The 65,511-nt window shown below is 36.1% G+C and overlaps 2 protein-coding genes and 3 pseudogenes across 2 annotated transcripts; all 5 read right to left on the reverse strand.

Moving 5' to 3' along the window:
• Positions 1 to 10,960: 10,960 nt before the first annotated feature.
• Positions 10,961 to 16,508, reverse strand: LOC148916457 (uncharacterized; annotated as a pseudogene).
• Positions 16,509 to 16,527: 19 nt separating this feature from the next.
• On the reverse strand, positions 16,528 to 18,046 carry LOC148916458 (uncharacterized; annotated as a pseudogene).
• Positions 18,047 to 23,891: 5,845 nt separating this feature from the next.
• Positions 23,892 to 26,110, reverse strand: LOC148916459 (7-deoxyloganetin glucosyltransferase-like). The gene is made up of 2 exons (XM_089054851.1): positions 25,524 to 26,110; positions 23,892 to 24,898 (listed from the first exon to the last, which is right to left on the reverse strand). Exons 1-2 carry the CDS (start codon positions 26,038 to 26,040, stop codon positions 23,955 to 23,957), a joined length of 1,461 nt encoding a protein of 486 aa, XP_088910977.1. The 5' UTR covers positions 26,041 to 26,110; the 3' UTR covers positions 23,892 to 23,954.
• A 12,256-nt stretch (positions 26,111 to 38,366) lies between these two features.
• LOC148916460 (7-deoxyloganetin glucosyltransferase-like) lies at positions 38,367 to 50,306 on the reverse strand (annotated as a pseudogene).
• A 10,460-nt stretch (positions 50,307 to 60,766) lies between these two features.
• Positions 60,767 to 62,917, reverse strand: LOC148916461 (7-deoxyloganetin glucosyltransferase-like). The gene is made up of 2 exons (XM_089054850.1): positions 62,245 to 62,917; positions 60,767 to 61,901 (listed from the first exon to the last, which is right to left on the reverse strand). The coding sequence occupies exons 1-2, from the start codon at positions 62,753 to 62,755 to the stop codon at positions 60,946 to 60,948; spliced, it is 1,467 nt and encodes a 488-aa protein (XP_088910976.1). The 5' UTR covers positions 62,756 to 62,917; the 3' UTR covers positions 60,767 to 60,945.
• Positions 62,918 to 65,511: the final 2,594 nt, after the last annotated feature.

The following is a 65,511-nucleotide window of genomic DNA, read 5'->3' on the forward strand; positions in this document are numbered from 1 at the left end:
CATCATCATTTGAATAAATAAGCGATCTACACATATAGTGTGGTCATCAGACTAACCAAGTACCCTACCCCTCCCACCAAAAGCAGTCAGAAGAAACCCAACTCTTGATAGAGTAACCCCCACCCGCCGCCCCCTCCCCCACTAACCAGGACCTAGCACTCCCTGTATTCAAAGAACCTCACAATATGGCTTTTGTTAAAAATATAAAATTTAATTAATTAATAAATAAAAATGAAAATAAAAAACCACTCCTTTTGAGTATGGGTTTTCCTTAAGGAATTTAATGATGATTTTTTGTCATGATGGCACGTGAATTGACATTGCACTAGTTATAAATGACGTCAACAGTCTAATGGGGTACACACTTCTTGTTGGGATGATACCACTTAGCACCAATTGTTGGGGCCATTTCTTAAATTGTGCAAGAATGGTTGATAACGTCATATCTTGAATGGATGACAAAGATAATATTTTTATTTTTATTTTATACAAGTGATATTAGAGAGTGAAAAATCAATCCTAAGACTTCGGGTGCATGAATAAATGCTATTAAATTACTTGAGCTACAAGCCCCTTGCACAATGACAAATTTTTATATGTGAATTGGAAGTTCGTGAGTCGGGCAGAATTGGAAGTTCGTAGCCGGCACTGAAGTTCGTAGCCAGCACTGGAAGTTCGTCGGGCAGAATGGAAGTTCGTAGCGGGTAGAATTGGAAGATTGCGCCGGGCAGAATTGGAAGACGTGAGCTGTGCAGACTGGAAGACTCAGAGCGCAGAATTGGAAGACCGCGCCGGGCAGAATTGGAAGATTGCGGCCGGAATTGGAAGATCGCGCCGGGCAATTGGAAGATCGCGTCGGGTGTGATGAATATGCGGCCGGGTGTGATGAATAGGCAGCTGGACACAATTTAGTGCGGCCGGATGAATATGCGGCTGGGCATAAAAGGGGATGAATGCGGCTGCCAACTTATTGACCTAATATATATATTAATATTGTATATCACAATGGATGGCTTCACTTTATGAGCCCATCCGCATGGGCCAGGCATTTCAACCAAGCTGTCTTGATTCATTCTCCCATATATGCATATATTGATTTTCGGAGGATAATGTGCACGTGACGGAGGGCCTCACAAGGAAAGAAATCAAGGGAGTTTTTATAGTAACTCCGAGTGTTCCAAAACAAGGAAGAATCAAGCCTGTCAGAATATCAACACAATCTCACGGATTTAGGAGGGCTTCGAAAGGAAAGATTTTAAAGAAGAGTTGACATTTGGCCATTCAATGGCTAGCCCATGGGCTGACGAGTGCCCTATATAAACCTTGCTCCATGAAGACATCAGACACACAACATCAGACAAACAAACCTATCTTTCGTCTCGCACTTTTCTTTTCCTAGACTTAGGATTTTATTTTTCAAGCACCTAGTGTAGTGAGTTCTTCATTTTGCTAGTGTAAGTTTATATTTTCCTTGTCGTTTAAATTCTTGTTTCAGTTTATATTTCTTGTCGTTTCAATTCAAGTTTATTTCAATTCCTTTACATTTAATTGTTATCGCACTTCGATTAAATTTAATTTCAAGTTTATTTCCTTTTCGTTCTTATTGTTCTTATTGCTTTTATTTCATTCTCGCTTTATTTATCGCTTGATTTATTTTATTGCATTTCAATTCTCGTCTTTACGCTTATACGCATATTTAGTTTAATTGCATTATTTTTACATAAACCATAAAAATCACAAAAACATCCGTACGAAACCTAACCATTCTCGAGCCCGAGAAAGTGAAAGAATCTAGGCCAAGAAGAGGTTCCTTGCTTGGTCGATCAATCGTTTGCTCAGAAGTTAGAAGCGCAACACATCCATCTATTCTCATTCCATTCAAGCCCAATTTCGGGGCTTGGTGGTGGCACGCCCCGCATCCAAAAGAAGAAGGACCAAAGTTCTTCCGTCGGCCGCCCGGCGAAAAAGAGGGTAACACCAATCAATCACGGTATCAAGAAAGCCAGTACTTAAGTCGCTATCATCTGCACATAATTAAAGCATTCTGCACCTCTCATTTGTGCATTTCCAAAATTAAACCCAAAGTTGAAATTGCAAAATGATACATAAAATATGTGATTTTGTTATTCATAAAATGGAGATAAAGCGTAATGTTCTATTAACAGACTTATAGAACAATCAACATGAACAATGATTTAGTTTGGATGTTCATGTAGCTAAACATGTATAAGTATCTTATGTTGTCAGACAATTTGGTCAGACAATTTGAAAAACTCAAAGTATCTTATGTTGTCAGACTACTTGTTTGCTTGAATAAAAAAGTGTTCATGTTAGGAATCACCATATGCTAGTTAGCTAGAAGGACACCTTTCAATGGAAAATAACCTCTTTCTACTAGATCTTCATAGTGTAGATACCCCAACATACTGTTGTGAAAAATAATAGTTTCCCTCTTTCCGTAAAGCCAAATACAAAATATTTATATTATAAATAACATATAAACAAATTGAAAAGCTTTGAAGGTATAATGAAATTGAAGAAAACAAAATAATAGGGAAATAAAAGGAAAATAAATAATATGTAAGAAGGTGAGTTTGGTACGGTGAAGCACGTCAAAGACGCTGTCCTAAAGCCTTTGTAGCCTCCTTACGTGCAGATACTGACGGTCTACAAGACTCCAAGATACGACCCCTTGTACACAAACTCAAGATCCGCTATGAGCACGTTCATAGACAGATATAGGTATCCAAGTCACAGAACCATTGCCCAAAATAATAATAATATAAAGTAAAGAATATATGTAAAAGTAGAAAAGGAAAGAATTAGTTTGTGGTGGTGATTGTGGTATGTGATATTCTAACAGTGTATTGTGTTTTTTGTGTGTATCTTGTGTGAAGGAGGAGTGGCCTTTTATAGGCATCCAAAACCATGTAACCTTCACCAACCATAAAAGTTCACCAACCAAAAAATTAAGGCATTCACCAACCAGAAATAAAACCTGAATATTAAATATTTATAACCCCCACAATAAATAAAATAAAACAGCCAAAATAATTAAATAAATAAAATGGTTAAATTTTTAAAACCTTTTAAAATTCCAACACATACCACAACCACTAGGTGTAAATAGAAGCATCTCCGGGATGCCGAATTCTTGAGCAACTCGTAAGGTGAAGCCCATCACTCCATCAGAAACAATACAACTTACAGCTGGCACATCCGACCACGACGAAGCCTTGTTGAGTTTTTTGATGAGGTCTCTGAATGAACGCTGGCCCTCAACCGCATGGCTCTGCACAACTCCGGAGGTCAAGTATCCCACGTTGTTTCGTCGGTGGCAAGCCATCGGATATAGTCTCGAACTGGAAATCCTCTGCGCCGTTGAGAGCATCTGAGCCTCTAGATTGAAGTAAGCGATTGTAGTTGAACTCTGTGTGGACGAAGGTTATATAGAATCCTTTGAAATGGAGAAGCTTTGCAAGTTTGATCATTGGGTTTATGTGGCCTTGAGCTGGAAGAGGGATACAAATTATAATTTGTCATTTTTTTGATATACCCCCTGAAAGTGTATTTGTGTCTCACTTTGCTCCCTAAAACTCATTTTGTCTCACTTCACCACATACTTGTCTCACTTTGATATAACCCATTTTTCAAAAAATATTAATTTTAAATTTTAAATTTAAATGAGATTAAATATTTAAAATATAAATAAGTTTAAAATAATTTGAAATTTGAGATCCATAAAAAAAATTGTAAAGAGAATTAATTTTTAAGAAAAAAGAAGCTTAAAACAAAAACAAAAAATGCATCCCTACCCCTGTACCCTTTCCTCCCCATCCGCCTCCCTTCTGCTCCTGTCCTCCTCTCTCTCTCTCTCTCTCTCTCTCTCTCTCTCTCTCTCTCTCTCTCTCTCTCTCTCTCTATATATATATATATATATATATATATGAGCTAATGGTCCCTTAATTAGATAATTCATGCTAGTATTTCATAGACTAACATGATTCCCTGTTAAAACAATACTTTATTTACTACTATACTAACTTGAGCGATATTGTCCACTTGCAATTAATCACATCACTTGTAGAATTTGTAAGGTAAATGAAACAAAGTGGGTATCTTAGTATATGTGTTGTGTTGTTGTACAACTTAGTGATGTAGTTCTTTTAATCATATCAAATGTTCTTATTAGCAAAGTGACATTTAGTGTTTACTTTATTGAAGGAGGGAAAAGGAATACAAAATTGTTGGCTCCTTAAACTAAGAAGGAACTCCTCCACAAAGTAAATGAGATTCTAATGCTTATCAAATTTCAAAACAAAAAAAAAGTGAAAAGAATTTTAGAAAAAGAAGTCATATGTAATTGACATCTATCAAATTCAAATGTAACATATCTCATTAAACAAAACCTATATAAACTTTCTTCAACCTTTAATTGGCAAAATATGTCAACTTAAGGTAGATTGTTGCCTATCCCAAAATTTTCAAAAATAAAAAATACCCATATATAGAATAGGCCAACCCATGTGAAACGTGATGGGTATATTTTATATTATATATTTAACCCTATTCTTAGTATATTTTTGTTAATATTTTGGAAGAATTTTGATACTTTGAATTATATTTCCAATATAGGACTTTCGACTTCCTCTGGTTAAACATAATCAAATGGACGAATTTGGGAATAATTCTAATTGGAGGACGTACGTGAGTCACCTGGCTTGACTGTATCGAAATTTCAAACTTTTCTACCAAGCGATTATTTTCTGGCGATAAAATAAAAGAGCAGTGCGCGGTGCTGGAATAGTGTCATTTTGGGCTTTTATTGCATTTTTGGAGCCCAAGATGACCTCGGATGGGTTCGTGGCCTTCTGGAGAAGTGTTCAGAATATTTTTATCTTTAAAACAAGCTATCTTGGGCCAGATTTGGAAGATTTTTGAGGCTAAATCGTGGCTGACCAGATTGTGGGCAGATTCTCTTAATCCAACTTGAATTTTATCTCATAGTATTACTTTATTTTAACTTAGTTTCCTTGTGGGGATTGGGCAGCTAGGTTTTAGGAGGTATTTAAGCTCCTTCTCACAGCAATTTTTGAGGATTTTCTTTTTGGGCTTTTGGAGCAATTGCTAGGGTTTTGGGTTTTTGCGACTTTCAGGTGTTTTCATTCTTATTCATTCGTAATGATATTTTCTTGGGTTTCAATTATAAATATGCGCAACTGATTCTCTTTTGCTAGGGTGAAGCCTTGAACCTTAGCATGAATATGTGATTTTTATTTAATTTCTTATGATTAAGTGCATGCATACTTTGAATTGTTAATCACTGTTTTAAACTATCTAATGGTCTTAATGCCTGATCACCATTAGGATCTTTAGAAAAGTAATTAGATGCAATTTTGGTCGGAAGGTTCCCTGAAATTGACCCTGGCTTCTTGTGATTAATAATTGTAATTTCAATTAAGATGAACACCACATCTTAAGGGTTGCATGGTTTTTCAAAGGGTTTTCACAGAATTTAATGAGTCTTTCATGTTCAGCTTTGATCCGAACGTCTGGATGGGTTGCATGTTGGATATACGTTCTATGTTGGAGGTTCCAAGTAGAATATAAATTAGGAAAACCGAACCTTCAAAGTGGCATGAGCAAATCATAAGTAATTGGTAAAAATTCATAGGATTGCTAGGTGATGGTGAAACCCTAGTAGTTTTATAAATTGGTATTTTAAAATTCTTTCCTTCAAATGTATTCGTTTTTGTTTCAAATTTTTTTTTAGTATCACACAAGTTCATATTCATCTTTCTCTACTCTTAATTTTAGGTAGTAAATTAGAAATTGTTTTTACATAAATTGCTAAATAGTCCTTGAGGAGAACGACCTTGCATGAACATCTATACTACAATAGCCTTGTATTCTTGCAAATATTTTATGTGATTTTAACCTTATTTGCACAGTACTAAAAATCCTATCAAAACGTACAAACCAATGCCCACCCTTGTGAAACATACAAACCAATGCCCACCCTAAACCCATGTGAAACTATGGATCCTTAGGATTGGCGTATTCTTATAATTTTTATTATTATATTAGTTTAGTATATTCTTTTTTTATATATTATTATATTTATTTATTTATTATTATATCCTCAATATCCTGATCCTGCGTTTTTGGATCATGGATCGAGCCAACCAATGCCCACCCAAAAAGTAAGCCATATGTATGCATAACCTAAAATTTCTCTTCTCTTTAATTTCCTACCCCCAAAATTTTAAGATTTTGTATATGATAACATTGAATTTAATATATTCTAAATAGGTTAGAAGTTATGTGTTCTAATCTGTTCTAGAGTTTACTTAACGAATGAATTATAGTTTGCTAACTTTGTTGAAATTAATTAGGTATTTGATTTTTGGAATTTTGTTGAGATGTTTGATTTGATATTGGTATTTTTGAGATGTTTTGATTTGTTGTTGGTATGTCAATGTTTGATTAAAGGCATTCATGTTATTATGAGAATTTATTTGATTTTTTGTTGGGAAGTTGGATTAAATAGGTTATCTTTTGTTATGTCAACTCACAATCCGAACCCTAAGAAAATAAAGAATTTGTTGGATATATATATATATATATATTTTAAGAAAAATAATAGTTTTTTTGTTTTCGCTATACTTTTATTTATGTATAGAGATGCATTTGAGGGTAAGGCTCATTATGTCCTCTTATTAGGTGTATATTTTTATGTTTATTAATGAGATTCACTCATAACCTCAAATTTTTAATATAAGTTTCGCCCAGTTGGATTTCAAATCCTGAATCCGCCATTGCGTGAAGAGCAATGGAAAAAGCATGGAGTTGGTATCACTGAAAACAAGAGCATTTGATTGAATATGGTGGTTTCAAATTAACCTTTATTTCTATGTTTTCTCTACTCTCTCCAATTTTATATGTTCAAATTTACTAGTAGCTGTAGTACAGCCTGCATGCACCAAGCTACAATGCGGAAAACACTAGAACTCTTTGAATCGCTTGGGAATTACCAAATTTGGGATAACATAAAAAGTTATTACACTGATTTGAAAGAGACCCTTGTATAAGTTTCAGTATTCCACTTTTTCATCAATCTAATCTAATTGTAAAACAAACAAACACACACACTCTCTCTCTCTCTCTCTCTCACACACACACACACACAAAGTTAAAATGTTGAAATTACGTAACGAAACGAATTCACATGCGGGCAATAGCAGCTTCAACAGCAACATGGTAATATCTACCCTCAACAAATTCCTGTCTAAATTGCTCAATGTTGAGGCCCAAAAAATCCATGGATTGGGCCCAAGCAATTATCAGCCCGATACAATATTCCATAAGGGAAAAAGAAAGGAAAAAGGGTCTATCACATGCAAGTTATAATCCACATGCCGTGCTAAATAAACAAATTATCATGCTATGATTCGCGATAAAAAAAATATATATATATGATTAACTCATGCTAAGATTAAAACAATTCTTCCCAAGGGCGATAAATTAAAATATGCCAAGCAACATGCCATGCCGTTATCTCGCACCCAACCACGCTACAAGCCTAGGTGGGCCCAAGCCACTCAAAAAACCCGGGGCTTGCTTGAGTGGGTTGTGGCATGGATGGTGATAAATCAACATGAGACCCATTGATGGACCGAGAAATGGAAAGTCTCGGGTTGCTTGGGAGCCTCGAGACTCAAGCCCATTTCTTAGGCCCAAACATGTGGGTAAGCACAAGAGAGAAAAAATAGCCCAAAAGCCCAAGCAAAATAACCTAGCCAAGAGATAACCCAACCAAAAAATAATAAGCCCAAATCGAGAAGCCCAACAAGCCCATTTGCTTAGAAAGCCATCTTGGCCCTTAGAAAAAAACAAAATAGCCCACAAGAGCTTCAGCCTTTTGAAAAACAGAGAACACGTGAAGGAGTAGATGGCAGGCTCCTTAAGCAAAGCTGCTGGAAACCAGTCCCAAGCCAAAGACATCCAAAGAACCGATGAATACCATCCCGCATGTCGTAAGCATCCTTGACCAAGATGCATCTTCACTACCTTTCCTTTTGTCGAATTTGGTTAAAACGGAGGAAAGGAAAGAAGAAAGACAGCAAACCAAGAGTAGAAGCTCCCACTGCGCAGCCAAGGGAAAGGAGGATGTTGAGCCTCAAATCCCAACCATGAAAATAGACAGAGGCAATCTTTGCCAAGAAGGGGAAGTCAGAGAGGGGGAGGAGAAGGGAAGAAAAGCTTAGCCAAAGTAAGTAAAAGCCATTAGGGTTTCTTGAAAAATGGTGATTTCCGGCAGCTATAAATTGAGCCTTTCCCTACCCAACAAAAACAACCCACAACCTGCAGAGAGCAAGCTTTTCTCTCTACCTTGCAAAACTCAGATTCGTGCACTATTCATCTCCTTCTCCAATTTGTTTTTTTGGCAGCTGGAAGAGCCCTGCCTTTCTTTTCTCTTTCTCTAGTCAAAATCCCTCACAAAGCACCCCATTCCTTACTTAAACAATTTCATTTCTCATAAACCAAGCCTAATCTCTCTCTTAGTGCTAAACCCATGTTGATTTTGCTCCCCATGCCTCATGCCACTCATGCCGAAATGAAAGACCATCTGTAAGCACGCCAAAACTACATGCAAGTCACCATTATTCTCGTTGGTGAAGATTATCCAAAATATCTCCTAAGGTTTTGCTGCCCTTTCGAGGTATTTTGGGGCTTAATTTTCGAACCTAAACGAAAAGGGGCAATCTCCTCAGTCTGCCTTTTGCAACAAGCCCAGCCCATTTGTCATGGAAGGAAAAGCCCTACACTCAAAATTACCGGACTTAATTGCCTCCCTTACAGTACGCTTAAATGAGGAAAATAAACTTGGAATTTTGACAAAAGTCATAATTTTAAAATTGACATCAATTAATTCCCGTGTTTGGATAAAAAGAACAAAGAAATTTACAAATTCCACGTGGGAAAAACATGGAATTTGGAGGTCGTAAATCTCAACTTTAAATTCTATCTAACCCTCCGTTTGGATGAAGAAATTGAAAATTACATAGAGTTCTAAAGGGTTAATCATTTTATTAGTCCCTGAACTTTGACCCGATTTGCATTTGAGTACCTCAATTTCCAAAATGGTTCCCATAATCCTTTAACTTTAGTTTCGTTTAGACAAATGGTCTTGCGGTCAATTTTGTTAACTTTTTCTGTTAAATGGAGGGGCAAAATGGTACTTTTATATTAAAAAAAAAATTAAATTACATATATAAAATAACAATAAAAGAAAATCAAATAAAAAACCAACAGAAAAAAAATAAATCAAGTTAGTGGGGAGTAGAAATCGGGATAGAGGCTGAAAGAGAGAGTTTAATTTTATTTTTTAAGTTTTTTATATTTTTTATTCATATTTTAATCAATTTTGATACAAAAAATTCCATTTTGCCCCTGCATTTACTAGAAAAGTTAACAAAATTGAAGACATGACAACTAAAGTTAAAGGACCACGGGAACCATTTTGAAAATTGAGGTACCCAAATGCAAATTGGGTCTAAATTCAGAGACTAATAAAACGAATAACCCAATTCTAAAATTACAGAATTTAGATTTCCATAATTTCAAATTCTGACAATTGAAAATTTCAGTGTTCGGATTTATGTATGTCGAATTTTTTAAACGACACTGAAAATTGTGAAATGACACCTATTTTTATGGAAATTAAACTCGGGAATATGATGCCCCATTTTGCATGATTTTTTTTTGCGCGTCATTTAATAAATGTCGTGCTCAAGTTGCCAAACAAGGGAATTGTCAATTTCTCCTCTTAAATTCATAACTTTTAGTTAAATTCCGAGTTATTTTCCCTCATCCAAACAGAGGATAAAAAGTCTTCATTTCTAAAATTTCAAGAGAGGCTAAGTTTTTAAAAAGGATAACTTTACAAATAAAGGTTCAATTCCATATTTCAAATCAGTCACCCAAACAAAAAACTTTACAAATTCTAGAACATTAATTTCGCTATTTCACTACTATATTTTACAGTTTGCGTGATGATTTAAACAATTCACGTCGCGCAAAGATGAATGTAGTCGCAAAAACTTAAGCACGACGGAAAAGTCGTCGCGCAAAGATCCGTCCGCGCAAGTTCGTGAAGAAAGACATTGCGCGACCAAAAACTTCCATTCGTCGCGCAAAATTGCGCGATGATTAGCATTCGCCACTCAAAATGTGCAGGACGGCAGATGTTGCGTCACGCAAACATTTGTGCGATTTAAAATATATTCGTTAGGCAAAATTTGCGCGACGGGACATTTTTGTCGCAATTTTCGTCGCGCAAAAGTTAGAGCGACGAAAAGTTTTCACGTAATCTTTGAGCGACAGAAAATATTCGTCACAAGAATATATGCGCGACATAAATAATTTACGTCGCGCAAAAATAAAAATATTTTAATTTTAATTTTTAATTTATACGACCAAATGGTTTTTGTCACAAAAATAAATATTTTTTTATTTAAATTTAATTTTCCGTTTCTTTTATTTTGTTAATTTAAATTTAAATTTTGGTTTTTTTTTTCAATAAAAGAAAATTGCATTAAACAAATGTAATGAAGAGAAAAGAAATGTTATAAAATAATATAAATGTAATTACAAGAAAAATTGTTAAAATGTAATAACAAATGAAAAACTAATCGAATAAAGTTCCAAAATCAACGTGGTCGTCTGCGAGATGCGGCTCTGACGTCCGGGCATTGTCGGTGGGTAGATGTTTGGTAGCGGTTAGGGGCTGGGAGGTCGAGGAGGAACCAAACTGCGGGATTGGAATGCCTGACCGAGCAAGGGACTCTAGAATCATAGACATTTGACCCTTAAGCTCGGCCACCGTCGCCAAAGCGCCACCTCGCTTGATCTGCGACGATGAACGGGTATAGGTTCCCACCGCCGGGCATTCCCATCCTCAACAATATGTCCTGTGCCTCCTTCCGAGAGTCCGATCCAACGCTCTCGCCAAGATTTGAAACCCCGCATCCTCGTGGAGGATGCAGACTGAGCGGAGTATCGGGAGGAAGTTGGGAGGCGACTCCTGAAGAACCAACTGGCTCCTCTCCATCATCATCGTTTGTTTAATTAAAATTACAGAATTAAAACATAAAATATTAAAATTAATTAAAACATTCATATATTAACCATGACACTTGAATGCGTATATAATAATTAAAATTAAAAATACTTACATGAATGGACTAGGCCAACTCATTCCCAGGTCGAACATAAACGTCGCCAAAGACGTCAATCTCCGAGAATTTGGACCCCCCCTGAATTGAACAAGACAAGAAAAATGTTAGTACGAAAAATAAAAATTAATATTAATTACATATTCAAAATTGGATATAAAACTAATTTATTATTACCCGCGTCGTGCGTCCATCCTATATGAGAAGGGCCTGGAACCTGAATGGTGGAGAAGAGTCTTCTTCTTCCTATTGCCCTTATTTACTGTGGCCTTATTTTGTTACACAAAAAATAAACGTATCAGTTGAAATTTCAATGAAATAGAAAAAATTAAATAAACATTAGTAAGAAACATGTAATAAGTTTGAACAATTAATATAAAAATAAAAATACCACATATTCGGATGCCAGAAAATGAGCGCAGAGCCACGCCCAACTATCCTCCCGACCCTCAAGCTCCTTTGGGTAACCCTCTTCAAGAGCGACTTGCGGATCATCAAATGCCTGAAAATGGTGGTGCAAGTCGCTCTTCCACTGCTTGTACCTCTCACCAAAAAGCCTATTGACGTACGCCAATGACTCATCATCGAGGTCCTCTAAGTTGTAGTTCGTCTGCAATAAATTCATTATAGACTAGGCATATAAATAAATAAAATTTGAAGGACAAACAAATAAAATGTAGGATACATACCGACAAATGTTCGCGCACCTCCATCTTGACCTCGTCAGGTATGACCTTCCAAGACTTCCATTGCATAGGGCAATGGGTCCGAACGACATGACCAATGTCGTGGGCCAAAGAGCTATGCAATTCCGCCATCGAGGCTGCCCGATGCCGCTCGTCGTATTCGATGTTGATACGATTGTTGGTCACCAGGTGACCTTCGCCGTCTTTAATGCCGACACGGTCCCCGAGTGTTCTTCTTCGCTGCAAAGAAATAGGCAATGAATGTTAAATAAATAAGATATGCAACTAGAAAATATTGGTCCAAAAGAACTGGAGGTGAAGGAAATCTTTACGGGTTGTGACCCGACCACAGGCGTCATCGATATGGTGTCGGAGGTCTGGGTGGCGATGCGACGCTCGGCGCTAACGAGTTGCACCACCGACGACGCTGATGACGTCGGCGCGATCGGACATCCTGGACCAAGCGGCAAGTGGTCCATCTCGCTGGAGCTGTGGCAATCGATGGTCTGCGACGGGAGGCGAACTCTGTGCACTCGACACCGCCTTACGACTTCTAATTAGGTTTGACATCTGCACAACGGAACAAGCAAGAACTAATTGAAGAACACAAAATATCCTAACCAACCTTCAGGACTAAGCATATATATATATATATTACATATCTAAATAATATAACAGATTTACATATCTATTTGCTTATGTATTAACCAGCCAAGCATTCATGTTCCCAGTTTAATAAGAAACCGCAATTGACAAACAAAATTAAAACCTAAACAAGAAATGAAACTAATAGGAAAACAAATTATCCTAATACATGCTCCTGCATCAGAAAATGTGTAAAACCGTAATAAGAGAGAAAACTGAAAAAGTTTGCTAAATTGTACAACTAATAGCAACAACCAATACATGCAGTTTAACAAAACTATAACCAGCATAATACCGTTCTACCATTTATGCACCAAAATGTAACCAGCAATGATAACCTTGAAGCAGCAGAAACATAACCAATTAATCATCATTCAAGAACTGAACAGCATAACAACGAAAAAAGAACCTAAAAACAATCCATCTAATCAGCAACACAGAATGCATAATCTGACACCAAGCAGCAAATGAATCACCTACAGAGAACCTAAAAACAGCCACTTAAACAGCAAAAGTCCCAATTTCCAGCAAAGCCCCAATCCCCCAATTAATCAACATTCACAATCACATCCACCAAAACCTAAACAATACATGCAGACCAACAACAGAACCTAAAAATAACTCAATTATTACAAAAGCCCTAATTAATTTCCATAAAATAACAAAACCTAAACAATACAGCGCAATTAAAAACGAAATCCTAAATAATTTCATGAAACCCAAATTTTAATTTGGACAAAAAAAAGACCCTAATTTTGTTCATTCAAAATTCAGATCCAGAGCAATTAGAGGAAGAGGAGATATACCTGAAATTGAGATGCGAGAGTCAGCCTGAGAATCGAGCAATTTGACGAAAGGGATCGAATGAGAGAGGGTCTGAGAGGGCTCGAATAAGAGAGCTCAGAGGGTGTGAGAGGGTTCGAAGGTTGAAGGAGGGAACCGAGAGGGTTCGGTGAGAGGGTGCGAGGTCGAGGGTTCAAGCAGAGGGTGAGAGGCGAGAGGGTTCACCGAGAGGGTGAGAGGGTTCAACGGGATTTAAACTGATAGGGTTCGAGGGTTCAAATCGAAGTTTAGGGTTCGAGGGTTTGAGCTAGGGTTCAAGTCCGAGAGGGTTCTAGCTAGGGTTCGAATATGGAGACGATAACGAAAATAAAAAACCGCGATTTTTTCACTTAAGGGCCGCCTATATTTTGGACATCTTGCGCGACAAAAAATAATTTCGTCGCTCAATGATGTGTTGCGCGACAGCAAAAATAATGGCGTCGCGCAAGGTAATATTTTAATCATCAAATTAACGACACCTGCGCGACGACATGACATTTCGTCGCAAGATTCTCAGAACCTAAACCCTAAGCCGCCAAAAATTTCGACATCTTGTGCGACAAATGGTATTAATTATGCGTAGCGCAAATACGCTACGCGCGACGATAATTTATTTCGTCGCGCAAGATTACCAGAAATAAATCCAGTAAACCCTAAACCCTAACGGGAAATGTGGACAACTTGCGCGACGTAGAAATTAATTCCGTCGCGCAAATCTCTCGGAAAACCAAAATATTTTAGTTTAATTCAATTTCTGTAATTTGTATTTTGTTTTTAGTATTATTTATTTTGTGAAGAATTAGTTTTAAATTTTTTAAATTTATTTATGAAATGACTGAATAAATAGTATTTAATTCTTTTATGGTCTTGAAAAACTATTTTAAATTTTCAAAAGTATTTTTAAAATAGTTTCTATTATTTAAAAAACCTGGAAACTTGTTTGAAGTTGGCAAAAATTATATCTTGTGATATTTTGTTAATTATGGGGGGGAACATTGGTATTGCTTTTCTTTTTTCAAGCCTACTCCGATGTTAGTTACAAAAAATAAAAAAATAACTTATATCTCTCTAAAAATATAAACTCATAATCTGATTCAACAAAATAGAAATTAAATGGGTAGTCATCATTCATTGGAAGGGAATTTGTAGCGAAATTAAATTTTGAATTTTGATAAACATTTTTGCTTGTTTTTATAATTCTGAGGGTTACATATATATATCCTGAAAGTTTTTAAATGGGTTTGCAACTTTTATGACATAACACATGGGCTACATATATATCCTCAAAGTTTTACTCTTGTGTTGTTTTTTCAAAAATAAAAATAAAAAATAAACTTTATTTGATAATCTTCAATGATACAATAGACATTTAAACTCCAAAATTTAACTCTTGTATTCTCTTTTTTCATATAAACATTTAATTCTTCACGTGGCGCACATGAACATCAATGGTTCTTGGATGTCTCTTCATATAGGCGTATTTTTTAACAACATAAAAGGGGGGTTTTCTTCATTTAATAATAGAGTAATGAACTTTCTCCTATTAAAAAAAAAGTTTTTAATTAACTTTATGACTTGCAATGACAAAGTTTGACCTCTTGAGAAAGAGAAGGACAAAATCACATGGGCTGTAGCCAAGCGTGGAACATCGCGAAGAGAGATGAATTCTTGATTTTAATTTTTCAAATTTTTCATGCTTGTTTCAATTTTTTGTATTCTTTCAATTTCAATAGTTTCAACTCCAACAAGAGAAAACCCTAATTCTTATATTCATAAATACCACTTAAATTCAAATAGTTAGATTCAATGTATATATTATATGATTAAATTTGTGATTAAAAAAGTCAAATTCAAATTGTGTGCAACTTGATTTTAATTTGTGATTGCCATCTTTACACTACCATAATTAAAATACACAAAATTAAATTTACTATTTACATGGGTAGTCACTAATAAATTGCATTATTCATCATCTGAACTATAATAACCTTCGTTATCATCGCTATCATCACTTTCGGTTTCCCAATCCTCCTTCTCATCACTTTCGTAGTTCGGGCCCACTAGAACATCATATCGCGGAAGATCACCGAGGTCAATTGTAATTGATTGAATCGGTATTTCGATTGAAGACACTCCTTGAACCTGAAATGGTTCTTGTATAACATTTGTATCTCGAAGTGTTTCTGCATCATTTTCCATGGAAGACTCCAAACGTTGGTCAGTGACGTCGTTGTCAGTTGGGTCTAGTTCTGGTATAGCATACACGTTCCTCTGATCCATATGCTGAACAACTTTCCAACCGCTCCCGGCTTTAGGGTCATCTAGATACACAATCTGTTTTGCCATGTTTGCCAAAATGAAAGGGTCGTCATCATACCAAGTTTTGTTAATGTTCACTGATATTAAGCCATGGTCGATTTTAACATTTCCCTGCCTATTTGGGTTTGTATCAAACCATCGACACTTAAACATGATCACTTGGTATCGGTCTTTGTAAAGCAATTGCACGACCGTTGTCAGTTTGCCATAGAAATCAATGTCCGTACTTTCACCTCCACCTGGGACATGGACACCGCTGTTTTGCGTACACAACTTGTCATCTCGTGTAGCCCCTAAAAACTTGATGCCGTTAACATGGCAACCCGAGAACAATTCAGCCCGAATCGGGCCGAACTCCAAGTTATATAACTCTTCACTGTAAGTGGGGGAATTCGATGATTTCAACTTGTTGACCTAATATTATACAAAAATATTCACATGTTAATTTGAGAACATTAAATAATACAATATTTATCTCAATTACAAAACACTTTTAACTTACAGTTTCCAAAAACCATTATGGAAACAATTCACGGTGTTTCGTGGCATACAAATGTGATGGATGTTCTCGCTTCATCATCTCTTCATGCTCATCTAAGTATGCCATTATCTCATCACAATTGTTCAGTACGAACCAATGTGCTACCTGCATGTCATTTATGGAAAACGGCTCTCCTCGTACAGGATCTTCAAATGGTCGTGCTCTTTGGGCAAAAACAGAAAGTTTCTCATTTCTCACACCTCCGTCATTATTGCGTTGAGGACGATTGAAAGCTGTGTCCACATCTTGTAAATACATTCCACAGAAAGTAAGCGACTCATATTGAACCCAAGCCTCTATAATTGACCCTTCTAAGCTTCACTGCTATGCGTATAGTTTTTTTCAGCTCTCCAAGCAGCCTGCGAAAATAAAACGATATGATACAAATTATGTGGATAATATACCTTTCAATTGGATAATGATGCATAAACAAATGATGAGGATTATATACCTTTCTATTGGATACATCTAACGATAGTTGACAGGACCAGCAAGCAATGCCTCTTCTGGCAAATGAATCATCACATGGATCATACTTGTGAAGAAAGCTGGAGGGAATATCATCTCAAACTTGCATAGGACTTGGACAATGTCATGGCGCAATTGATGCATGTCCGTCTTTCGCAATATTTTTGCCGTTAGTTGGGAAAAAAATCTGGACAACAACATGATCAGCTTCACTACATCTTCCGGCAATAGGTGTCGAATACCCACAGGAAGTAACCGTTGCATAAACACATGGCAATCATGGCTCTTAAGTCCAGTAAATTTACCCCCGTCAACATTCACGCAACGCGCAATATTAGAAGCATACCCATCGGGAAACGTTACCGACGATACAAACTTTAGAAATTCTTTTTTGTCATTCGGTTTCATGGAAAAAAATGCCAGATCCCTTCTAGCTTTATCACCGTCCCTGTTCATCCATAAACCTCTTCGTATGCCCATTCTTTCCAAATCAAGACGAGCTTTGATCGTGTCCTTTGTCTTGCCCTCGATGTCTAGAATCGTACCTATCAAAGTGTCAAACACATTTTTCTCAACATGCATAACGTCGAGATTGTGTCTCAATTTTAGTTTCGACCAATATGGGAGCTCAAAGAACATAGACTTGTGCGTCCAGTTCATATGTGTAGAAGGTCTGGTTCGACTAACTATTTTGCCGAACGGAGCAAAATCCAAACGGTTAAGCTGTTCCAAGATGTCATCACTAGACCATTCTCTAGGTCTAAGGCGAGGCTCTGTGTTCCCGTCGAACTGTTTATCCTTTTCCCGCCATTCGCGGTCCCATGGCAACCATCTCCGATGACCAAGATAACAAACTTTTCCGGCATGCCAACTAGAAGTTACATCTTCCTTGCACATATGGCATGCCATATAACCCTTTGTGCTCCACCCAGAAACCATTGCATATGCGGGAAAATTATTAACAGTCCACATCACTGCTGCTCGCAAAGTAAACATCTTCCCAGTGGATATATCATACGTGCGCACACCGTTTGCCCATAAATCCTTGAGCTCATCAACCAACGGCCTTAAGTAAACATCGATTGACCTGCCAGGATCCTCAGTTATTAAAACAGTCAACATCATGTACTCTTTTTTCATGCATTTCCAAGGCGGCAAATTATATGGAAATACGAAAATCGGCCAAGTGCTGTGGTGTTGGTTTAGAACCCCGTACGGATTGAATCCGTCGTGGCAAGTCCCAATCTAACATTTCGAGGATCAGCAGCAAAGTCGTGAACGCTTCGATCGAACTCTTTCCATGCTTCCCCATCTGCAGGATGCCGCATCACATCATCGTCTACCGTTTTCCCGATGCCATCTCATGTCCGTGGCGTATGCGTCGACATATACAATCGCCGAAGCCTAGGTTTCAGAGGCAGATAACGCATGACTTTTTGTGGGATCTTAGTCGTTCTATTCTGAGATGTCATTTTGAACCTCGACTCATTGCATATAGGGCATGTATCCAATGTTTCATACTCTTTGTAGAATAACATGCAATTATTTTTGCAAGCGTGAATTTTTTCATAACCCAATCCAAGACCATTCAACACCTTCTGCGCGTGTTTATGGTCTTTCGGCAAATAATTGTCCGTCGGAAGCATTCTCTTGAAAACCCCCAAAAAGTAATCAAAACACAAGTTCGACATACGATATTTTATTTTTCCGTGTATTAGCTCCACAATGGCCGTGAGAACGGAAAAGCTCTTGCACCCCGGGTATAACTCTTGGTTGGCATTTTTTAATAGTTTTTCATATTGTTCGAACTCTGCACTGTCCATTGGTGTAGGCACGTCATCTTCCCCTTCCTGATTGATGTTCGTCGATGCAAATGGAAAAACATCGTTTATAATATCCATCACTTGTTCATTAGGATCCACAATAGGTTCAACATTGTCCACTCTTATGGCATTTGAAGACGAAGCATTGTCTAATTGTTCTCCGTGAAGGTTCCAAATGCTATATGTCTCAATCATTCCATTCCTTACTAAATGAAATCCAACATTTTCAATTGTCTCCCACAATGTGTTGTTACACCTCCTACAAGGACAACGGATTCTAGTTGCACCCGGGTTGTGTCTACGTGCAAACTCAATGAAATCCTCGATTCCATCCAAGTATTCGTCTGCGCATCTATTCGGTTCTCAGTATCCACAGCCTGCTCATAATTCCTGGAACCACAATCACAACACAACAATTACAAAAACTTCATACGAAGTTATAATGTCACCTTATGCCTCCGGTAAGGGTCCTATCCCATTCGGGAATGTATAGTCCTGTCACGTAACCTACGGCTACATGAGATTAGATTTCGACGTGGAAGAATTTCGGCAGCATCTCGATATAGTTCTTGAGGTGGGCATAGGTATAAATACCTACGTACCACCCGAAGAACGTACGAGATGACACCGAAATTTCAACAATCGAAACCTAGTCCTGTAGCCGTAGATTACGTGACAACACTATGCATTACCAAACTGTCCAAATAATGGGACAATTCAAGAATTAATTGGACCGCAGTCATGCATTACGCATCCATGCACGAAATCCAGCTAATCTCGAACGGGAAACTAAGTTTTAATACAATAAAAAACAAAGTACGAAGTTAATTTCAATTAACTTCGTACATCACAACACATTGTGCTACGTAATTGACAATTTAACAACATAATATAAATATAATTTCACAACAAAAAATATTAAAATAATCAAATACCTTCTCAATCGTTTTCCACCAATCGCAAATTACAATTATCCCTAAAGACAACGAAATTAATTGCGTTAGTGTGAATTTAAATTAATACTTTCAAACTAACGACTACAAATACATACCTAATGACCGTAGTCAACTCCCAGCATAAGCAGAAGCTGCAGTAGATCCAAAGGCGGTAGAGTAGAGTTTTTTTTTTTGAAGTCTGCCTCTGCAATGGCGAAACCAGCATATGAAGGAGAAGAGTTTTGCGCGACGAAGACATTATTCGTCGCGCAAAAAATGAAAACTTTCGTCGCGCAAACAAGACACTTTCGTCGAGCAAAATCCCGTCGCGCAAAAAATTTCTTCCGTCCCGCAACTTCGTGCGACATCCAGGTTTTGACCGACGCAAAGTTTTTCGTCGCGCAAAGTGTTCTCGCCTTTATTGTCGCCAAAATTAGGAAGCCGTCGTGCAAGGTATGAGCCCAACTTCTTGCGCGACGATCCCTTCTCGTCGCGCAAAAGATCTCTTTTGCGACGATTCTGGTCGTCGCGCAAGTGTTTGTCGCCAGAGATAAATTTGGGCGGATGATATATAACTTTGCGCGACCAAACTTTTTTTCATCGCGCAAAACAATTTGGCGCGACGACTTTGTTGTCACGCAAGGTTTTGGCTCCATAAAAACTTTCCGCGTTTTTTTTTCCTACCTTTGCGCGACGAGAGTCTTTTGCGTCGCACAGAGTTATCTTGCGTGACAAATTGAATTTGTTGCGCATCTTTTTCACACTTTGCGCGACGAGTGTGTTTTTCCGTCGCATATTTATCTCTTGCGCGACGATTACTACTTCGTCGCGCAAAATGCGGTCGCGCAAATAGGAAAACGTAGTAGTGTTTATGAATTTCTTTGTACTTTAAATTTCCTCATCCGAACATATTGTTATTGAGTGGAATAATCCTAGATAATGGTGATGAACTTGAAATTGTGATAGAAATGTGGTAGATTGCATTCATAATTCATGCCTAAAGGTCCTCAATCAAGCCTCGAGATAGATACGCATACCCTATATTTTGCAAGTAAAATTATATGGGATTTGTCCTTCGGTGAGGAACGCAGCCATAGAGCCAAGTCACGAACAGCTTGAACATAAGTGTAGTCCAAAGTGGCGTTGACGAGTCTGCTAGTGCAAGGCACTAGAGGTCTACGCAAGCACTTCAAAAGATTAGCACAACAAAAGCAAACTGCACCTAGGGCAGATAAGAAAGGTAAGAAAGAAGAATAATAATAAAAAAAAAAGAAAAGAAAAATGGAAGATATAAAATTTATAAACATATCCCTGCTCTTAACAGGTTAACGAATGATTTGCGAATAATACTGACATGACCTAATAGCTTAACGGGTGGCTAATGGGTCCACCCATTTTCAACCCGACCCGTTAAGTCCAACCCAAATAATGATTTTTTCATGCAAATTCGTGTCATTTTATCGAATCATTGGCAATATTGCTCAGTCTAGTTGTAAGCCCTTGTACAAGAAGAGTATCTTCTTCTACATTAAAACTCTCCGTTCACCTCCCAACTATTAACCTTAATTGCAATTAAATGTGTTTGCTTTTCCCCTAAAGGGTATTATTGGTAGCACTCCAAATTTGAACTATAAATAACAATGTTTTAAATATAAAAAATCTGTTTAACCCAAACTTATAATTATATTAGCTGTGTCCTTTCAAAACATTAAAAAAAATATTGTATTTTGACGCCATTGACATTGACTTTATCAGTTACCTTCACGTCATTTACAGATTCTCCTATAATGAATTTTGTCAATAGATTGTTAGGAACAATCAGTGGGTGACTTAGATGGTTAGGATCAATATATTAACGCAGTGAACAATATTTATATAGAACAACAAATAATACAAACTGCATGAATGAACTAATACAGTAAAATAAGAGAACATTGACTTTAATTTATGGTAAAGGCTTGCATATTGGCAATGTCCTAAAGACAAAATTTCGTCATTCTCAGTGCTTGAAGTTCAATTCAATGGATATCTATCTCCAAGGATTCAACTATCTACAAATCAAGGATTCAGCACCAGATTCTTGATCTATGACGAACTTAGATGTGCTTCTTCTCCAAAGAGAATGTAAGAAAAATATGAAGTTTTATTTGTTTGATGGAAAACAAGTTACTTTTTTATGGTTGGATATTGGGTATATATAATACTGTTTGCAGCTTCAAACACAACAGCTAGAAACCTGTTCTAATTTAAATTCAAACTGAAAACGATAATTAAACATGTTCTACTGTGCAAAAACAAAAAATAATTAAATTATTTTTTGGGCCCAACTCTCAGATAAAATCAGCTCGAGTACTTTTTGTTAGAAAACCCGCTTGAGTGCTTTGTGTTAGAAATAATCCGCCCAAGCACTTTTGCTAGAGAAAACCCGCTCGAGCATGTTTTGTTAAAGACTTTTGGGGTTAATCATTTCAGTTAAATATAGGAGCGAAATAGTAAATTTATATTAAAAGTAACCCGCTCAAACACTTTCTGTTACAGAAAACCCGCTCGAGCATGTTTTGTTAAAGACTTTTGCAAAATTGTGAACTTTCATTGTGGGACAAAAATAATTCATTTGCTTTCAAACTCCAACAAGTATCCTAATCAAGTCTTCGTTGATATATTGGCCTTTTGAGCTTTTGTTTTTTGTTTTGTTTTGAGAGATGCCTTTTGATCGTTCGATATTGTAGCAAACTGCCAAAACAATTATTGTAGCAAACTGCTTAAAATATCGGGAAAAGTGGGCTCAAGTTGGGGGCCATGTATTGGTTCAGAATATTTCACTAAAAAAAACATATATATAAGCTATGTAATTGATATCCATTCCATGTGTTGGTATACACTCTTGCTTACCCAATCCATATAAAAAACTGATAAGCGCCGTAATAAGTTAAATTTAATTCGAAAAGCTGAACTCAAAGAGTTATTGGATTCTGGGGAACTTGAGACAGATAGAGGACTTAATCAAGGTTGTAGTTTGAAATGAGCTGGAGCCACTCGTTGGGGATCTCACTTTGCCTCTATTACAAGTTTAATGAGTTTATTTAAAGAGACTAAAATACTTCTTCAGGAAATCAGTGAACATGGATCTAACCAACAATTTCGTGGTGATGCAGAGAGTAACTATATTGCTATGATGTCTTTTGAGTTTGTGTTTGCATTGTTTTTGATGGATAAAATTATGGGATTGACCAACTTTCTCTGTCAAGTGTTTCAGAAAAAAACTCAAGATATTGTAAGTGCTTTAAACTTTGTTGAAAACACAAAATCACAGTTCCAAGATATGAGGGCACATGGCTGGGATGATTTATTCATGAGTGTGGTATCCTTTTGTGAACAACATGGTATTGATGTTCCTGATATGAGTTCTCGTTATATGATGGGCACACGTCGTTCTTGTCAACAAAAAGATTTTATTACAGTTAAACATTACTATCGCATTGATGTATATAATGATGTGATAGATTGCATGTTGAGGGAGTTAAATGACAGATTTCCAGAGCAAACAGTTGAACTTCTTATTCTTAGCTCAGCATTGGATCCTCGTAATTCTTTCAAATCATTCAATATTAGGCATCTATGTAAACTTGCTGAGAAATTCTATCCTGCTGATTTCAATCCAAGTGACTTAAAAGGTTTGGAAATTGAGTTGAGGTATTTTCAAAATGATATGCATCGCCTTCCCTGCTTTAAGGACCTCACCACTCTTCCTCAATTATGTCAACAATTGGTGGAAACAACTTTGGCAGAAAACTACCATTTGCTTTACAGATTGATTCAGTTGGTGTTGACTCTTCCTGTTTCTACAGCAACAACGGAACGAGCTTTTTCATGTATGCAAATTATTAAGAATAGACTTCGAAGCACCATAACTGATGAATTCCTTGCTCATTGCATGATTCTCCACATTGAAAGAGAGTTTGCTAATAGTATCGATAATGAAGAGATAATTGAAGAATTTAAGATTTCTAAGCCTCGTAGGGTACAATTTTAGATTAAAATAGTTTAGTTTTTGTGTTGCATTGCATTTACTTCTTGTTTTTTTTGTTAAGCTTTTATTTATGTATAGATATGCATATTTGAGGGTAAGGCTCATTACGTCCCCCATGACTAGGTGTATCTTTTTATTTTTATCAATAAAATTCACTCATACCGTCGAGTTTTTAAGGTAAGTTTCGCCTATCTGACTTTTGAATCCTGGATCTGCCACTGTTCAGACGTACGGTCATCGAAGATTATTGATGGCAATACTTGCCACTGATTTATAAATACGGGAGCACACACTACTTTTCTATGAAAACAAATTGCATAGTTCAAAGCCCTCGGCCATTGATAAAAAATGAAAAAAAAAAAAATTGATAAAAAAAAAACATAAGCTGAGGTGTGAGGAAATAACAACATAGAACCCCCCGGATCAGGGTTGATTATCCCGCTACCTACTAGGGTTTTGATGGCTGCAGCAGTACATCTTTAACCAACTTCTCCAAATTCAGTAATGAAGAACCCCTCGGACCAGTAGCTTCCTCTGCCTTTCCCTTCCACTCCATGGCGTTCTTTCTCATCTCTTTCCCTTTCTCACCCGACATTAATTCTCTCACAAGCTTCTCCACTTCACTCCTCTTCACATTGCTATCAATCTCCAAGCCAACTCCCCATTGAGTGCAGGAGAACCAACAGTTCGTCTGCTGGTCCGCGAAAAACGGCCATATAACCATTGGCACTCCAGCACTCAAGCTCTCAATGGTGGAGTTCCAGCCACCGTGTGTCAAGAATCCTCCTATAGATGGGTGGTTCAGAACTTCCTCTTGTGGTGCCCAACTGACCAACAAACCTCTTTGTTTCGTTTCTTGGGCAAATTCCGATGGGAGAACAGCAGCGTCACCCTTCACAAGGTCAGGCCTAATTGTCCACAAAAAGGGCTTTTTGCTATTAGCAAGACCCCAAGCAAACTCAACAAGCTGCTGGGGTGTCATAACAGTAATGCTCCCAAAATTAACATAAACCACCGAGTCGGGTTCCTCGGAATCCAGCCATTGTAGGCACTCAGGCTCTTCTTTCCAGAGGCTGGAACCGATGGATGACGATATAGTGTTCTGGGGAACAATCTTGTTCACAAGCAAGTGATTGGGGCCAATGGTGTAAATTGGAGGAAACATTGAAGAAAGAGCCTCCAACACTTCATATTCCAATGTGTCGTAAGTGTTTAAGATGATAGCAGAAGCTTTGGAAGCTCTTTCTACCTCCCCCATGGCGCAGCTTAGCATCATGTCTTCTGGATCTGTGGTACGTACAAAGCTTGGGAGATCTCTCAGACGAATATCCTTCATTCCTGGAATCCAGTCTATCGTGGTGTCCAAATACCCGTTTGTTAGAGAAGCCTCATCTGAAAAAGCATACATAGAATTTGTCATAGCTGCTCACCATTTCTATATCCCAAATTAAATAACAAAGATATAAGAATTCTTTCTTACGGGCTTAATATTTGTACATATTGTAACCATATCACATAATTCGTTACCGACGTGGGCTTCAGAGCATCACATAATTTGTTAGATGAGAACCATAACACTCAGTAAAAGCAATATATATATATATATAGTTCTTCTCTCATCTGGATCCGTACGTTATTATCGGGAAGACACCATTATAAACAAGGAGGAAAACAGAGAAAAGTAGTGGAAAACACATAGCGTCTGCACGGTAATAACGTCTAGACCTCCTCATAAGGGAGAGTTATTTGGTACTCCAATACTCATCATTCACTATAATTCCTATCTCTTTTAAAGTTTTCAATCTCATTTTCATAAGGCTTTTGTGAATGAAAATTGCATGGATAAATGAGATGAAAAATAATTAAAAAATAAAGGAGGGTGAACAAAGAATATAATAGTTTGCCAGTCCGTTAATTTAATTGCTTTTCATATAACAACCAATACAAATAATAATATCACAAAATTTCAATTTTACTGTATGCGTGCCCTTTATTTTTCATGAAACATAACATGTACCTCTGAGTGGTGTAAGACCTTTGTCAATAAGTTGGCGATACTGCGTGGAGCCCATCAAGCTACATGCACTTGTAGTCCAGAACAGCGTCACCGGAATTCCAAGATCTTCACCGGCTTTGATGGCGAATGACATGATACTATCGGAGACAATACAGGTCACCGGTGGTAGGGCCTTGTCTAGACTAAGGTTAGCAAGCAGGTTGCGAAATGGTCCTAAGCAAGTCTTTCTTGTGGATTCACAAAGAGACGGGATGTCTTGCGTAGCGTCAGCGTCCGTAGGGGGCAGACCATCGGGGATGGCTTCGAAACAGAAGTCCTGGGAGACGTGGAGGGCAGAGGGGCCTCGGGATTTGAGCAAGCGTTTGTGGTTGTACTCACTGTTGACAAAGGTTATGTGAAAGCCTCTGTGATGTAGGAGCTTTGCTAACTTCATCATTGGGCTTATGTGACCTTGAGCTGGGAATGGGAGACACACAGCATGAGGCCTCTTGCTAACTTCTACTCCAACGCCATCCATTTCTATTTCTTTCTCTCTTTTCTATCTTAATTCTTAGCTCTTAGGGTGCTGCGTGTGTGAGTTAAAGAACTGCGAGAGATATATACTTTATAGAAAATCTAGATCTACATTACATCTGTTCTCTTGGCAGTATACATAATAGTCAAGATATTTTTGCCACCGTGATCTAGTTTTAACTTCTTTTGGTAAATTTGTTGTTCCCATCTAAATTATTGGATTGGACTGATCAATGGCCCTGAGTTCCAAGAGATATCGAGGAAATCTCATGCCTTCATTTTCAAAGATATCACATCCACATATATATCTCTCACACACGAGACACACTACTGACCAAAAAAAAAAAAAAATTCGTACACTCTTTTAATATAGGGTGCTTATTTTTCCACTCTTTTATCCACTAACACTCCGTTTAATATTTTTAAAAATACTTTTTACTATAACATACAAGTGAGTGTAAGTGGACAAAAAAGGTGTGTGGAAATATACAATTTCCAACAAAAGGAAATGTAAATGGACAAGAGTGGAGTGGGAAAATTAGCTCCCTTAATATATTGGGCACAAAAATTGCCAACAAAAAAGATGATGTGATGTGGTAAAAAATTGGAGTATTGATTGAATGGTTTCTACTCTGATAATGGAATTCAAATTTCCCTTTCCAACTTTTGTCTGTCTCTCACATTAGATTTTATGTTACAATCTCCGTCTGCTTTTATGTTACATCAAATTTACTAATCGTAATTAGTTACCATGTCCATGGAAACTGCAAAGCGGTTTGCTAAGTATAAAGTTTGTTGCCATTAGTTAGCAAGGACGAAGACATTTAATATTTTTACTAGTGGTAAAAAATGAAAAGAAAATCATACCATTGGTTGCTGCAGCTCATAGTGTTTGTTTCTATCTTGGCAGTTTTGGCAGCAACTTTTTGCCAAACCAGCCTTCCTGTAGCACTTGTTCTTTCAATTTCAATTGTATTTCAAGGTTTCTAGTTTACAAACATGGGGTTTTTGCTTTGGGTTCCTAGGTTTGTTCCAAAGGGTTGTGTTGTCCATTATGTTTTTCAAGGTTGCTAGTTTACGACATGGGGTTTTTGCAGTTGAACACTTTTATTGTACCTACTATGCAAATGAAATGTAGTTATTAGTTTCCAATAATTGGTATGAACAACTATTATATTGTTCATGCTCTGCAATTGAGTTGATTTCTATGACATAATATAAACAGTGTACTTCTATGATATAGTGTTAATAGATATTAACAAAGCATACTCTATATTTTGCTCTATATATAACTGTGCACTTGAAGTTTATGATATATATAATGTGATTTTTACTAGAAAGATAGTTCTATGACATAGTATTAACAGTGTATTTTTATTTTCTTGTAGAGATATTTCCTTTTGCATTTGCTATTGTTTCTGGTTAAACTGTGGACAATTGGAAGTGATTTTTGCAAAGGATATCAGATGTTTTGCTGGGCTATTTTGGGTTTTAGAGTTTTTTTGTATGGAATGGTATTAACAATGTTTTTCTATGAAATGATACTAACATTGTACTTCTATGACATGATATTAACAATGTATTTTTATGACAAGATATTAACAAATGTACTTCTATGATGTTGTATTAACAATCTACTTCGGGCTTGATGGGCTTGTTTTTGTGGTCAAATCTAGGTTGGGCTTGCTGGGCTTATTTTAGGATTTTTTTTTTTAGTTTTTTGTATTGGACTTGTTTTAAGTTAATCAATGACAGAGGTGTAATGTATAGGAACTTCAACACTCATTTTTAGGTAGTAAATAGTTTTTGGGTATGTTTCTAAAGTATATTCCTTATAGGGGGTTTTATTAATTTATTTATTTATAATTTCAGGTCCTATTTTGGGTAAATCAGTAATTATAGGAAATAAAGAAATTAAAATTTTAGTAAATTAATATAGAGAAATACTGACGTGTAGAGTTAATAGAGTTAACAGTACTTCGCCCCCACTCATGTATTTGTGGTTCTGCAGATAACCGCATATAATGAACTTGAAATTGTGATAGAAAGGCAGTAGATTGCATTCATAATTCATGCCTAATGGTCCTCGGTTATAAGGACGAATACAAATACAAATAACCATATAGGATTAGTATAAATATGGAAACATAGTAACCGCAGAGGGTTAATCCAAATAATACGGAGGAGTCCATCGGCAACCCACAAGGTGTACATCCATTCATAGCATACATGGCCTAAGAAAGTTTGGCATTTTGGCAAAAAAAAAAACCTTTAAAAAAATCAAATATAAATCTCAGTGCACCAAATTACAATTGCAAATACAACCTTTTAACACTCACAAGTTGAAAATACAAGTAGAGACTACAAACACACAATAAACTAAAAAACTGAAATACAAATTACGTAAATAAGAGCTAATCTACTACCATGTTGTTACCAAGATAGTCAAGCAAGCACCAAATTTAGCCAAAACAGAGGGCCTTGAGTGGATGGACAAGAAGTAGAGGTGGGGAGGGGAGAGGAAGGAAGGAGAGGAGAGGGATGGATGCCACCGACCCCAAGGAGGGCGGCAGCTAAAACTTTTCTCTGTTAGGGTTTTTCTTTAAATTTGTATTTTTCTTTTTGGCTCTTTGTTTAAAATTTGAAATTCAAAATAAAAGAATTATATGAATTTCAAAAATAAATTGTATGAAATAATTATTTCAGTCAATTGAGTCCAACAGACTGAAGGCCCATTATTTGATTATTTAAATAAAGCCAGTTAATCCAAAGTCCACTCCATAGGCCAAACTCTAATTATTAACACTACTACAAAATAACCCTTGCGCGACCAAATTTTGTGCGAAGAAAAATTATTCGTCTCTCAAAGTCACTTTGCGCGACGAAACTAAAAAATTCGTTGCTAAAAACCTTGCGCAACCAACTTTTGTGCGACAACAATACGTCGTCGCGCAAAGTCTTGCGCGACCAAATTTTGTGTGACGAAAAACAATTAGTCGCTCAAAGCTACTTTTTGGGACGAAAATCAATTCGTCGGGCAAAGTCCTTATAAAATAAATAAAATAAAAAAATTATTTTTTAAAATCTTTATTAGAAAAATATATTATTGTTGTTTGGATTGGGTTTTTGTTAGAAAATATATTTTTTAAATTGACGATCGAATTAGTTCATTGTATTCATATAGGATCAAAGAGTGTAGCTATAAAAAAACATCAAAATCGGAGTTAAAATAACCGTTAAATCGTGATTTTTCATTTATAACCGTCGAAAAGTTATGTCCCATTACTTGATCTTTGAATGTTTATTTTTTCCGATTTTTGGCATATATGATCTCGAAGTATGAACAAACAAGTTTGACGGTTGGATCATTCAAACTAGTTTCGTAGAATGCGTATGCCATCAAAACAATATATTCACTAACAATTAAGAGTTTATTTATACTTTCGTTAAATATAACATAAGATTTTGTGGTATCCACTAGTGTAAATATTCTAACTTGAAGATCAAATTCAGTCAATGTATTCATATAGGGTAAAGGAGTATAGCGGTAAAAAATCATCAAAATCGGAGTTAAAATAACCGTTAAATCATTATTTTTCATTTATAACCGTCGAAAAGTTATGTCCCATTACTTGATCTTTGAATGTTTATTTTTTCCGATTTTTGGCATATATGATCTCGAAGTATAAACAAACAAGTTTGATGGTTGGATCATTCAAACTGGTTTCGTAGAATGCGTATGCCATCAAAACAATATATTCACTAACAATTAAGAGTTTATTTATACTTTTGTTAAATATAACATAAGATTTTGTGGTATCCACTAGTGTAAATATTCTAAATTGAAGATCAAATTCAGTCAATGTATTCATATAGGGTAAAGGAGTATAGCGGTAAAAAATCATCAAAATCGGAGTTAAAATAACAGTTAAATCATGATTTTTCATTTATAACCGTCGAAATTTTTGTCTCGTTACTTGATCTCTGAATGTTTATTTTTTCGATTTTTGGCGTATATGATCTAAAGGTATAAACAAACAAGTTTGACGGTTGGATCGTTCAAACTAGTTTCGAAGAATGCGTATGCCATCAAAACAATATATTCACTAACAATTAAGAGTTTATTTATACTTTTGTTAAATATAACATAAGATTTTGTGGTATCCACTAGTGTAAATATTCTAAATTGAAGATCAAATTCAGTCATTGTATTCATATAGGGTAAAGGAGTGTAGCTGTAAAAAATCATCAAAATCGGAGTTAAAATAACCGTTAAATCATGATTTTTCATTTATAACCGTCGAAAAGTTTTGTCCAGTTATTTGATCTCTGAATGTTTATTTTTTCCGATTTTCGGCGTATACAATCTGAAAGTATAAACAAAAAATTTTGACGATTGGATCATTCAAACTAGTTTCATAGAATGCGTATGCCATCAAAACAATATATTCACTAACAATTAAGAGTTTATTTATACTTTTGTTAAATATAACATAAGATTTTGTGGTATCCACTAGTGTAAATATTTTAAATTGACGATCGAATTAGTTCATTGTATTCATATAAGGTCAAGGAGTGTAGCTGTAAAAAATCATCAAAATCGGAGTTAAAATAACCGTTAAATCGTGATTTTTCATTTAGAACCGTTGAAATTTTTTGTCAGTTACTGGGTCTCCGAATGTTTGTTTTTTGCGATTTATGAGGTATACGATCTTGAAGTATATACAAACAAGTCTGACGGTTGGATCGTTGAATGGTGTGTGTGTATATATATATATATACTTATTAAGTATCTTTAAATTTATTTATTTTGTACGTATAACACTTAAGAAATTTATGTATATACATTTATTAAGTAGCTTTAACCTTATTTATATTTTAAATCGTAAAAAAAAAAAATTTATTTTTTATTATTCATAACAATTATTTTTATAAATATCGTGCTACGAATCAATTTTTCGTCTCTCAAAAGTTTGCGCGACCAACAATTCGTCACGTAAAACTCGAAAAATTTGGGCAGGTAACAAAAATGGGACACGAGATTTTAAAAAAATAAATAAATTTTAGACTTTGCGCGACCAATATTTTGTGTCGCTCAAAACTTTGCGCAACCAATATATATTTTTCGTCGGGCAAAAATTGGTGGGTACCAAAAATGGGACGCGGAATTTTTATATAATTTTTAGACTTTGCGCGACCAATATGTATTTTTCGTCGCAAAAAATTTCAAAATTTGGGCGGTACCAAAAATGGGACGCGGGATTTTTATTTTTTATTTACTTTGCGCAACCAATATACTAATATTCGTCGCACAATTTTGCGCGACTAATATTCCAATATTCGTTGCGCAAAACTTTGCGCGATCAATTTTTTTCGTCGTGCAAAACTTTGCGTGACCAATACTTCAATTTTTTTCGTCGCGCAAAACTTTGTGCGACCAACATCTTTCGTCGCGCAAAGTGATACCGTTTTTAAAATGAAAATAACTCCACCATTTTCTCATTGTCTTCCTCTACTCTTACCTCACCTCTCTCTTTCCCTCTCCCCAAATCCCACCGTTTCTCTCACACTCACTCCTCTCACTTAATCTCTCATCATCTCTCTCTTCACTATCTCTCACTCTCACTCACTCTCTCATCTCTCTTTTCACTATCTCTCACTCTCACTCACTCTCTCATCTCTCTATCACTATCTTCAATAATTCTCTCACACTCACTTCTCTCTCTCATTCTCACTCACTCTCAATCTTGCCAAAAGGTAGATTCTCTCCAAATTTTAAATTTTTTTTCATTAATATGTGTTTTTGGAGTTAGTTTTGAGTTTGTGTGGGATTTGAGGTTGAGTAAAGGGGAAGGGATTGGAGTTTGGGTTGGATTTGTTGTATAACAATTTTAGGGGAGATTATCCCTTTTTTTATTTATTGTACTTTGTTAATTTATGTGTACATTTTGAATATTATATATATATATTTATTGGATAATTTGATCACTATTTTTCATATATAATTTGATTTTGAATATGTTAATTTAAATTAAAGTAAAGAAAAAATCATACAATTAAATTAAATTTAAAAAGTAAAAAATTGAAATAATTAATATAATTAAATTAATATTAAAGAAATACTAAAACAAAAAGTCAAAAACCAAAATATTTCTTTGCGCGACGAATGAAAAAGCTTCGTCGCGCAAAGTCTTTCTTCACGATCTTTGAGCGACGGAATCTGCGCGATGAAGTTTCTATCGCGTTAAAATTTGTGCGACTACAATATACTTTGCGCGACGAAATTCTTTTCGTCGAGCAAAGTGTAAAATGTAGTAGTGTAAGTAAATGGTCCTATCTCTTATAACTTTTCTATATGTAATTCAAATATAAAATTAATAAGAGTAATGGACTTGTAACTCTAGTGGTTAAAAGCATTTTAATTCTCTCTCCTCAATATTGCTTGTATAAAAAAAAAAAATTAATTAATTTAATTAATTTATAATAGATATTTAAATAATCATTTTATTTTAAGAAAAAGTTCGCATTTAGAATTTCTTCTATTTTCTTCATTTCAAGAAACCTCGTTTTTGAAAAACATTTGTTATGCTTAATCAAAAGTCATAAAAACTTATAATATTTATAAATAAATAAAAAATTATGATTTCCCTTTAACCAAAGATTTACTTATTTATCAACTTCGTATAGTTGTACCAATAAAAAAAAGCAGCTAGCAATGCATATACACTTGAATGATGGAGGATTTAAAGTAGAAGTTAATAGTGTATAGGATAACGTTCTACAAATCAGACCACACATCCGAACAAGAATTAACCAGATCAATGATCCAAATTCAGTATACTAAAAGAGTATTTCCCTATATATGCACACATATACGTATACGTTAAGAAAAATCTAGAAGGGGTAACTAATATTAGGTGTTTCTTGACGAGTGAGTAAACAAGTTAGTAAAGTCAAACTTGGGTATCTCCCAGCTAAAATTGAACCTAATAGACTAAATCTCAAACCGATAAACTCGTAAACACTGTTAGTGCTGCAAGTAGAAAGAGAAGTCATCAGTTACCTGTAAATTGTTGATCTCAATTAATATGTCTGGTCACTTCCTATATTAGTCAACTCAAAATCAGATGCATTCATTTCAATTCCATCTAGTTTTTCTGTCTGTTGGATATTGGGTATATATAATACTGTTTGCACCCCTTCACACACAAAAGTTAGAAGGCACCCCTTCAAACACAGCAGTTAGTAACCTGTTATAATTTAAATTCAAACTAAAAGGATAATTAAACATGTTCTACTGTGGAAAAACAAAAAAATAATTCTATTATTTTTCAAGCCTAACTCTCAGATGCTTGAGTTCTGTTTGTCAGAGACAACGCTCGAGTGTTTATGTCCGTGATAACCCGCTCGAGCTCCCATGATATTATTACTGATGTTCTTTAGAAGGTTGTAACCTTTAAGGGGTGTTGTGAAATTATTGCAAGTGCACAATCTGCACAAGTAATATAGAGATAAGTGAAGTATCGTTCCAACGAAAACTGTCATTTCCTTTTAAGTACGAATCAAGATTAATTCAAAAGTTTATTTGAAAAATTCATTAATGAAAACAAATATGAAAAACAACAATTTAATTAACGGTGGAAAATCAAGTTGATGAGACACTAGAGCATCCGATTTCACCATAATCAATTCCACTTAATTCTTATTTATAGCCAAATAACCCTAATTACTACCATGTTGACAGTTGGTGTCTTCTAATTCATTTGATATCCTCTCGCGGGCTCAACCAAAAGTATTCTTGATTAACAACCCATTCTCTCTCGAGCAATGGATTTAGAAACTCTAGAACCCATTACGTTCTATGAGAACCTGCAAGAAAACTGCATAAGTCATTTTAGTCCCTCTTGGGCACTCATTCAAGACAAATGGTGGACCCAAATTTTTTTATAGGGGTAGGCTCAATTTTTATTTTATTTTTAGAGGAGATATATTATAAGTCTTTTTCTCTTGAAACAATAATGTAAATAAAATTTTATAAATCAAACAAAGCCACATTACGAGCAAATATAACACAAAGAAGTACAAAATATAATGAAATACCCAATCAAACACATTGTCCAACTTCAAAAAAATATGTTCGATTCCAAAAAAAAATTAAAGAGCTTACCTAATGAAGTGGAACCTTTCTCTCTTTGAGTGTATCAAAATCTTTGATTATTGAATCTGAAGCAATATCCACAAAAAGCTCTTTCTCAATCTAGATAAAGAGGTAATCTGCGAGATACTCATCCTCCATTTTGTTGTGAAGTGCAGTCCTAAAATGTTTCATAGCTGAAAATGCTCGTTTTGTAGTCCCCATAGAAACTAGAAGAGTTACCACTAATTAACCAAATCAACCTATCAATCAAATAATATGCCTTTTCTATGTTCGTTAATTAATATTTGACATAATTATGAAAGAGTAGACATATTTTGAAAGATATCAAGATCATGTTGGTGTACTTCAAACTCAAAAAGTTCGAGATGGCACCTCAATAAACGTAATTTTTTAATAGTGAAATCTTGAGGATAAAATTTCTCTACAAGCTTGCAAATATCATCAATCTTAAATCATTTAAAACCATTGCTAGGGTCCAAATCAGAGCTGAGAATAAGAAGTTTCATTGTTCCTTCTCTAAATCTGTTGTTTAATTCTTCCCATTGATAATTTATTGTATCATTGAATAAATTAACCCAGTAATGATGTTCAATTATAATATCGTCACGTTGTTGACAAGAACGAAGTTTACCAACTTTATTAGGAGCATTCATATATGGCATATCGATAAAATATAATGATTCCACTTCCTCAAAGAAAGTATCCCAACCCTCCAATCTTAATTTTTGAAGAGCATCTTCTGTACTATGAACTAAATTCATAGTAGTCAGAATATCTCGAGATTTATTATGCAATGCTCAACAAAGGCTATTAGTAAGTCCCATATTTTTTTTTTAGCAAATTCAAGATGAACATGAACTCGTAAGATGTCATTGCTTTGAACGTACCAATTGCTTCCGCTCATATAGAATTAATGGCTCCATCCTTAATTAAGGTCTCAACAATTGTATAAGATGCATTAAACATATTTAATAAATCTAAACAAGAATCATAATGAGAGGCCCAACGAGTAGCTCTAGGCTGATGCAAGGTACCAATCTGATTAAGCCCTCCACCTATCTCACATTCACCAGTGTCCATATGTGCAATATCAATTACTTAGGTAGATTGTAACTCACCATGGCACTTGGGAGAAGCAGTAATAAGATTAATAATGGAATTCAGTATTGAAAAGAATAGCCAACTAGGAGCCACATCTTTTAATGCTGCAACTAATGCTAATTGTAGCCTGTGAGCAAAACAATGCACATAATATGCATATGGGCAATCTCTAAGAAATAATATTTGTAGTCCATTCCATGCACCTCGCATGTTACTAGCACCATCATATCATTGATCTCACATTTTATGAATTTGGAAATCATAATTTATAAGAACCTGAGATAACTGTTTTTTAAGTGTCAACGAACTAGTATCTTCAACCCTCACATTCTCAAAAAAGCGTTCTCTTACAAAACCTTCCTTATCAACAAATCTTAAAATGAATGGCCATTTGCTCTCTATTAGATGCATCTTTTGTTTCATCAACAAAAATACAATAAGTTAATACCCCAACTTCATCACTAATTTTGTTTCTCACTTTGTCAGCAAGAATACGTAAAACTTGCTTTTGAATCGATAGTGCGGTTTATTTAGCATTTCTCGGGGCATTCTCTAAAACAACTTCAGCAACTTTATCATTTCATTGTGCTGTATATTTTATCAATTCAATGAAATTGCCATGATTCATTGAGTCTATGGATTCATCATGACCTCTAAAAGCACATGCTTGAAATGTAAGCAATCGAACACTCTCAATTGTTGCCTTAAGTCATAGCCAGTTCTTCAAAATTTGATCTTTCGGTTGTTTATGAATAACTTTCTCAATATTCTCAGATGATTTCATTAAGTCTTGAGCACATCTAACACAATTATTATGTGGTGAAGATGGACCTCCAACATGAAGCAAAAATGCACAATTCTTTCCATCATTAACTCTTTTCCAATTACTGAACCAATCAGTAATTAGTGCAGACCCACTAGCTGAATTTTTTTCAAAGACAAAGCATGGTAAAACAATATGCCTTATCTATTGAAGGAGAATACTCTAACCATGAAAATTGTGAAAGCCAATAATATTGAAAATGACGTCTTTGTTGCCGGAACAAAGTCCTTGGATATTCAAAAAATTTAGGTTGATAAGGCCCCAACTTGATATGAGACCTTCTAATCTCATCACGTTGATTGATTGGGTGTTCACAAATTGGCATGTGTTTTCTTAGATCTCATTCCAAAGAAGCAATAACAAACTCTTTAAGTTCAACTTCTTGAGATTCGAGTTCAATAAGTTCCTCAGGAATTGAAGTATCAACATTAGATGCAAAAGGTGTATCCTTGTTATCATTACCACTTTTTTTGAAGAATGAATAAATAGCTTTTCCTCTCTTTACCGGTCTATTATCATCATGCGACATGATATCCTAACAAGAAATACAAGACACCAAAAATTATATATGCTAATTAATAATTTAAGTTGCAAAAATAAAACATATATCAACAATCTCCAGAAGTTTTCACTCAAACCCTAAATGAATTTTGCCAATAGATTGTTAGGAACAATAAGTAAATGATTTATATGCTTAAGATCAATATATTAATGCAATGAACAATATTTATATAAAACAAAAAATAATAATACAAACTGCATTAATGAACTAATACAGTACAATAAGAGGACATTAACTTTAATTTATGTAGAGGCGTGCATATTGGCAATGTCCTAAAGACATAATTTCACCCATTTTCAGTGCTTGAAGTTCAATTCAATGGATGTCTATTTGTGCAAATAATCTCGTGGGAGAATATTCACTTCTAGATCCTTCAACCTTCGATCTTCCTTATCTCTCTTCCTCAATTCATGGAAAAAAGATTGGAGTAAATAGACCACACCCGGGGGGTGCTGGCCAAAGGCCCTTCGATGCCTAAGTTAGTTCGAGTGTTTGTAGGAAAATAATAGCTAAGCAAATGGTACGAAATTTATGTATAGTGTGAACAGGGCGGCCGGAGCCATGTGTGGTGGCTGGAGCCGTGTGGAGAACATATGGAGAGTGGAGAGTGGAGAGTGGAGAGGGAAAGAGAGCTTCGGGTATTTTTCTCGGGTAGTAGGAGTAGGTTTAGATGTACCTTGAATGATGAATGAAGTCGTCTATTTATAGGAGCCTCGGGGCTAGGGTTTCGTAGAGAATATGACGAGTTTATTCTCTACCCAAATTCGTAGGGATCGAGTCGGACTTGATTAAATCTCTTTATTGAAGATAATATCTGATTTAGTAATATTATCTTCTCTTTATTAGGATAATATCTGAATTAACGATATTATCTTCTCTTTATTAGGATAATATCTAAATTAATGCTATTATCTTATTAAATAAAGATAATATCATATTAATTAATTGGCTAGATAAACTGGTTCAATTAATTAATTTAAGAGATAATCTTCTTTTCCATGTGGCGTGCTGTGATTAGGAGGCGAAAATATTTGCTCCCACAGTGTCTATCTCTAAGGATTCAACTATCTATAAATCAAGGATCCAGCATCGGATCCTTGATCTCTGGCGAACTTAGATGTGCTTCTTCTCCATACAGAATGTAAGAAAAATATGAAGTTTTATTTGTTTGTTATTGAAAAATAAGTTTATGGTTGGATATTGGGTATATATAATACTGTTTGCGGCTTCAAAAACAACAGTTATCAAAGACATGCAAATGTAAAGGATTCCTTAGGAAATCCAAAATTTTGTCCATTTTGGCTTCTTTTACAAAATTTCTCTCTGCTTTGTCTTTTTCCAAAGTGAACCTATACTAAACAAGGAAGAGAAAAAACAACTCAAATGCCAAAACAATTATTGTATCAAACTGCTTAAAATATCGGGAAAAGTGGGCTCAAGTTTTGGGGCCATGTATTGGTTATGGTCATCGAAGATTATTGATAGCAATACTTGCCACTGATTTGTAAGTACGGGAGCACACACTACTTTTCTATAAAACAAATTGTAAAGTTCAAAGCCCTCGGCCATTGATAAAAAATGAAAAAAATAAAATTGATTCCACAATAAAAGAAAAAAAAACATAAGCTGAGGTGTGAGAAAATAACAACATAGAACCCCCTGGACCAAGGTTGATTATCTTTCCAGCTACTGGGGTTTTGATGGCTGCAGCAGTACATCTTTAACCTGTTGAAATATAAGTGATTTAGCTGATATGATTTTGTATTTAGTTTTAAATTTACAGATTTAAATGTGAGCCCTTGGATTATAGTCCAAGTGGACAGCTAAGATCTAATCTTAGAATAGAAGAATAGATGGCTAGATTTAGATGATGTAATTTGGAATATCTTATTCCAGCTGTAATGAGTGCACAGTGTGTGCGTGAGAAATGAGAATAGAATTTCCCTTCAGCTCCTTCTTCAAGCTCTCTCTCACTCTGAAAAATCTCTCTGAAAAACCTCTGCTCATTCAGTAGAATTTAGTAGCATGCAAGTTACAAATAAGATCATAGTATGAATTCTAACATGGCCTCAGAGCCAGGTTCGATTGTTTAGCTGGGCGATTGAATTTGTGAAGAAAGAAGCGATTTGAAGAGCTTGGTTTCTTGAAGATCTGGGTCTAACATGGCAGGGTCTGGAGGTGGAGAGTTAAGAGCGCCGATCTTTGGAGGTGATAACTATGAGTTCTAGAGCATAAGAATGAAAACCATTTTCAAATTTCATGGGCTTTGGGAATTGGTTGAGAAGGGAATAGAGTGCTCAGATTCGAAGGGAGCTGGTGAATCTGATGCAAAGAAGAAAGAAAAGGAAGAATCGAGTGGTGCTGGGAAGATGACTGTCACTGAGCTACTCATAAAGGACGCTAAAGCTCTGGGTCTGATTCAAGGAGCAGTGTCTGATGAGATTTCCCCCCGAATTTCTCGTGAAGAAACCTCTAAGGGAGCTTGGGACATCTTGATGAAGGAATTCCATGGTGATAAACAGGTTAGAAGTGTTAAATTGCAAGCTCTACGTAGAGAATTTGAATATACAAGAATGAGAGATGATGAGTACCTTTCTGCTTATCTTACCAAACTGTTTGATCTTATAAACCAAATGAGGAGCTATGGAGAGGATTTAGCTAGAGCAAGGATTTTTCAAAAATTACTAATCAGTTTGTCATCAGCTTATGATTCAATCTGTTCTGTTATTGAGCATTCTAAGGATTTGGATGAAATTGAGGTACAAGAAGTGGTAGCTTCTTTGAAGAGTTTTGAATTAAGGCTAGATAGGCACTCTGGAGATAAGACTAAGAAAGCATTTGCTAGTCTTAGTGTGAATCCCAAATCAAAAAAATATAGTGTAAGTCAAAGTGGTTCTAAGGATCAAAACAATTGGAAGACAAAAGGCAAAAAGTGGGATAATAAACCACCTGATGGAGCTAGAAACCCCTGTAAACACTATGGAAAACTACATTTTGGTGAGTGTCGATTTAAGGGAAAACCAAAATGTTACAATTGTGATAAATTTGGGCATATTGCAAAAGATTGCTACAACAAGAAACTAGCACAACAGCTCAACTATGCTACTCAGACCGAATCCACACCAACCATGTTCTATGCAAGTAATAAAGGCTCTACTAGTGTAAAAGGATGTGATGATGTATGGTATTTGGATAGCGGATGCAGCAGAGAAGACGTATTAGTTGATGTTGATAAGAATATAACTGCGAAAGTTGCAATGGGGACAAGACAACTGGTTGATGTTGTTGGAAAAGGAAATCTTGTTGTTGACACTAAGATGGGAAGAAGGTATGTCAAAGAGGTCCTGTTAGTTGCTGGTCTCAAGGAGAATTTGCTCAGTGTAGGGTAAATGATGGAGCATGGATATGTTCTGATTTTTGGTGCCAATAAGGCTGAAATTTATGATGATAGTTCTCTATCAAATATAGTTATTAAGGTGACAATGAAAGGCAACAGAAGCTTTCCTTTGAAGCTTCACACAACTTTATAGGTTGCATTAAGAGCAAATGTAGAGTCATCCTCAATTTGGCATAGAAGAATGGGGCATTAAACTTCACCAGTTTGAAGCTACTGTAAGATCAGGGAATGGGACTTAGACTGCCAGAAATTAAGCCTGTCAATGAAGTGTGTGAGGGTTGTACCTTTGGAAAGCATCGCAGAGATTCCTTTCCAAAAGAAAAAACAAGCAGAGCCACAATCCCACTATAGTTGGTACACACAGATGTCTGTGGACCAATGTAGGCTGTTACCAAAGCTGGAAGTAGTATTTTCTTACCTTCATAGACGATTGTACTCGTATGTGTTGGATCTATTTCTTGAGATACAAATCAGAAGTTCTTAATGTCTTTAAGAAATTTAAAGCCACTGTTGAGCTGCAAAGTGGATAGAAATTGAAGAAAATAAGAAGTGATAAGGGGGGAGAATATACTACCAATGAATTCAACAAGTTTTGTGAAGACATGGGAATGGAAAGGCAGCTAAATGTGGCATATTCACCACAGCAAAATGGAGTAGCAAAATGAAAGAATAGAACAATTATGGAGATGGCTAAATGCATGATGATTGAGAAGAAGATGCCTCTAGAATTTTGGGCTAAGGTAGGAAACACTGTTGTGCATGTTCAGAACAGATGTCCAACTAAGGCCTTAGATAAGAAAACTCCATTTGAAGCTTATAGTGGTAGAAAGCTAGGAGTTAAGCACTTAAGAGTGTTTGGTTCTTTGTGCTATGCACATGTTCCAAATCAACAAAGGCAGAAGCTTGACTTTGCTAGTACAAGATGCATATTTCTAGGATATGACAGCTACGAAAAGGGCTACAGATTATATAATATTACATTAGGAAAAATGATTGTTTCTAGGGATGTGATATTCAATGAGGCAGCTGTTTGGGATTGGAGTGCACGAAAGGAATGTGATATCTCAATACCTATTAATGAGACACTCACTGAGAGAGAAGAGGAACCGAATGATTCTAGCCTGAGTCAAGAAGAGACTTTAGAAGGGGGGTATACTGATTCTGACTCAGGATCACAAGATGTTGATCACACACCTCTGAAATACAAGAGTATTGCAAAAGTGTATGCAAGATGTAACTTGTGTATTATCGAGCCTGAGACTTTTAAAGAGGCTATTAAGGATGAAGCATGGCAGAAAGCAATGGAGAATGAGATAGAAATGATAGAGAAGAATAAGACTTAAAAGTTGGTTGATAGACCAAGTGATAAATCAGTAATTGGTGTCAAATTGGTGTATAAAACCAGGCTGAATTTGGATGGTACAGTTCAGAAAGACAAGGCTCGACTAGTGGCAAAGGGCTATTCTCAAAAGTTAAGGGTAGACTTCAATGAAACGTTTGCACCTGTGGCTAGGTTGGATACCATTAGAACATTGGTGGCATTGGCTGCACAAAAAGGGTGGAAACTGTTTCAGTTAGATGTGAAGTCTGCATTTTTGAATGGAGTGTTGCATGAAGAAGTGTATGTGGATTAACCGCTTGGTTTTATGGTTAAGAACAAAGAGGACAGAGTGTATAGACTCAAGAAGGCATTATATGGACTTAAACAAGCTCCAAGAGCTTGGTATGAAGAAATCAATTCTTACTTCACCAAGGTAGGTTTCCAGAGAAGTCCGAGTGAGGCAACACTATATGTAAAGGCTGCATAAAGTGGTATTATTATCGTTTCTTTATATGTAGATGATATTATCTACACTGGAAGCTCAAAAGCCTTGATGATGGAGTTCAAAATTGAAATGATGAGGCAATATGAAATGACTAATCTTGGTTTACTTCACAATTTCTTGGGGTTAGGAGTGATACAAACCGAGTCTTACATTTTCTTGCACCATAAGAAATATGCTAAGACATTGGTAGACAAATTCGGCTTCAAGGACTGTAAAGCTGTAGCTACTCCTCTTGCAATGAATGAAAAGCTATCCAAGGAAGATGGGAGTGAACAAGCTGATGAAGGGATCTATAGGCAGATAGTTGGAAGCTTGTTGTACTTGACTGCAACAAGGCCAAACATCATGTTTGCAGCAAGTCTTTTGGCTAGATTTATGCATGGACTTACTAGAAAACATATGGGAACAGCCAAAAGGGTACTGAGGTACATTCAAGGCACATTTGACTATGGCATAGCATATGAGAAAGGAAAAGAAGCAAGGCTCATTGGCTATTGTGACAGTGATTGGTCAGGGAGTGAGGATGACATGAGAAGTACCTCTGGATGTGCATTTAATCTTGGATCAGGTGTGTTTTCTTGGGCTTCAGTCAAGCAAAGTAGTGTAGCTTTGTCTACAGCAGAGGCAGAGTACGTTAGTGCAGCAGAAGCTACTGCACAAGCAATCTAGTTGCGCTTTGTTCTCTCAGATTTTGGGGAAGAACAGGTGGGTTCTACTACAATTCTACGTGATAATACCTCTGCTATTGCCATAACCAAGAATCCGGTGCATCATCATACGACAAGGCATATAAACAGAAGGTTTCACTTTATCCGAGATGCTTTGCGAAATGGAGAGATTGATTTACTGTATTGCAAAACTGAAAAGCAGACTGCAGACATCTTTACTAAGGCTCTAGCAAGAGATCAGTTTGAATACCTGAGAAGAAAGCTTGGAGTGATCTCAGCTAAACACTTAGAAGGAGTGTTGAAATATAAGTGCTTTAGCTGATATGATTTTGTATTTAGTTTTAAATTTACAGATTTAAATGTGAGCCCTTGGATTATAGTCCAAGTGGACAGCTAAGATCTAATCTTAGAATAGAAGAATGGATGGCTAGATTTGGATGATGTAATTTGGAATATCTTATTCCAGCTGTAATGAGTGCACAGTGTGTGTGTGAGAAATGAGAACAGAATTTCCCTTCAGCTCCTTCTTCAAGCTCTCTCTCACTCTGAAAAATCTCTCTGAAAAACCTCTGCTCATTCAGTAGAATTTAGTAGCATGCAAGTTACAAATCAGATCATAGTCTGAATTCTAACATAACCAACTTCTCCAAATTCAGTAATGAAGAACCCCTTGGACCAGTAGCTTCCTCTGCCTTTCTCTTCTACTCCATGGCATTCTTTCTCATCTCTTTCCCTTTCTCACCGGACAGTAATTCTCTCACAAGCTTCTCCACTTCACTCCTCTTCACATTGCTATCAATCTCCAAGCCAACTCCCCACTGAGTGCACGAGAACCAACAGTTCGTCTGCTGGTCCGCAAAAAATGGCCATATAACCATTGGCACTCCAGCACTCAAGCTCTCAATGGTGGAGTTCCAGCCACTGTGTGTTAAGAATCCTCCTATGGATGGGTGGTTCAAAACTTCCTCTTGTGGTGCCCAACTGACCAACAAACCTCTTTGTTTCGTTTCTTGGGCAAATTCCGACGGGAGAATAGCAGCGTCACCCTTCACAAGGTCAGGCCTAATTGTCCACAAAAAGGGCTTTTTGCTATTAGCAAGACCCCAAGCAAACTCAACAAGCTGTTGGGGTGTCATAACAGTAATGCTCCCAAAATTAACATAAACCAGTCGGGTTCCTTGGAATCCAGCCATTGTAGGCACTCAGGCTCTTCTTTCCAAAGGCTGGAACCGATGGATGACGATATAGTGATCTGGGAAACAATCTTGTTCACAACCAAGTGATTGGGGCCAATTGTGTAAATTGGAGGATACATTGAAGAAAAAGCCTCCAACACTCGATATTCCAATGTGTCATAAGTGTTTAAGATGATAGCAGAAGCTTTGGAAGCTCTTTCTACCTCCCCCATGGCGAAGCTTAGCATCATGTCTTCTGGATCTGTGGTGCGTACAAAGCTTGGGAGATCTCTCAGACGAATATCCTTCATTCCTGGAATCCAGTCTATCGTGGTGTCCAAATACCCGTTTGTTAGAGAAGCCTCACCTAAAAAAGCATACATAGAATTTGTCATAGCTGCTTACCATTTCTATATCCCAAATTAAATAACAAAGATATAAAAATTCTTTCTTATAGGCTTAATATTTGTACATATTGTAATGGCCATCTTTCCCAACAAATTACCGACGTGGGCTTCAGAGCATCACATAATTTGTTAGATGAGAACCATATCACTCCCCAAGTTAACAAGAAAACAATAAAAGCAATATATATAATATACAGAGAGCTTCTATTGAGAGATCCCACAAATTAGCTTATTTGATGGACACCCTCAAGGACCCACTCTGTATTGTATTTCACTAATCAAAATATATATTTTGTAAATACTCATTCAAATATCATCTCTACAAAAAATCACTTGAATCCGATATCATTTGACCACTCAAGAATTATTGAAATTTTAGTACTTTCTTGAAGCACCGTATTCATTGATTTTGTATGACACAATTGTATACCAAAATGGTTCAAATTTGTTTAATTTTTTGCAAGGATGATCTATGAATGTAGACTTGAAAAATAGATGGTTTGGACCGTTGAAAAAAAATTTGTAGGGGACCCTAAAGGATGTCCCTCAATAAAATTATTTGAGTGATCCCTCAATAGAAGGGGATGTATATATATATATATATCTATTCTCTCATCCGGATCCGTACGTTATTACTTTAAGGACGCTAATGTAAACAAGGATGAAAGCAGGGAGAAGTAGTAGAAAACACATAGCATCCAGACCTCCTCGAAGGTAGTTATTTGGTACTCCAATGCTCATCATTCTCTGTAATTCCTATCTTATCTTTTTAAGTTTTCAATCTCATTTTCATAAGGCTTTTGTGAATGAAAATTGCATGGATAAATGAGATGAAAAATAATTTAAAAAAAATAAGAGCATCCACAATCATGCTCTCTATTTTTTAGTTAAATTTTAGCAAAAAACATATAAAAGTTATTTTAGGAGCTCTCTATAAAATTTTAACTCCAATCATGCTCTCTAGTTTAGGGAGTCATAAATGCTATAACTCTTTTTTAATTGGTCAATCTATATTAAAAAATAATATAAAAAATAATAAATATTAATTAAAAGTTTGAAATACTCATTAAATAAAGCAACATTAAATTATAGGGATCTACTAGGAGTCTTTTTTCTCTCCTCAGATTTAGGAGCTCCTAGAGGTCTCCCTATTTTAGTAGGCGGATAAGGAGCATAGTTGAAGATGTGTTTTTCCAAATCCTCCCTAAAATTTTTCTAAGGAGGTGGTTTGAGGAGCCCATTGTGGATGCTCTAAAGGAAGGTGAATGATTTTTTTTTTTTTTTAGGTCATAAGGAGGGTGAACAATGAATATAATAGTTTGCCAGTCCCTTAATTTAATTGCTTTTCATATAACAACCAAACCAATACAAATAATAATATCACAAAATTTCATTTTACTGTATTAATTCGTGCCCTTTATTTTTCATGTAACATAACACGTACCTTTGAGTGGTGTAAGACCTTTGTCAAGGGTTTAGGGTTTAAGACCTTTGTCAAGGGTTCAGATTTGTTTAATTTTTTGCAAGGATGATATATGAATGTAGACTTGAAAAATAGATGATTTGGACTGTTGAAAAAAAATTTGTAGAGGATCCTAAAGGATGTCCACAATAAAATTATTTGAGTGATTCCTCAATAGAAGGGGACTGTATATATATATATATATATAGCATCATTCTCTATAATTCCTATCTTATCTTTTTAAGTTTTCAATCTCATTTTCATAAGGCTTTTCTGAATGAAAATTGCATGGATAAATAGATGAAAAATAATTAAAAAATAAAGGAGGGTGAACGATGAATATTTGAGAGTCCCTTAATTTAATTGCTTTTCATATAACAACCAAACCAATACAAATAATAATATCACAAAATTTCATTTTACTGTATTAATTAGTGCCCTTTATTTTTCATGTAACATAACATGTACCTCTGAGTGGTGTAAGACCTTTGTCAATAAGTTGGCGATACTGCGTGTAGCCCATGAAGCCACATGCACTTGTAGTCCAGAACAGCGCCACCGGAATTCCAAGATCTTCACCGGCTTTGATGGCAAATGACATGACACCATCGGAGACAATACAGTCACCGGTGGGAGGGCCTTGTCAAGATTAGCAAGCAGGTTGCGAAATGGTCCTAAGCAAGTCTTGCTTGTGGAGTCACAAAGAGACGGGATGTCTTGCGTAGCGTCAGCGTCCGTAGGGGGCAGACCATCGGGGATGGCTTCAAACGGAAGTCCTGGGAGACGTGGAGGCGGAGGGGCCTCGGGATTTGAGTAAGCGTTTGTGGTTGTACTCACTGTTGACAAAGGTGATGTGAAAGCCTCTGTGATGTAGGAGCTTTGCTAAATTCATCATTGGGCTTATGTGACCTTGAGCTGGGAATGGGAGACACACAGCATGATTCAAAATACTACGAGAGATGTAAACTTTATAGCAAATCTAGATCTGCATTACATCTGTTCTCTTGGCAGTATACATAATATTCAAGATATTTTTACCACCATGATCTAGTTTTAACTTCTTCTGGTAGATTTATTGTTCCCATCTGAATTAGTGGATTGGACTCAATGGCCCTGAGTTCCAAGAGATATCGAGAAATTTCATGACTTCATTTTCAAAGATATCACGTCCGCATATATATCTCTCACACACGACATACTATTAACAAAACCAAAAAACAAAGTTAATACACTCCTTTAATATAGGATGCTTATTTTTCCACTTTCCTTTTATCCACTTACACTCCTTTTTTTTTCTTTTTTTCAAAAATACTTTTTACTATAACATACAAGGGAATGTAAGTAGACAAAAGAGGTGCGGGAACATACAATTTCCAACAAAAGAAAGTGTAAGAAGAAAAAAGTGGAGTGGGAAAATTAGCTTCATTAATATATTGGGCACAAAAGTTGCCAATACAAACTTGTGAATAATATAAGTTAACATTAAAATAAAGAGAAAATTTTAGCAATGCCCCCATGACTACATAGACCTTATTTCAACTTTGAAATTGGTTCTGAGTCCCTCTAATCTTTGGAAGCGTGTCAATGTCTCCACTTTTGTTAAGTTAGTTAATTCCTTTGTCAAATTCAGGAGCATTTCTATTCATTCAAGTTAGGATTTAGTTTGTGAGTCCTAAGGCAAAACTCTATAGAGGCGAGGAGGATGAAGCGTGTCAATGTCTCCACTTTTGAGACAATGCTTCTTCAGGTAGTCGTGGTAGAGTTCATTTAGGCTCCTTGGTGGCTTTAGGGTTTCGGTTATGTTAGGTTTGTGGGCTTTGTTTGGAATTATTCTTAATTGTGGTCATGTAGGCTAGTAGTTTTAGTGTGGCTTTTGTCCGCTTTGCTCTTGTTTTTAGCATGTTAGTTTGTTGCCTTCGTGGAATTGATCATTTAGATATCAAGTCTTTGATTGTATTGTTGAAGACTATCTAATGACGTTTCTCTTTGATTTTTTATTTTATTTTAATAAAAGGTTAGGATTTGATTTGACCAACTTAAACCCTAATTGCCTTCACCAATTCTTCCTTTCAAATCATATTGTAAATGAAAAGAAAAAAAAATGAAAATGGTGAAAGTGGGGCTTCCATGTGTGAAAATAGGGTTTAAAGGAAGAATGAATCAATCGATTAGAGCTTAAGCGGGTCAAACCAAATCTTAACTTGAATGGGCAACAATGTCCTTAAATTTAACAAACTTGACATGATAAGGCACATCAACATGTTTTGAAAGATTAGAAGAGATCAAAACCAAATTGAACTTTCAGAAAGCAGAATGGAACAAAGTCATTGCTAAAAAGAACCATAAAATAAAATATTTGCAAAGGCGATGTCCTCAAAAATTTTGAGCGGATAAGGGAAAGGATTAACTACACTTTAGTACCCGGAGGTTTAGTGTCAGTATCGAAATGGACCCCAAGGTTTCATTTTAATCAATTTCGTACCCAACATTTCGAAATATTACAAATTTACACCAGCCACGTTGACCGTTAAAGTCAGACGTTTACTGCTGACGTGGCAATTGTGGGACCCACCTCATAACCAAACAGTAGTTAGAAAGAGACGAAATGAAGGGCAATTTCGGAAAATAATAATAATAAAAAATTCTTTAAAAAATTATTAAATTAGATTTTTTAAAACAAAACAAAAATCCCTACTTTCTCTCTCTCGCTCTCTCTCTCTCCTCCTATCTCCCTCCCTCTCTCTGCCCAGAACTTGAAAACCCAACAGACCCAAGAGCTCGAGATCCTCCAACATACCCAAGAGCGAGAACAGAGAGCCTTTTGAATAATAGTATAGTATTCATGGGGCTTGGAACTTGAAGGGGATTGATTACTAATGGTCAAAATTTGTTTTTGATTTTTCTTCACTTGTTTTACAAGGACGGAGGAGGGTGTTCTGTTTTTGACTAACAAAAGGAAGCAGATTCTCATCCTTTCAGACAAAATGTTCAACCAAATATTGATTACCTTATACAGCACACCAGCAAGGGGATGAAAACAATAGGAGTCCATTTGCTGAATAAGAATAACAACTAGAGCTGAGTCCAACTCAATGACAATCCTACTAACACACACCTTTATCCAGGGCCAGTTTAAGATCAAAAAATAAACCCTAAAGCTCAGCTTCAAGGATTTGACCCTTCCCCAGATTCACAGCAAATCCCCCAAGTCATTCCCCTTTGCAATCATGAAGTGATAACGAAAGTGAAATGTGCAGAGAAAGATAAGGAGGAAGAAAGCTAGAGAGAGAACACATGAATTTCTAAGAGAATTTTACTGGTTGTATTTTCTTAATGAACAATTACTGTACATACCAGCTTTATGCAATTGCTTAACAATTCCTAACTGACCACACGATATACACGTGATCTACAGCTACAGATAATATGCTGACTAGACATGTACAGTCATCATTCCCCCTCAAACCCAGCTGGGTTCCCCAATCTAAGATTAATACAATGTTTGAGAAAAATAGGACTATGAAGACCTTTGGTAAATACATCAGCCACTTGTTCTTCAGTTGGTATGTATTGAACAATCAAGTCTCTTCTTTGAACTCTCTCTCTGACGAAATGAAAATCAATATCCAAATGCTTGATTCGTGAATGATAAACAGGATTAGAACTAAGTGCAATAGCTGATAAATTGTCATAGTGCAAAACAGGTTCTGTGGGCGAAACTTTTAAATCTTGCAATACCTGTCTTATCCAAGCTATATCAGCTGAGGTATGTGCCAAGGATCTATACTCAGCTTCTGTTGAACTCCTAGCCACAGAGGTTTGTTTCTTGGATTGCCATGAAATTGGATTAGGACCTAAGAAAACCACAAATCCCGTAGTAGATCTTCTGGTATTCACATCTCCTGCCCAATCTGCATCACTAAAAGCATGTAATTGCCAAGGACCAGTAGAGAACTTCAATCCATGATCTAGAGTGCCCTGAAGATATCTGAGTATCCTTTTAACAAGTAACCAATGAAGGTCTGTAGGAGCAGGTCATGTATTGGCAAATGAATTAACGGCATAGGATAAATCTGGTCAGTAAATGTTAAATACTGTAAAGCGCCAACAACACTGCGATATAACAAGGGATCAGATAGAAGAGTACCCTCAGACTGCAATACTTGAGTGTGTGGCTTACTAGGAGTTGAACAGGGTCTGCAGGAACTCATGCCTGCTTTATGTAGAAGGTCTTTAGCATATTTCTTCTGACTTACAAATATATCACTCTCTGCATTATAATCAATATGTAAACCCAAGAAATAGGTAAGCTTTCCCATGTCTTTCATTTCAAAAACTGCACTCAGTTCATCAACCACTTCTTGAATACAAGATGCCTTGGAACCTGTAAGAATTATATCATCCACATATAAAAGAAGAATGACAATATCAGATCCAGTATGCTTGACAAACAAACTTGGATCAGAATGAGAAGATTTGAAACCAATAGCTGGTAAATAACCAGTGAATTTAGCATTCCAAGCCCTTGGAGCTTGCTTAAGACCATAAAGAGATTTCTTTAATTGACACACAAACTCTGGATGTGCAGAATCTTCAAAACCAGGAAGTTGCCTCATGAAAACTTCTTCTTCAAGATCTCCGTGTAAAAAAGCATTTTTAACATCTAACTGTCTTAAGGACCATTTGTTCATAGCAGCAATACTCAAAATTAATCGAACTGTAGTATGTCGAACGACAGGACTAAAAGTCTCACTAAAATCCAATCCAGGCCTGACTAAATCCTTGAGCTACTAGACGAGCCTTATGCCTAGAAACAGTTCTATCTGAGTTTCTTTTAATCCGGTAAACCCACTTACTGCCAACAACATTTTTATGGCATGGTTTTGGAACTAAAATCCAAGTACCCTGCATGTGTAATGCATCAAGTTCTTCCTGCATAGCTTTTATCCATACTGGAGATTGAGAAGCTAACTTATAAGTTGCAGGCTCAGTTTCATCAGGCAGTGAAGGAATAGAGGTATAATAACATTGATAATCAGAAAAAGGCTTTCTACAAACAATACCATCCTTGGACCTGGTAGTCATAGTATGGGTATTAACAGAACCAGTAGGAACTGAAACATCATCATAGTGAGAGCTAGTTGGTAAAAGCACTTGTACCTGATCATCCCTTAGCACGGGTGCTGGCATAGAAACAAGAGGGACTCTGTCACCAATAGAATCATTGCTAGAAGAAGCACGAGAAAGCGGATCATTATTGGAAACTTGGTGAGGGAAAAAGACATCCTGAGATACAGCAGGTTGTAAACCAGATGGTGATAAACTCATACTATGTGCTGGAGTGGATGAAGACACAGGAATAGAAATAGAAACCAATACCGGAGTTGGCTGTGAATTTCCATGAGACGAACTCGAAGCAGACGAAGACATTTTATTTGCAAAAGGAAAAACTGTCTCATCATGCAAAACATGTCTTGAAACAACAAATTTACCAGTAAGCATATTAAAAGACAAAACTCCCTTGTAACCTTGTGCATAACCCATGAACACACATTAAGCAGTCCTTGGTTGAAGCTTGTGCACATTATAACATCTCAAGTAAGGATAAACAGCAGTGCCAAAAACTCTTAGATGTTGAACATTAGGAGCATGACCAAACAACTTAAGGAATGGAGAGTGATGATTCAAAACCTCACTCGGCATTCTATTTATTAGATAAACAGCATGAGCAATAGAATGAACCCAAAACTTTGTAGGAAGTGAAGCAGCAAATAAAAGAGTTATGGCTGTGTCAATAACATGGCGATTCTTTCTTTCAGCCAACCCATTCTGCTGAGGAGTGTGAGGGCAAGACAAGTGATGAGTAACGCCTTTAGAATCAAGAAAGGCAGTGAACAATATGCTAGTAAACTCACCCCCTCCATCAGTTTGAAATGTCTTAACTTTAGCATCATACTGATCTGTGAGCATAGCATAAAACTTCTTGAAAACTCCAAAAACATCTGATTTATTAAAAATGGGATATAGCCACATAAAACTAGTACATTCATCAACAAAATTGACATAATATCTATAGCCATCAATGGATTTTACAGCAGAGGGACCCCATACATCACTATGGATACATTGAAATGGCATAGTGGCTCTAGAATGACTAGTAGGAAAAGACAACCTATGCATTTTGCCTTGTAAACATGCTGAACAGATAGCTGAAGAAAGATCATCAGAAGCAGAAATAGTAGAAGCTTGCAACATTTTCTTTGTAACCTTATTAGTGGTATGTCCTAACCTCTGATGCCACAAGGAAGACTTTATTTTCTGGCCAATGTAAGCTTTATGCATTGAAGAAATTGAAGATATTGTAGACCGAGGAAGCAGTGGAATAGGATATAAACCATGATCACTCTTTCCCTTGAGAAGCACCTGATGAGTGACTTTGTCCTGTATCAAGAAACCAGAGACATCAAACACAATATAACAGTTGTTATCCTTACAAAGTTGGTGCACGGACAAAAGATTTGCTTTGAGTTGAGGAACATGAAAAACAGAGGGCATTGTAAGCCTAGATGTAGCACCATGAATATTAGAAGTGCCGATATGAAGTATATTCAGACCTTCCCCATTTCCAACTGTGACATTTTCCTCAGTAACACATGGAGTCACATTTTGCAACTGAGACATATCACCCACCATATGATGTGTGGCTCCACTATCAGCAATCCAGACTTGTTCAGGAGAATAAGAAGTCTGTGCTGTCATAGCAGTTAAGGAAGAAGGAGGAGCTTGACCTTGAAATGAGTAATTCGACCTGTGATAACAATCCAAAGCAACATGCCCACGCTTGCCACAGATTTGGCACTCGAGCCTGTAGAAACTGAAGATTGAGAAACAATTAACAATTAACAGCCGTATGACCCCTTTTATTACAAATCTGACATTCAGGAACAAACTTGGAACCAGAAAATGTGTTGTGGCCTTGATAAACAGGAGTAATGCCTCTGAAATTTGGACGAGTAGGAGAACTAAAATTCCGTCCACCATTGAACTTGCCTCGACCAAAACCAATATGAGAAATAGGACGAGGACCAAAAGACAGCGAAGGAGGTCGAGAAGATGCATTACCAGAATAACCAACATGAGAAGGCGGGGTAGGAAGCAAACCTTGTCCTGAAGACAGAGAGACAGACGATGAACCACTGTGAGCTCCCTGAACCCCATAGCCAGAAGATGTATGAGGCACAAACAAAGCGAGAATGAGAGGTAAGTCGAGCCTCAGTTTGCTCAAGTGACCAAGATGGCGAGCACGAAAATCTTTCAACGAGATTGGCGTATCACGAGCAATCAAGATCATCTTGATGATGTCGTATTCAGGTGGTAGACCATTTAATGCAGCAATGATAAAATCATCATCAGAAATCTTAGTACCAGCAGCATGTAACGATCACGCAGATGTTTGAGGCGAAGAAGAAATCGCTCAACGGAATCTCCACCTTTTGCACAAATCTGAAATTCTGTTTTCAAATGATTGATTCGCACGAGAAACCGACGCATAACGATCGGTGAGACTAAGCCAAGCATCCTGGCGGTCTTACAGCCAATAACATACTCAATTGCTTCGTCGAGAGAAGCAATGAGAAGACGAGAAGGGCTTTATCGCGCGTCAATCCTTATAAGCGGCAGATGACTTCCGATGTCACTCCCTCTTCATCAACAATCGCAAATTTGGGCGGAGGAAGAGCAGAGCCATCAAAATGGCCAAAGAGATCGTAACCTTCCAGAACCGACTCAATTTGATAATTCCACTTAAGAAAATTATCATCAGTAAGACGAATAGTAAGCAATCCAAGGAGGTGTTCAATTTTGAGAGAAGATGATGAAGAAGCGACCATGGCGAAATCTAGGTTGTTATGCAGAGCAGATTTGTTTAATTTGGAGAAGAAAATTCGTTGAAGAAAGAGGACGAAGACGAGAAGGAGAGAAAAGAACAGAGAAATTGAAGAATTGGAAGTGAAAGTGAAAATTTAGGGTTATCAGGAACAAGAAATCGAAGATTTGGAAGAGGAAATCGAAAAAAAAAAATTTAGGATTTATCGGGAACAAGAAAAGTTGCAAAATCAATAAGAGATCGAAGAGGATTGGGAACGGAAGCAAGAAAAACAGATCGAACTGGCTCTGATACCATGATAACGAAAGTGAAATGTGCAGAGAAAGATAAGGAGGAAGAAAGCTAGAGAGAGAACACATGAATTTCTAAGAGAATTTTACTGGTTGTATTTTCTTAATGAACAATTACTGTACATACCAGCTTTATACAATTGCTTAACAATTCCTAACAGACCACCACGATATACACGTGATCTACAATACAGATAATATGCTGACTAGACATATGTACAAATCATCATGAAGAACACCTCCAGCACCAATATTCCCAAAAGCTGCTTTATCCTGTTTGCCCGTTTTGCGTTTACTCCTGTGATGGAAGGGCAAAGTTCCCCACGCCTTGAGAACCATAGACTGGTCAACAAGTCAGCTTTCTTTGGTGTGCGAGCGTGCCACTGCTAGTAACAAAATTCTAGCAGACTTAGTTTGGAATGGATAACTTGCGCCCCAAGTTACTGATTTCTGCAAACAAACGATTGTGAATTTGGGTGAGGAATATCTCCCAAGTAAGTTCTTTTCTTGCCTCAGACTGGTGAGGACTTTAACAATTTATCTCAGTATAAAGAGGTTGTTCTGGCCAGAATGGTTGATGAAATTTAAACTGTTTTTAGCAGAACTGCCTTTTACAAAACTATAACAATAAATACTCATGCTAGAGAGATGAAGATACAGTTGGAACTCCATTTCTGTCGAGATGGAAGGTTCTGTTCTGGGCTGGATTGGAAATGTCCGGCCGGATTTGGAGACGCTTGGGCTGGACTGGAACGTTGACAACCTTGACTGCTAAGCTTCAACTATAAATCGATACCAAAGGTTGATTCTGCAGAGCTTCAATGTACCTTAAGCTTTTGTGAAGCTTCTGAGTGGGCGAATCGCGCTTCTTCACTGTAAGGCAGAAGTGGCTGTTCTCGAGGACTTCAATGGGCTAGAGACTGCACTGTAAAATTTGTTGAGGTTTTCATGTTTGGGAAAAGCTCAAGCTCTACCTGTCTTGGTTTTTTGCTAAACCAAATTTGTAACGAGAGAAATCTCGTTTTGAATGACTTATTTTCTAAGTCTGAACCTTGGGAATTCTAATCTAAAGCTGGTTTTCACTTGGAATTCAAGTGAGCTTCTGGTTGATTTTGAGTTGTTTGTTTGATTGATGACTTGAGTGTTGGATTGATTGTTGTTGTTTTTGTGTGTGTGGCTCAATGAGCTTTGGTTGCTTCAGTGTTTTGAAGGTTTTTTGAGATCAAGTGATCATTTTGAGTTTTTGTTTTTGATTGATTTTTTGGTTGTTTTTTTGGTTGTCCCTTACCCTGTTCACTCCTTCTTGTATTTATAGTAAACTGTTTCTTCTCTGGAGTAGGGTGATTGTGTTTATTTATTGGGCGGCAAAGATATCTCCCCATTTTTCTCTTCTTTAATGGAAGGAAAGAAAATAGGATTTCTTCAGTTTTGGCAGATAGGCTCTCAAATAGGCAATCACTTCCCTGATTTTCTTGAAAAGGAACCTAATCTCTTTCCCAATTTCAACTGCCCCTTGTGATATTTTACCCGTGATGGTTAGTTTGATTCCTTTTCACAGCTCTCGCTTATCCTTCTCTGAGATTGTAACTTGCTTATCTCCTTGGGAGAATTACCTTCTCTGTAAAGACAGAAGAAAAATCTCTGAATATACATATATAAGAGGGATTTGATTTTCAGTTTTTGAATCAACTTGATGTCATGAACCCTTCAATCACTTCTTCTATGAGCGCCATTGCGACTTTTCTTTATCCCAGAGATGTCACGTGGATTGTTCCTTTTCTGACTCCTCTTCCTATTGCCTTGTTTGCTCTGATGAGCCTTGGCTGTCTCTTCAGTTTTGGGCTTCCATCTTTCTTTGATTTTTGCACTTTATTCGGGCCTAATTTTCACATTTGGGTGTGTCAATTTTGGCCCAAACAATCCCATCCACATTAAGTTTGACCACTCCAGTCCCAGGAAAATCCCAAGCCAAAAGAGTTTGCACTTTCACTTCAACTGCCCTACAACCACAGGAAGCCGTGCTCCACTCAGAAATAGCAGAGAGAATAATCTACCTAGGATTAGAAAGAACAACGTCCTCAGCATTTAAAATAAATTGGTTTCTCCATTTCCACAAATACCAACAAATAAACACAAACACAGAACTCCAAAGATGAGATTTTAAAATACAACAATCACCTAAAGCTTTAAAATGGTGCTTGAATCCATAAATATGGCGCTCTTAAATTGAGGCGTTTGCCCAAGAAAACCCGCACAGCGAGCTTGTCTCCTTTGAGCATGTGCTCCACATTTGACAAAGTTGGAGGTTATGATGCCTCCAATTTTTCCTGGGCGTGGAAGGCAGCGGTGTTGGTGGGGCAGTTATGAGAATTTTGGTGGTCCAGTAGAGAAATAGATGGCGGTTCTTGAGGAAGGAGGGTAGGGTTCTGACAATCGGGTAGACTGTGAAGCCTGTGGCTTTGTATTTCTTAGGTGAAGTGAAGAAGCTAAGATAATGTCTAGACCAGGTCATGGAACGGCCAATTTTCTGCAGTTTTGCGAGCTCAGTGGTGGCGGCCAGGTGAAACTGGCGGGACAGACGAGGGTAGGACAGTGGTTCAAATGGGTCCTTGTGGCGGTGGTTCATGATGGCGACGGTGAGTCTCTAAGCCTTCTTCTTTGCTTCAAAAAATTGGGGTGGGGTTTGTCGTGGGAGAGAGAGAGAGAGTGGGGATATATATTTTTTTTTCTGTTTTTAAAAATCTAATTTAATAATATTTTTAAAGAGTTTTTATTTTTTCCGAAATTGCCCTTCATTTCGTCTCTTTCTAACTACTGTTTGGTTATAATGTAGGTCCCACGACGCCACGTGCAGCTAACATCGACTTTGACTCGCGTAATACATGTAAATTGGTAATATTTGAAGCGTTAGCAAGACGAATTGATTAAAATGAAACCTTAGGGCCCATTTCGATACTGACACTAAATCTCTGGATACTAAAGTGTAGTTAATCCTAAGGGAAATTATCGCTCTTTGTCTTTTTTGTGTAGTTGTTACGGAAACTGAGAAATTTTGCAATGAGTAAAGAAGACTAAGCTCCAAAATTTGTCTTTGACGAAAAAAACAAAAACAGAATAAAAAATTCACTCAGCTCCAAATATACATGTCGGCTATAGGATATCCGCCTCGTTGGCTCCATCCGGATCCGGATTGAAAATTAAACAATATATTAGAAATTTGGTGGCCCACTTTTTGTCTTTTACTTAGAATTAGAAATGGCTGACAGTTTTGTTTTTGTTCTTTCTTTTGATCAATTTTTTATTTTATCTTTTATTTTTGTCTGAGTGTAGAAGATAGAAGATGGGACTGTAAATCAGTAATTATAGGAAATAAAGAAACTAAAATTGTAGTAAATTAATACGGAGAAATACTGACGTGTAGAGTTAATAGAGGCCAATAGATTTGATATGTCCTTTAGACTGTACTTCGCCGCCACTCATGTCCTTGTGGTTCTACAAATAACTGCCAATCATATAATGATCTTGAAATTGTGATAAAAAGAGGGTAGATTGCATTTATAATTCATGCCTAAAAGTTATTGGTTATAAGGACTAATATAAATACAAATAACCACATAGAGTTAGTATAAATACAGAAACATAGTAACCATGAAGGGTTAACCGTTAATCCCAATAATACGGAGGAGTTCACGGACAACGGCAAACCCACAAAGTATACATCCATTTCCCGGCACATATGGCCTAAGAAATTTTGGCCAAAAATCTTTAAAAAATTCAGATATATACCTCAGCGCACCAAATTACAACTGTAAATACAACCTTTTAACACTCACAAGTAGAAATTATAAGAGTAGACTATAAACACACAACAAATTGAAAATGAGTTGATTTTTACAAAACCTTTAAAAAAAAAAAAAACAAACTGCAATACAAATTACGTAAATAAGAGCTGATTTGCTACCACGTCATCACCAAGATAGCCAAGCAAGCACCAAACTTAGCCAAAATAGAGGGCCTTTAGTGGATGGGCAGGGAGCAGAGGTGGGGGAGGGAAGGAGAGGAGAGGGATGGAGGCCGCGGGACCCCAAGGAGGCAGATTAGGGTTTTTCCTTTTTGGCTCTTTATTTGAAACTTGAAATTCAAAATAAAAGAATTATATGAATTTCAAAAAAAAAATGTATAAAATAATTATTTCAGTCAATTGAGTCCAACAGGCTGAAGGCCCAGTATTTGATTATCCAAAGTCCACTCCATAGGCCATACTCTAATTATTAAGTAAATGGTCCTATCTCTTATAACTTTTTTATATGTAATTCAAAAATAAAATTAATAAGAGCAATAGATTTGTAAATTGTAACTCAAATGGTTAAAAGCATTTATCCCTCCTCAATTCTCCCTCCTCAATATTGCTTGTATAAAAAATAAATTTTTTTAATTAATTTATAATATATATTTAAATAATCATTTTGTTTTAAGAAAAAGTTCACATTTAGAATTTCTTCTATTTTCTTCATTTTATTTATAACAAGAAACCTCGTTTCTGATAAACATTTGTTAATCAAAAGTCATAAAAACTTATCATATTTTTTTTGAAAAAGGAAATTATGATTTCCTTTTAACCAAAGATTTACTTATTTATCAACTTCGTTGTCGTACCAATAAAAAATAAAAAGAGTAAAAACACTTTTTACCATTCAAACTCTCTTTAGAGAATATTTCATAAGCAAATTTATATATATTCCCCTTCTATTGAGGGATCCCTCAATTAATTTTATTTGAGAGTCACCCTCTAGGGTTCCCTAAGAATTTTTTTTCAACAATTCAAACCATATGTTTTTAAAATCCACATTCATACATCATCCTTGAAAAACATTAGATAAATTGGAAACCATTTTGACATCTAATTGTGTTCTACAAAATCAATGAATACTGTGCTTTAAGAAAGTACTAAAGTTTCAATAATTCAATTGAGTAGTCAAATGATATCGGATTCAAGTGATTTTTTGTAGAGATGATCTTTGAATGAATATCTACAAAATAGATGATTTGAATTAGTGAAATACAATATGGAGTGGTCCCTACAAGGTTGTCCCTAAAATAAGCTTATTTGAGGGAATAATTTTATTTGAGGGACACCTTTTAGGGTATCTTATGAATTTTTTTTAATCTTATTTGAGGGAATAATTTTATTTGAAGGATACCCTTTAGAGTACCTTATGAATTTTTTTTAACGGTCTGAACAGTCTATTTTTCAAGTCTTCATCTATAGATCATCCTTGAAAAAAAATTAAACAAATTGAAAATCATTAAAGCATCTAATTAAGACCAATAATATCAATGAACACGGTGCTTCAAGAAAGTACTTAAATTTCAATAATTTAATTGAATAGTCAAATGATATATGATTCGAGTATTCTTTTGTAGAGATGATCTTTGAATGAATATCTACAAAAATAGACTATTTGGATTAGTGAAATACAATGCGGAGTGGGTTCTACAAAGGTGTCCCTCAAATAAGTATTTGAGGGATCCCTCAACCGAAGCTATATATATATTTTAAACTTTGCTTATGAAGTTGTGAGAGTACATATATATATTTTTTAAAACTTTGGTTAATTTTTTTTCCAAAAAACTTTGCTAAACGATTGAAGTATGCAAAAGGGTATATACCAAAAGTCTTATTGTGTGTGTGTGTATATATATATATAAATGTATTTATTTATTTAACATTGAAAAAAAACAAAAAACAAAAAAAAGGTTCAAAAGACCAACATGGAGGAAATCAATGGAGAGTACAAATGGTAATAATACTTGGACGGATAATTCTTATATATCCAAGGTGTAGTGCAAGCAGAAGATGATCGTTTTCCTTCTCCTTCATTTCTCTCTCATGATTTTCTTCCACCATCTTCTTCGACCGACGAAATGAATTCATACTTACATTACTTGGAAAAGTTACCTCAAAAAGATATTTTTGTCTGACAAAGATTGCTAGCCAATGTAAAATCCATCCAAATTTCAAGACATGTATAGAAAATCATTCTACACATTGTGATAAAAAAAAAAACACATTGCCTAAATATGTTATGCATAAACATATAGCCTATAGCTTAAGTTCATATCATCTATGATTCTCTGAGAGGATGGATCAGGATTCAGGTGGTTTTCAGGTGGTATGATTTTTCGCTTCTTAATGAGACGATCACCTCGTTTATTGCTAGGAATAAATTAACGAGATGGTCGACATGCATCAAATATTGTTCAACGGGTGCTTCTGTTTTTTTGTTTTTATTGATGTATGATACTTGTTTATTGGTTGCCAGCACATTGTGTTGACATAACTTTGTTTTGGATGGGCTCGCCGCATAATAGAATGTTTATACATTCAAAACAAAGTTACATCACTACAATGTGCTCGCCACAATTAGGCATCAAACTGATCACAAATATATTCCGTCCTCACGTGAGTTGAACAACATGAAAACGTTCTCCAAACAAGTAAAAACAACTATAACTAGACAAATGACTAGTTGGTAAATTTCATCATCATTTGAATAAATAGGCGATCTACACATATAGTGTGGTCATCAGACTAACCAAGTACCCTAACCCTCCCACCAAAAGCAGTCAGAAGAAACCCAACTCTTGATAGAGTAACCCCCACCCGCCGCCCCCTCCCCCACTAACCAGGACCTAGCACTCCCTGTATTCAAAGAACCTCACAATATGGCTTTTGTTAAAAATATAAAATTTAATTAATTAATAAATAAAAATGAAAATAAAAAACCACTCCTTAAGGAATTTAATGATGATTTTTTGTCATGATGGCACGTGAATTGACATTGCACTAGTTATAAATGACGTCAACAGTCTAATGGGGTACACACTTCTTGTTGGGATGATACCACTTTGCACCAATTGTTGGGGCCATTTCTTAAATTGTGCAAGAATGGTTGATAACATCATACGTTGAATGGATGACAAAGATAATATTTTTATTTTTATTTTATATAAGTGATATTAGAGAGTGAAAAATCAATCCTAAGACTTCGGATACATGAATAAATGCTATTAAATTACTTGAGCTACAAGCCCCTTGCACAATGACAATTTTTTATATGTGAATAAAATAAAAGCTGCATACCCCCAATAACTCTATGACAAGTTCTCCAAGCCAATGGGCTCTTGTTTGAGCTGCTTAACCAACATGTCAAAGTTAGTGTAAGAAGATCCACCAGTTCTTGTAGCTGCTTCTGCCTTCTTCTTCCATTCCATAGCCTTTATCCTCATCTTCTTCCCTTTCTCACCCTCCATCAACTCTCTCACAAGCCTCTCCACCTTCTCTCTCTTCACTTTTGTGTCAATCTCCATCCCAAACCCCCATTTATTACATAAATAAAAGCAGTTGGTTTGTTGTTCTGCAAAAAAAGGCCAACAAATTAATGGCACTCCTTCACAAATGCTTTCCAAAGTCGAATTCCAACCGCAATGTGTTAAAAAGCCTCCAATTGAAGGATGCTTAAGAAGTTCCTCTTGTGGACCCCATTCCAAAAACAAGCCTCTTTTCTTTGTCTCCTCCATGAAATCTTCATTTGATAAAATCTCTTCTCCACCATCTACAAGATTTGGCCTAATGACCCATAAAAATGGATATTTGCTATTGGCAAGTCCCCAAGCAAACTCAGCCAATTGTTCTTTAGTCATTATTACTAGGCTTCCATAGTTGACATACACCACTGATTGAGGCTTTCTCTTATCTAACCAGTCCAAGCATTTCTTGTCTTCCTTCCACAAATTTGAATCAATTGAGTCCAAGTGATGTGTTGTGGACACGTTGTGTTGAAGGAGTGATAGTGGACCAATGGTGTAGAGCTGGGGGAACTTTGTTGTGATCACATCCAAGAATTCTTTCTCCAATTCATCAAATGTGTTGAGGATCACACCTTGTGCTTTCATGGCAATCTCTATTGCTTGTATGTTGTAGTTGAACATTGTATCATCGCGATTCGTTGTTCGGAGGAAGGTGGGGAGATCTTTCAATCGAATTCCTTCCATTGCGGGTATCCAATCAATCACGGTATCAAGAAAGCCAGTACTTAAGTCGCTATCATCTGCACATAATTAAAGCATTCTGCACCTCTCATTTGTGCATTTCCAAAATCAAACCCAAAGTTGAAATTGCAAAATGATGCATAAAATATGTGATTTTGTTATTCATAAAATGGAGATAAAGCGTAATGTTCTATTAACAGAATTATCGAATAATCAACATGAACAATGATTTAGTTTGGATGTTCATGTAGCTAAACATGTATAAGTATCTTATGTTGTCAGACAATTTGGTCAGACAATTTGAAAAACTCAAAGTATCTTATGTTGTCAGACTACTTGTTTGCTTGAATAAAAAAGTGTTCATGTTAGGAATCACCATATGCTAGTTAGCTAGAAGGATACCTTTCAATGGAAAATAACCTCTTTCTACTAGATCTTCATAGTGTAGATACCCCAACATACCACAACCACTAGGTGTAAATAGAAGCATCTCCGGGATGCCAAATTCTTGAGCAACTCGTAAGGTGAAGCCCATCACTCCATCAGAAACAATACAACTTACAGCTGGCACATCCGCCCACGACGAAGCCTTGTTGAGTTTTTTGATGAGGTCTCTGAATGAAAGCTGGCCCTCAACCGGCATGGCTCTGCACAACTCCGGGAGGTCAAGTATCCCACGTTGGTTCGTCGGTGGCAAGCCATCGGATATAGTCTCGAACTGGAAATCCTCTGCGCCGTTAAGAGCATCTGAGCCTCTAGATTCAAGTAAGCGATTGTAGTTGAACTCTGTGTGGACGAAGGTTATATAGAATCCTTTGAAATGGAGAAGCTTTGCAAGTTTGATCATTGGGTTTATGTGGCCTTGAGCTGGAAGAGGGATACAAACTGCATGAGGCTTCATCATAGAGCTCATTTGTTCACGATTGATTTGGCAAATGATGCTCAAAAGTCTCAGTTCATGTTCAATAGATTATCAACATAGTGGGAATCTCATGATTCCACACACGACAAACACATTAGATGGAGAAAGAAAAAAAAGCACGCTTATAATAAAATAGACAAAGACAAGAGACTTATCTGAAGGCAAACTTTTCTTCTTATCGTATTCTTATAGTCGATTGGTGGAATCTGTATATCCAAACATAAAACTCATGGAGAGATTGTGGGACCAGAATTTATAGGATCATGCCACGTGTTTATAATATAGGATAAGATCAGACAGTCCTACGACTAGAGAAATGTTACAGAGGTGGTACACAAAGTGATCTATAAATGTGGTCTCCTTAGTATTATTATCCCCAACTTAATCACCCTGGATCACACATATTATAGATTAGGCCAAATAGACCTATTCAATTGTGGAGTTTCATCTCAATAGGTATCCGTGCTATTATTAGTAAACCATGTATTTTTATATGAGTGTTATATTTCCACCCATCTGTCCTATTTCTTCACCCATCTAATCTTGTAGAATTTTAAAGACCAATTTATCCCTTTATAAAATGACTTCTAAGGACTTAGGGAAAATCATTAAAACCAATTAAAAATATAAGAAAATGATTATATTAAAAAACTAAAAAGATTATTAACAAATATCAAACCCCTTCCTCACAACACGCATACCCCACCTTCTCCCTCTTCCTCCACAGCACGGCAAACATAAAAACAAGCAAAAATATGAAATTCACTCTTAATATTATAATTAAAGGGTATTTTTGGAATAATGATGGGAAAGATAGGATCGTGTTTTTTAAATTTACATAGCAGCACTCTTTATATTGTAAATTGTTATGGTAATTATCTAAAGCTTAATTTGATTGATCACTCTATTATTTATCTTCATAATCATTTTCCTCCATTTCATTGCCCACCCCATCAGATGCAAACCATCCGCAAGAGTTTCTGAGAAAAAACAAGAAGGAAAAAGAATGGGTGAACGCAATATGATTGGTAAAAGAATGTTTCCTCCGGCAACAGAGCTGTTATTACAAAGTATGGAGGATTCTAGTACCGAACCACAAGTTTAATGTAGAGAAAATTGGCTTCTGCGTCAGAAAATGAAGATGACTGAAATCACAAAATTCAAAACCCACCAAAAAGCCCCAGATTATCATCCCAAACTCGACCTTGTAACCTCGCATGCCAAGAAGCATGCTGCATTGGCTTGAACACTTCTAGCCATAGCTGGTCCAAAGCCCTCGTAAAGGCCTTAGATGAGGCCAGGATCCTTCTAAACGCATCAATTGAGCCCGAAAACTTGGGATTTTTGTAATTGTTAGGACCGAAAATGGACAAAAGCCCATTTAGGAATTTTTTATTAAAATCTAAAAATTGCACAAGGACTCAAGCTCAGTATCGACACACCCCATGCGATTTTCTCAGTTTGACTTTCTAAAAGAGACGTTGGATAATCTTTCAAACAAGTTTTTATCCGGGTAAAAGCGCGAAGTTTCAGACAAAGAACCAAATCGTGACTTCGACAAGGCCAAAGTTGAAATTGCAAAATAATATATACAAAATTTGATTTTGTTATTCATAAATAGAGATAAAGGGTAATGCTCTATTAATAGACTTATAAAATAATCAACATGAATAATAATTTAGTTTGGATGTTTATGTTGCTAAATATGCTTCAGATTTACAATATAAGTACCTTCTGATGTTAGACAATTCGACAGGAGAACATTTTCGAAAGATCAAACTCAAATTATAGTGCATGAAAAAGTAAGTTATATATATTCACTATTATAATCTTCGATATCGTTTTTTCATGCTATCTATAATAAATTGTGGTACAGTGTCCGGAATCATTTAGCCATTTGCTTATTATTATAAAAATTGTTATTCTTTAAAACTATGTGTTCCATAAACAATGACAACCTATTTATTTTACGGATTTTTGTAGAAATGTCGCAAGAACTTATACATCAGTCTTCACTTGTCACTTTAAAGAAAAATTTAAGATAAATATCATCTTAATTTTTCAACTCTCTCTCTCTCTCTCTCTCTCTCTCTCTCTCTGTGAGCATGTATAAAAAGTTTTATGGTGTTCATTGAGCATGAAAATGGAAAAAAATTTAATATGCAAATGGAAAAATACCAAAAAGAAAAAAGAAGAAGAAAAAGGTGGACTCAGTTTGGGTAGGTTGAGGGAATTTGTGTGTGGAGGAGGGTTGTGATGAGGGAAGAGGGAATGGATTTCAAGGTGGGCGAGGTTATTGGCACAGTCGTTGGCGCACATGGGATATGGGGGAAAGTGATTTTTTTTTTTTTTCCGATTTTGTTTAAAAGATATATAAAAAAATTATAATGATTTTTTCATTTTAAAATACCCTTGAAAATGGAAAGACTAAGATACCATTAAAATGGATGGAGAATTGAATGGTGTTAAAATCAGATGACAAATCATGGATTTTGAAAAATTAAGATGACATTTCTCTTAAATATTTTTTTAATGTGACAAATTGAAACTGAGGTATAAGTTTAAGTGACATTTCTACAAAAACCCCTTTATTTTATCACAATGGTGACTGAACAATATATGATTTGCGAGAATTTGAGGGAATGATTTTCAATCCAAAAAAGTGGTTCGCATTTACTTAGTAACTAATAATTAGCACTTGCGAAGTATATGTAGGTTGTCTAGTGCAGCCAATTTTAATGTTTATA

This window comes from Prunus mume, linkage group LG6 (assembly GCF_029339155.1).
Source record: "Prunus mume cultivar Tortuosa linkage group LG6, ASM2933915v1, whole genome shotgun sequence".
NCBI lineage: Eukaryota > Viridiplantae > Streptophyta > Magnoliopsida > Rosales > Rosaceae > Prunus > Prunus mume.

Coding starts and splice junctions, on each gene's coding strand:
- LOC148916459 (XM_089054851.1), bottom strand. CDS start 26,040: ATGGATGGCGTTGGAGTAGAAGTTAGCAAGAGGCCTCATGCTGTGTGT. Junction 24,899..25,523: donor AGGTCTTACACCACTCAGAG/GTACATGTTATG, acceptor ATGCTTTTTCAG/ATGAGGCTTCTCTAACAAAC.
- LOC148916461 (XM_089054850.1), bottom strand. CDS start 62,755: ATGAGCTCTATGATGAAGCCTCATGCAGTTTGTATCCCTCTTCCAGCT. Junction 61,902..62,244: donor AGGTTATTTTCCATTGAAAG/GTATCCTTCTAG, acceptor AATTATGTGCAG/ATGATAGCGACTTAAGTACT.